This window comes from Hevea brasiliensis, chromosome 18, assembly GCF_030052815.1.
Source record: "Hevea brasiliensis isolate MT/VB/25A 57/8 chromosome 18, ASM3005281v1, whole genome shotgun sequence".
In the NCBI taxonomy this organism is placed as follows: domain Eukaryota; kingdom Viridiplantae; phylum Streptophyta; class Magnoliopsida; order Malpighiales; family Euphorbiaceae; genus Hevea; species Hevea brasiliensis.
Genome location: NC_079510.1, coordinates 3217688 through 3289776, shown reverse-complemented (window position 1 = coordinate 3289776; position 72089 = coordinate 3217688). Strand labels below are relative to the sequence as shown.

At 29.2% G+C, this 72089-nt stretch overlaps 2 protein-coding genes and 2 long non-coding RNA genes across 6 annotated transcripts; all 4 read right to left on the bottom strand.

Moving 5' to 3' along the window:
- Positions 1 to 7363: 7363 nt before the first annotated feature.
- On the bottom strand, positions 7364 to 7928 carry LOC131176095 (uncharacterized). The gene is made up of 3 exons (XR_009146223.1): positions 7732 to 7928; positions 7570 to 7629; positions 7364 to 7476 (listed from the first exon to the last, which is right to left on the bottom strand). It is a non-coding gene; the product is annotated as an uncharacterized LOC131176095 (long non-coding RNA).
- Positions 7929 to 15441: 7513 nt separating this feature from the next.
- Positions 15442 to 39300, bottom strand: LOC110652563 (uncharacterized). Of its 3 annotated transcripts, none has more exons than XM_058140669.1 (6): positions 38896 to 39300; positions 17187 to 17461; positions 16893 to 17057; positions 16600 to 16764; positions 16307 to 16471; positions 15723 to 16177 (listed from the first exon to the last, which is right to left on the bottom strand). In XM_058140669.1, the coding sequence occupies exons 2-6, from the start codon at positions 17392 to 17394 to the stop codon at positions 15960 to 15962; spliced, it is 921 nt and encodes a 306-aa protein (XP_057996652.1). In that variant the 5' UTR covers positions 17395 to 17461; positions 38896 to 39300; the 3' UTR covers positions 15723 to 15959. The 3 variants fall into 3 exon arrangements, with proteins under 3 accessions (XP_057996653.1, XP_057996652.1, XP_057996651.1); XM_058140668.1 differs by lacking the exon at positions 38896 to 39300 and adding an exon at positions 19770 to 19860; XM_058140670.1 differs by lacking the exons at positions 16600 to 16764; positions 38896 to 39300 and adding an exon at positions 19770 to 19860 and having other exon boundaries at positions 15442 to 16177.
- On the bottom strand, positions 37444 to 57547 carry LOC131176081 (uncharacterized). Its single transcript, XM_058141196.1, has 6 exons — positions 57447 to 57547; positions 53966 to 54249; positions 53714 to 53875; positions 53563 to 53621; positions 37730 to 37907; positions 37444 to 37601 (listed from the first exon to the last, which is right to left on the bottom strand). Exons 1-6 carry the CDS (start codon positions 57545 to 57547, stop codon positions 37444 to 37446), a joined length of 942 nt encoding a protein of 313 aa, XP_057997179.1.
- Positions 57548 to 64641: 7094 nt separating this feature from the next.
- On the bottom strand, positions 64642 to 65735 carry LOC110636496 (uncharacterized). The gene is made up of 4 exons (XR_009146144.1): positions 65577 to 65735; positions 65399 to 65478; positions 65130 to 65318; positions 64642 to 65059 (listed from the first exon to the last, which is right to left on the bottom strand). It is a non-coding gene; the product is annotated as an uncharacterized LOC110636496 (long non-coding RNA).
- Positions 65736 to 72089: the final 6354 nt, after the last annotated feature.

Sequence of the window (72089 nt, the reverse complement as noted above, 5' to 3'; positions counted from 1 at the left end):
AGGAAAAATAACAAAAGAAAACCATAGCCAAAAATCTTTTTTCTTGCAATTATAATGCTTTTTATATTCATATACCTCCCGTCGATCCGCGCAGCTGCAACTCCGACCAACATCACCGTAAGCACAGAAACCCACAGCAAAGGCGCTGCTCTAGTTCTCTCTATATCTAATTGATGTGACGGACAAATGCGAGAGACCTCAGTGGAGGAAAAAGAAGATGAACATTCAAAGCTGGCTAAAAGCCGAAATTTATAATAAAAATTACGTCCATATCAGACCTGAGGACCCGAACCGACCCGAGAATAGTTGCTCAAGTCCAACGCCATAAAGGATGCGTAAATTCCACCAATATTGAACTATAATATTTTTAAAGGAGCTATTCATATATACATTTAAATATAATTAATGATTTAATATTATTTTAACTAAAATTATAATAAATTTCTTATAACAACACAGATTTATAATTTTTTATTAATTGAATATTTATAAAAATTAAAAATTTTCCTTTCAATAGAGTTATATAGGAAACTCATTGAATTATTTTATATTTCATATTTTATATTTATAAATATATTTAAATTTTAATCAATTTTAATTATTTACTTTTTTAAAGAAATTTTTATTAATTATTTCAATCACATTATTATATTTATATATCACTAAAAATCTCACCAGAGTGTGCCCATCTTGGCACGTGCAGGCTCCCATGACCAAGAGTCAAAATCACCAAACCAAAACCATGCATGAGCTGGAGGGGTTCATATCCTATCTATAAAATAAATTATTAATTTCTTTTTTAACACATATAATTATTAAATTTTAAATTATATATATATATAATAAGTTAAATTTATATTTATATTAAATATATTTTTTTAATTTTATTTTGTATTTCAAATTTAAGAAGTTATATATTTTAAAATAAAATTATTTACTTAAACATTATTTAATATTAATAATTAAATTTATAATTAAAAAAATAAATTTATAATATATTTGAAAAAGGATTTAGAATATATGACCTTCATAAGCAGTAAAATTAAATTATACCAATAACTTATTTAAGTTTGATAAAATAACATGTTGATAAATCTATATAATTAATATATTAAAGTGTGAAAGGAGATTTTAGAGTTCATATAAATCTAAAATGTTTAGTCCAACTTGAATTTAAAGTCTACTTAATTAAATTTTATTATAATATAATTTTAAATAAAATTTTATAAAAATATTTTTATAATTTATATTATTTATAAAAATAGGAAGATATTTTATTTATACAAATATTTTATTTAATAAATCCTAATAAATTTTTATCTCTATTTGTATAATTATTTATGTAAAATTATTTTAATACAATTATATTCGAATTTACATAGAAAAACAAATAGAAATTAATTTTTGTCAGTCAGACATATGAATTCTTTTATTAATATTTTTAAAATTTTCATTTAATTTAATTTCTTATAAATTCACTTAAAAATTTCATATTAAAAATAATATTTTCTTAATTATAGATATATTTCTAAAATTTTTAATTATTACATTAATATATAAATTAATTCTAATTAAAATTGAATTTATAAATCTAATGTAAATACTACTAATTAATAAGTTATATATGTGCGTGTGTGCATATGTGTGTAACATCCAGAATTTTTAAATAATTATTTTATGTGTAAATTATGATATTTTAAAATATCAAATATTATTGTATTTAATTTAAATTTTTTGGATTTTCAAAATTAGATTTTTATTTTTCGAGACAATTAATTTTAATAATTTTTAAAATTAATTTAAAGACCACGCGGTAAGTTTAAAAACATATTTGGACTTCATAAATTTTTTTGAGTTTTTTGTAGGGCAGAGCAAAAATTAAATTTCGAGTATCCTGAATTGAACTGGCTGAATTGAATTGGATCAAATCAGATCGATTGAATCGGACCGACCCCCCTCCTTTTCTTCTCCTTTCTCTCGCGTGCCTTGCATCTCTCATCCTTCTTTCTTCTTTTTCTCTCTCCTCCCTCACCCCTACCGTCGACCACCCCTCCCCCCTCCTTGCTCCCTTATCGGCACCCCACCGGCCACCCTCCTCCGTCGTCGTTGCCTTATTTTTCGGCTGGAAAACGCGCCCAAACTTCCTCCCTCCTCAAGCGCTACTTTTCAACTTCTCTTGTCGATTCCTGTGAATTCGGCTATCAATCAGATCGGATCCAATCCCCATTATGTTATACTCCTCGAGAGCTTTACATAGACACCGATTTTACCAATTTTCATTGAGCGGTTTGTGCAAATCGAGCCTGTTAAGTTTTAGTTTCTTTCGATTTTTGGGCTAAATTTCTCCCAAACTGTGAACCTCATTGAAATTCTGAAACCACCGACGTGCTCTACTCGTCGAGAGCTTTGTAAGACACAAATTTAGAATTTTTTTGACACTAAAAATTTTATGGGTCCCACGAGCTTGCCAATGATTTTTCGAGTCTTTAATGGGTCTTTTTAATTAAATAAAAATTATATTCTTGGTGTTGTGGGCTTCGTGTAGGTATTTTCGTTTCAAGGAAATTCCATCAGCTACCGGGATTTTGGGGTAGACACATGGGCTGCCAGACCCACTTCAAAAGTGGGTCAATATTACAGTGTTTTCTACTATTTCTAGATACCCCAGACCGGTTCCAGGTATCAGAATTGGCATAGGTAAACCCAAACTCAAAATGCCCCATTTTACCTAAAGTTGAGTTTAGAATAAAATTCATAAAATATTCATAGATAGCCAGAAAATTATAATTCCTTATGCAATAGTAAAATAGCATTGCTAAGGACTGTGGAGCATGATTATAGAACTTTTGGGGTTAGTTTAGATAGTTTTTGTAAAATATTAATTTTAAACTTAATAGTTGAATTGTGTAGTTGTATGCTAGGCACGCTCTTTTGTTGCATATCTTTATTGAACTTATTTATGAATATCGCTTTAAGGTAATTTGAAGTTGTGTGCGTGTGTCGGTGTGTGTATGTTATAGATGTGGACTTGGGTAGGAAGGGTAGTCGCGGCTAGAGCTTGATTCGCTGGGACCCGATCCTTATATATGGATAAGTCAAGGTGAGTACGGCTTTGAATTGATCTCGCTGACCCCTGCACTTGGATTATTAAGAAAAGTCTGGCTTGAGTTGATCTCGCTGGCAGGCATTAGAATTAAGTGAGTTGTATGGGGGATTAGCTTCAATATATATATATATTGATGTGACACACAAGTGTGTAAGTGCTCCAAATTATCTTTTGTGCGAGTATTGTTTGAATTGTTTGATAATATGTGATTATGCTGCATTTCATACATAAGAAATGCATTAAATCTAGATAGTTATAGAAATTATATTTAAAATCAATATCTTACTCTATAAGTTGAACACTCACACTCTGTTCAACTATTTTTCCTCAGGTGACAGATGGACTTATTGAGAATAACCTGCTTTCTTTTATCGCAGGCTTAACCAGAAAAGTTTAGTTGTACTTTTATTATCTTTTGGTCAATTTTAGAACTCTGCATGTGCCAGTAGTGTATTATCTTTATTTGGAGTTGTAATAACTTAATTTTCTAGAATTGTAAACTTGGTTATGTGAGATTGATTGGATGTTTGTGACTTTATTACTATGGATGAAGGAAGCTGAGCTCCTAAATATTTATTTATCTGTTTTGAGGATTACAAGAGTGAGCTGAGCTCCCCAGATTTTTGACATTTTTTGTTACAGGTCAGATGAGATGATGCTTCCCATTAGATAATTCAATTTATGGCTGGACTCTGTCCGTTTATTTTCTTAAAATTGGACTACTTTTATGAGCTATATATTTGGACTATAAATAATTAGATTTACTACGGGCTTCAGGGACCTTATGTTGATCCAAGTTCTAGTGCCGGTCTGGCCTAGAAATTGGATCGTGAATATATATATATAAAACGAACAAAATAATTCATATTCATTGATTTATAAAAAAATATTTAATTAGTATGTAATATATATTAAAATTATATGAATCTAAAAGTTTTAAATAATATATAATTATGTACAAAGTATAAAAAAAATCATGTATATGAGAAAAAAAACATTTAAATAGATAAACATATATTATTTAAAAAATTAATAATCAAAAGAATATATTAAGTTTGAATAAATAATATATAATTACGTACAAAACATTAAAAAAATCATATATATGAGTAAAAACATTTAAATAGATAAATATATATTAATTTAAAAAATTAATAATTAACAGAATATGTTAAGTTTGAATTTAATTGTAAAATTAATACAATTAATAGAATGATTATAATTTATAATACTAATTTTTTTTATTTTAAAATGATGCATTATTAAAATTTTAATAATGTTAATGTATATATACAAAAAAAATATTATTTTTTAATTTTTTTAATAATATAATATTATCTTAACTTGATAAATAGTATTTAATAAATACGTATAAAATGAATTAAAAATAATATTTTAAATATAAAATTATTATTTCAATTTAATAAATTTATATTTAAATATAAACATAAATTAATAATTTGATTAAGTTACAATTTTCATGTGAATACAAGTTTTAAATTATTTAATAAAATTTTTATTTATTTGGATTCAACAACTTTCTTTTATTGAAATTTGACATTTACTTCTAGAAAAATAATTATAAAAAATTTAATTTAAAAATATATTATAAATTAATTTGACAAAATATTTTACTATAAACCGAATAATTATCTATACATTCTTCTACTGTAATAGTTTCAATTAAAAATAATAATATATTAACGTCAATGTTTTTTATTCTATTAGTATCGATTTTTTATTTTTCACACAAAAGGAACATTTTAGTTATTAGTTTAAATTTTCTCCATATTATAAAAAAATATGAAATTATGTAAAATATTATATATCAAATAAAAATTAATAATATTGATACTTATTAAAATAGATGTGCATAATTAATTTTGTCAAACAAAATTAAAAAAATAAACTTAAAAATAACTAGAAATAAAAAAAAAAAATCAACATCATATAAAATTATATCAAATTGAATTTGTTTTACTATTATGTGTATAAACTCTTAAATGGTATTGAAAAAAGTCTAGATTTTTCACGTTAATTATATATGTTTTATAAAACTTATAAAATAGTAAAAACTAATTAGTCTTGATAAATTCAACATTTATAAACTAATAAAATAATAAATAGTTAAATTTATATGTTTATAAAACACTTATAATTATAAAATTATATTATCATAATAAAATTTTTATTATAAATTTTACCTCTATAATTTCTTATTTTTATTGATATATTATATTTTTATTAATTTAATCTAAAAATAATAAGTGTATATACAATATAAATATCACAAAAAATAAAAAATTATAATATTATTATAATATTATAAAAAAATTAATAAAAAATAATATATAAAAATATTAAATTATGAGTATATATAATGAGTATATAATTCCAATTTAAAAAACAAAAAGTTCATGAGTAGAAAATTTTGAAGTATGGAGCATCCTTACAGTTAGGCTTATGGTGTCACCATTATCTTTTTGCCATTACACCGACTTTGACCAAAAGCATTATAGGGCTGAGCATTCAATTCAAATCGAACTGAACTAAATTAAATTATTAAAATCGAATTAATTAAATTATAATATTTTAAAAATCAAACTAAACCAAAATGAATGAAAAATCAAATCGCTTTATTTTAGTTTAATTCAATTCGAACCGATCGGTTTTTGAGTTTTGATGAGTTTTTTAATTTAGACTTGATTTTCAAGTTGTTTGATATGATTTTGACCTTGATTTAAACATAATAACCATTAATCAATGAAATTAAATAATTTATATATATATAATTACATATAATTCATAAATTCCCTATAAAAATAAATTAATTTAAAAATCAATGAAGTAATTTGGTTCGGTTCGGTTCAGCTCATTTTTTCTCTTCAAAATTAAACTGAATCGAAATAACTAAAATTCTTAAAATATAAAATCGGATTGAACCAAACCGAACTATTTTAAAAATTAAACCGAATTATCAAATTAAAGCAGTTTAATTTAGTTTATTCGGTTCAAATCGAATAATGCTCACTTCTAAAAGCAGCATGAAACTTCCCATCATCTTCACAATTACACAATTGCCCTTTTAAATTCTAACCAATGATTCGATCCACACCAGATCTTAAAAAAAGATTGAATAGACCTTAAGAATATATATATATATATATATATATATATATATATATATATATATATATATATATATATATATATATATACTTGTTCATAATATATATTAATATATTATTGTTGTAGATGGTGGATGAAAAATGTATTAATCTCTGCGCAAATCGATCTAAGGATTCTCTATCATTAATAATCTAATGGCATTACATAAATTCAACTTGATTTGTATTTGAAAATCTTCTTATTTACCGATTTCTTCTAAGTTTAAAATTTTTTTTAGGAGAATAGAACAAAAATAACAGAAGACTAACTTAAAAAAAGAAATAGAAAAAAAACTAAATAAATTCATAAAAATTTATGGATCTGGAGAAACTATTTTTATTAACAATGAAAATAGCTAAAACCCGATCAATGAAAAGACCAGCAGCGGCCCTTAATCATGTTGCAAGAGAAGGGCCCCTGGGGAAAATGTCCACACCAAATCTACGAGCAACAGTTCCATTTATATTCATTATATCAATTTCACTATATTCATGTATATCAATCCATTACTATACATTAAAAGCGAATCCAAATCTAGGGGTGTTCGGTTCCAGTTTCGGTTCGGTTCCTACCAAGAACCGGAACCGAAGTTCGGTTTGGTTCCTACCAAGAACCGGAACCCAAGAACCGGAACCGAAGTTCGGTTCTTTTGATTTTTAAGAACCGAAACCAGGACCAAATTTTGGTTCAGTTTTGGTTCAATTCATAGTGCATTTGGTTCTGATTCAGTTCTACTTTCGGTTCTAACTTCGGTTCCGATTTCAGCTTTGTTTCCAATTCCTACATTCAAATTATTATATTTAAGAATAATTACATCAAAGCATCAATAAAAATAATAATATTAATCTTAAAATAACAATACTAATATCCAAATAAAATATCAATAAAGTAACATAAAATAGAACTGATAATTCTTAAATAGAACTAATAATTCTTACATAGAAATACATGATAATACCTAATATCTATAATAAGTCTCATTAATATTTTTCATATTTCAAATTACAAAATAACAGCAAATTAGTATCAAAATAATTAAAAAAAAACCCATAATATAAAGTTTCACTCTCACATTTCGTTTAAAAAAAAAAAAAAAAAAAAAAAAAACAACAACAACAACAACAACTAGCCTCCACATTCCTTATTGCTACATTTTCCACATAAAATGAACTCCTTCAAGCCTTCCTCCAATATGATGTCACCTTCATTTTCACACAATAAATATGTTAATAGATGAATAATTTTAATTAATTAAAAGTAAAAAAATTATCAAGTCAATTCACAACTCACAATACCTAGCAATCCACTCTAGTTCTTGGAATAATAATCTCCATAACATCAGAATCTTGAGTAATCTTTAAATTTCATTACATGAAAAAGAAAGTAAGTCAAAAGAAAAAAATATTTGCAAACAATGAATAATTAAGATCATGTAATATTTGGTGCAATAGTTATACCTGACTCCCAATTTTCAAGCTCTTCAATGGATTCTTCAAGTTGGATGGGTTTTTTTTCATTTATCAACCAATCTCAGCAGCAAATTAAGACCTCTACAGTAGTTGGAAGCAAAGAGCTCCTAAATTGATCCAAAGTTCTCCCTCCGGTGCTAAATGCAGATTCAGAGGCCACGGTTAAACACTGAATAGCCAGAACATCCTTGGCAACCTTAGATAAAACTAGATACCCCACTGAATTCACCCCTTCCACTATAATAATAAATCAAAATCCAAAGTAAACTTCTCAAAAAGTTCTTCCAAATACCTATCCAACTCAGATTCAGAAGCCAATTTTTGCTTCTCTATTTGAATAAAGTAATCATCAATCTCTTCATCTTCTTCTATCATTACATTATCACATTTTTCAACATTAGCATTTTGACTAGAACCATTATCACCCATACATGCTTGATCATTTGAACTCATATATTCATTCAGCATTTCTTTTAAAGCATTTACCACTCTATCAACCAAGAGTTTGGCCTCACTTTTAGAATAATAAATAATGTATTTGGCTTTAATGTAATTCAACTTGTATCTAAGGTCGAGGACAACTGCTACAAATAGCATCACATTCATCTTGTCTAATGAACCCCAATATTTGTCAAACTTTGCCTTCATTTGCTTGCCCATTTCAACTATTCTCTCATCTCCACTATTTTCACAATTATGTAATTCCTTTAAAATTCTCATGATCTCTGATGGTTGCCAATTCCACCAAAAATTAACTGAAATTACCAGTAATGAAATGCTCTTTTGTTTTCTGAATATAATAAGTAATAATTCAGGTTGAACCCTAGAGACTGAGTTGCTAAATTTCGTGCACGTGTGTAACATGAAAGGAGGGGGAGGGAGGGAGGGGATTGTAATACTAAATCAGAAAAAATCAAGTTCAGAAATTAAAGAACTAAATTCAGGTATAAAACTCTCAATTTAAACAAACTTCAATCCAAGGTAATTCGTATTCCAATGCATGACTCGATCATAGACAAAAGAAATATAATTACCTCTTATTGAATACTTAACATAGATTTACCAAATAATGAGGTAAAACCCCTAACTTCCCAAATATAATAGAACCTTGCTGAAATCGGAACTCTTTTTTATAATATATACTCATCAATTCATGCCCAGCACTCTTGTTGACTCTAATTATTAACTGAATTGGTATTAAGCAATCCTCATCAATTTGATAACTGTTTTAAGAACAAAAAATAGTTAAACTTGAACAACAATTTATAAAGTATAAATCTTTTAATTTATCCTATTGTTTCTTTAGGTTATTATCGAAAACTTGGATCATAATCAATAATACCTAATGGATACTAACATTCAATCTTACACAACAATTACGGATTATGAAGATGAACTAGTAATTAATCACATCAAATAATTAACTAACAAGACTTTTTAGTAAATCATTCAATAGATTAAAAACAATAAAATTGAGAAATAATAGATATCCAAAAAGGCATAATTTAAATTAAGAACCTGATCTCACAAATCATGCATAAGAACTAGAATCCCTTGAACTGAATTTAAAAACTTAGCCGCTCATGTTCATAGCGTACAGAAAAATAAAGTAAAATAATGAAGAAATCTAAAACTGTGAATGTGAATGAAGAATGAAGATGTATACCCAACTGCTTCCAAAGATGATGTTTATACTAAAAAACATAACCCAAAGATAAGAACCGAACTTTGAAAATTTTTAAAAATAAAAAAGATAGATTCTTTATTCTGCTTTTACAGTCAATTTTCAGCCACTTCCCCTCTGATTCTATCTCTGACCTCTTCAGGATAGTTGTAGCCTACTTCTCAACTTTCCAACGAATCCTTATTTGCTCAAATCGGAGGTCTACAGCCAAAGTTATAGGCTAAACACCGAAACTGGTTTTGACAGATGATCCAGCCCAAAAAATTCGACTTCACTGCCGTTTTTTACCACCAAAACGATGTAATTTTATCTTCAGCCCTTTATAGAAATTGTAGAGATCATTCTTAAGGTTCAATTGGGTCTGAGTTTGCTTCATTTGGATATCTAGAGCTCTAGATATAAAATAAGTACCAAAACTGGTCGTGACAAGTCAGGTCTGGGCTTTTGTATTAGATTCATAGCTAATTTTGACAATGTTATAGACTGATCTGGGCTTTGGTCCCTCTTTGTCATTTATTGTGCTCTAACTTAGCTTTTCAATGAATTAAACAACATTGGATTTGGAGATCCATAACTTCAGAAACAGCTGAAAAATACAGCAAATGTCAAATTAATGAAAATGCTGAAAATTTTTCAATTTAACACAATTATTCCAAAAACTCTCTAAAAATATGTATAATTGATAATTATACTTTAATCAACTGAATTAGATATAAAAATACACTAGAAACACTAAATATGATAGAAGTAAAAATATTAATTATGCACTTATTAATCTCAAGAAAGTAAATGCTAGATGTGGAATACAAACACCCAGACAACTTGCAAGTGATATCAGAGAATTTCTTAAGGAATTTGCAAAGAATCCTATCATTATGCCAATCAAATTCACTAGGCAACTCATCCCCAAATTCAACCCGAAATCGATTGTCTATATCCTCTAATCTATCAAAGGCTTTATGATATGTCAGTGCAGATTCCAACATTAAATATGTCGAATTCCATCTAGTTGGACAATCTAATTGCAAAGAGCATTTAGACTTGAGTCCTGCCAATTGAAAACACTTCTTAAACATTTCAGAGCATTGTGGACTGCTCCTTATATATTTCACACCATCCTTAATCCTTTTAATAGAACCTTGCACAGCATCAAGTCCATCCCTCACAACTAATTGAATGATATGAGCACAACATCTCATATGAAATGCATCCCCACCCAATACAAATGCATTTTTCTTAAGTAGCCCTTTCTTCAATTGTGAAATAGCAGAATCATTAGAAGATGCATTGTCAACAGTGATGCACATAACCTTAGACACACCCCACTCCTCCATGCAAAAATCAATGGCATTGCCAATATTAACCCTTTCATGACTCTTAATAACAGTGAAATCCAGGATGTGTTTTTGCATTTTCCATTTAGAATCAATAAAATGAGCGGTCAAACAAAAGTAAGAAAAGTTTTGAACACTAGTCCATGTGTCTGTGGTTAAAGAAACCCTTTGACATTGAGATGCAATGAATGTAGACAACTTCTTTTTCTCATAGATAAACAACTGATAGCAATCTCTTGCTATTGTATATCTAGATGGAATTTTGAATTGTGGCACAGCAACTTGTAAGAACTCTATAAACCCTTCCTTCTCAACAAACCTAAAAGGACGTTCATCTTTGATTATCATCTTAACTAAAGCCTCCCTACAAGCATCTTGATCAAATTGCCAGGAAGTCAACTTAACGTCTTCACCCCCATAACCCTTATGAAAAGACAAGGTTCTTTGAGACTTTTCTTTATTTAAATCTTTTTTATATGGGTACTTTTTACAATATTCTCTCAAATGCTTCCACATTCCCGAAGTGCCACTTTCACTCTTACAGTTTAGATCTTTTTTACACCACACACATCGAGCCCTACCAATCTCACTACCCTCAGAATTAATCAATTTCTCAAAGTGAACCCAAACCCCACTCCTAGATTTCAACTTAGGATGTGCAGTAGATTGTGTTATGTTACCTTCATTAGTTTCATTAGCATTTGGTTGTTGCACATTTTCATCCACATCCAATGGAGTTTGAGATGGAAGCATTGGTGGCTTGTTTGATGCAGAAAATGCACATTGAGAATCCTTGGATAAGGACTTGCCAGTACTTGAAGTTGAAGCAGGCATGGGTGCTTGACGTAGATCCGTACTTCCAGTGTCTCCATCCAAGGATAAACTTGCAGCCCTTTTTAATTTTTTTGAATTGTTTCCCTTTATTTTCTAAGGAAAATCTGAAAAGTGGAAAATCAATTATTTTTAAATTCATAGTTCAGTAAACATAATACTAAACATATTAATATGAATAGCATATTTGAAGATTGAATTCCAAATAATTTAAAGAAGTTCATGTTGTTCCTTCTTCATTCATTGTAATGATTATGTATAATAATTAAAATTATATTATATTCATAATACTTGTAAAATTTTAGTTTAATAATACCAAGTCCAAAGTCCAACCCAAAAAACAGGTTTGAAAAGCGCCCCGCGCGCACGCACACACACACATGTGTATATATATATATATATATATATATATATATATATATAATTAAGTAATTAATTGTAATTTCATGCAAGAACTATAAATTCTTTATTCATAAACTTTTCTAGGGAACTTGAAAATTATATATTATGGATATGTTGATGAACTAAAAAAGACCATAGAAATTAAAAATAAAAGAATACATGGCTTAGAGTTTGTAATTAGCAGTCCCCCAGATATATACGTAAGCAATTTTTTTTTTAATTATCCAATAGCAAATTTTTTTTTTTTTTAAAGTACCCATTAGCAAATTCCATGTTGGCATTGGAAACATGTTTAATAGCAGAAATCTTATAATAGTTATAGAAGATTGGAACTGAAATTGAAAAACCTCTATTTTCTCATCTTCAAATTTAACTATAAATAAAATGGGAAAATTACCTTGCCTGTTGGGCGTTGACTTTCTTGGATTTTCTCACTGAAAATGTAGATTTTGGATCAATTTATCACTCTTTGTCTTGGGCAGCGTTGGGAGCTTGAGTCTGAAATTTGGGAGAGAGACCGATGGAAGTCTGTTCCAAAAGCAAATAAGAGGCGGCTGTTGAAGAAGGAATGTGTGAAACAGGAGAATAAGATCGGTTTAGGTTTATTTGTGAATGGTGGGTCTCAATACGACGTAATTTTATTAATAAGATAAAATATGTATAAAATGCTATTTTTACAATAGAAATCTTTCTAAATTATAATATAAAAACTTTTTATTATAAACCTAAATTTTTTATATTACAATGTAAATATGGGAATTTATATTATAATGTAAAAAGTTTAGTATGAAAAATTTTTAAATTATTATTTAGATTAATATGGTTTAATTTATCTTAATTATTTAAAAAATTAAATTCTAAATCATTTTTAATTAAATAAAGATTATACTATTTTTATTTCTTAATCAATAAAAATATTATAATTGAACATATCGTTCTATTTGTAAGATAGTCATGAGATTAAAAAAATTAAGATAGTTATGAGAGAGTTTTTATAATTAAAATAAAATTAAAACTAAAATAGCTAATGTAATTTTAAGTCACTTTATAAATTAAGTTATATATTTATTTTTTTGCATATAAAATATATAATTTTGTTAAAACTATATAATATATCTAAAAAATTATTAAATAAATAAATATATATATATATATATATATATATATATATATATATAATCGGTTCTGGTTCGGTTCGGTTCCAGTTCGGTTTTGATATGATTTTTCATGAAGAATCAGAACCGAACCAAAACAGTAAATTAAGTTTGGTTCCTATAGTAACGGTTCTTTTTCGATTCTGATTTAGTTCGGTACGGTTTTTCGATTCGGTTCGGAACCCCAGGAGCCATGCACAGCCCTAGTTTACAGTCACACAGAGATAAAGTTCTTTTTCTTTCTGTTTTTATTTCCTACATCTTTTTTGTATTTTATGGTGCAGAACAGCTGAGATCGTTCTTTTAGGTCTTTGTAGATTTTTTAAATTGGTTCTGCACAAGTGCACTAAGCCAATCTGCTTTTTTTTTTTTTTTTCTTTTATGTATAGCTTGCATCCTATCCAGATAAATCTGGATAAAAAATGAAATTTTTAATCAACAAATTCAGAATTAATTAGGTGTTATTCACAATATTAAACCAATAAATTTCAATGAGTAAATTCAGAGCATGAGATCAACAAATAATGTTCTTGCAATCCTAACCGGCAAGCTGAATTTCAGGAATTTATTGAACTGGATTATGGTTCTCATGACTCCTTTTTCAGAGTTGATTTTTTTTCAGAGCCTTTTTTAGATCAGGGAAAAGGATTTGATGTATATTTAATAAAGTTGATCTTTGATTTTGAGAGCATCCCTATAATTGCGAGTAGTAGTGCAAGTGCTCTTGAATTTTGCCCATTGTTAGCATCTAATTGTTGTTAAAGACTATAAGCTTATCATTTGAATTTTGCACTGTCATTTCAACAAAATTATAGTGTTTCTGATGATTTTGATCAGTATATTGCAAATTTTAGGGTGCAAAAGTTCAAGGACTCTTTTCTCATTGTAAGCTTCCTAACTTTGTTCAATTTGGTAATTTCTTTAGGTAAAAAGATCAATTGATAGCCAAAGGCATTGATTTTTTGTTTTTAACTAATTTCAAGCTCAATTTTAGTTTTGCTAGTTATTTCTGAAAATAGTGGCTGGAGAGGGAAGAAAGAAAAAAAATAATAAAATTTTCCTTTTGAAAGGGTCTGCACTGCAACCACCCCGAGTGTATGTTTCAACAGGAATTACATAAGGTAGTTAATATATTAGAAATCTCTAGTAAAATGCCCACCTGTAACCTAACAGATAAAGTATATTATATGGCCCATTTTAGGGATTGACGACTTACCCATTTAGTGACATTGACACTAAATGTTCCCAAAAAAAAAATAATAATAATAATATATTTTTTTTTTTAAGTTTTGTGGTACAATGCTGATTTTTTAATATTGCTCGATTCAAGTTTGTACTTTGATAAGTTTTGGTTAATATTATCTATGTTACATTACTGAGCTTCTTTTGATTTTGTTGACAGACAGTGAAGAAGTTTTTACATGGGAACGGAAATATTATTCCCTAAAGAAAGGAATTGGGATATCCATTAGTAACAAGAGGGCTTGGACATGGCTAATGGCTGCTAATTTTATGTTTGATTAATCTGGATTAGATATTCACATGGTTTATGAGAGAAATTAGAAAAGTTTGTTATACTTTATCATAATATTATTATTCAGGTAATTTATTTTATTGTTATGATAGTTATTGAATGTGATATTGTGACTTGATTTGTTATTTAAGGAGTGAAAGAAAACTGTCATTTTATTGAAGGAAAAACTAAGATAAAGTTTACTCAAATAAAAAAAATCTTGCCGCATCGCGCAGGTTATTAGCTAGTATAAATTGGAAAGGAAAATTACATAGTGCTTTGTGCCCCTTTCCTAATAAAATGTGGGCACTTCTTACACATAAAAAAGAGAAATTTATATAATATAACAGTGATTTTTACATGGTAATACAAGATCAACAATATTTAGCTTTTTAAATTTTAATTTTTGTGGAACATATGATTATTCATTTTATTAATTTCTGAAAATTTTGGCTCCCTTGTTGCTATTTGAGACTTTTTTTTCTTTTTTAATCATGAATTTTTCAGTTCAGGGACAATTTTTATGTGTTATTGTTTCCGGTTGCAGACGGACACAGAGTTTGTGACCCAAGTCAAGTTAGATAATAGAGCAGTTTATGAAGTGACTATGCTTCAATCTATTGATTAATGCGTCTTCTACAATATAGCAACCCTCCAAAAATATTATTCATACTGTAAACCCTGATGAGCTCTATATCCCATCATCTATGCTTTTGACCAGTTCACTTGTATGTGTTGGGTATGATGAATCTATTAGTAAATAGATTTAAATGGCTACAGTTGGGGATAATGGAATGCGGGTGCATTAAATGCAATGTTAAAATTTCATAGGGATGGTTGCAACTGGCTCAACTGCCTGCCTCTAGCAAATTATCTATCCTGCTATTTGATAAAACAGCCCCTAGTCAGTGTCTAAGGCGGTGTCTGTGGCAGTGTGTTCTTGGGACGTTTCCAAAAACTACCACAAGCATGTACCGGCGGTCAAACCTGCCCTACAAGCCCAAAAACAATGCACGCAAAAGTCAAGTTCTTTGCGCTACAAGCCACCCATGACTAGCAACTTTAGGGAGTCCATAGCTTTCATACCATAATACCATTGAAAATAAAAAGAAAACACCCCATCATCCAAGACCGTCTCCGAAGTCAAGAAACAAGGGAAAAGAAAATAAAAAACCATGTTCTGCTTTTGCCATGAATCAAAGACAAGTACGAAATCAAATTTAAGTTCTTACTTGACCTTACTATCACTATAGCTTGTGGATTTACTGATAGGCATATTCACTTAATAATAACTTGCTTTAATTTTCTTCACCCATTTCAGTTGTTGCTGTCGAAGGGGGCATGGCCACTGGACCCATTGCTTTTGCGAAACCTTCTGCTGAAGCCACCACGTCTGACTGTCCTTCTATCTCCATGTTAGAACCCGCTATTGGAGAAGTTTCTGGTGGAACTCCAATAAGCTTTCTGCGTTTGTTATGCTTCTTCTTAAGCCCTCGTTGAGACATTGTTGGAGCACCTAATTAACCATGAATACTTCAGTCATACTGTTGTATACTCGATGAATAAACAGTCAAACTTTTGTCAATTAATAGATTTAAACCACATCTGATTGTTATTTTATCTCCTTGTTAGAACCAGCTTATACCTGCAACCATCGCTTTTGGGTGACCTTTCGCTGAAGCCGCGTCTGAACGTTCATCTATCTCCTTGTTAGAACCCGCTATCGGAGAAGTTTCTGTTACAACTCCAATAAGATTTCTGCGTTTGTTATGCTTCTTCTTAAGCCCTTGTTGAGACATTGTTGGAGCACCTAATTAACCATGAATACTTCAGTCATACTGTTGTATACTTGATGAATAAACAGTCAAACTTATCTCAATTAATAGATTTAAGCCACATCTAATCGTTCTTTTATCTCCGTGTTAGAACCGGCTATACCTGCACTCATCGCTTTTGGGTGATCTTTTGCTGAAGCCCCGTCTGAATGTTCATCTATCTCCTTGTTAGAACCTGCTATTGGAGAAGTTTCTGGTGGAACTCCAATAAGCTTTCTGCGTTTGTTATGCTTCTTCTTAAGCCCTCGTTGAGACATTGTTGGAGCACCTAATTAACCATGAGTACTTCAGTCATACTGTTGTATACTCGATGAATAAACAGTCAAACTTTTGTCAATTAATAGATTTAAACCACATCTGATTGTTATTTTATCTCCTTGTTAGAACCAGCTATACCTGCACCCATCGTTTTTGGGTGACCTTTCGCTGAAGCCGCGTCTGAATGTTCATCTATCTCCTTGTTAGAACCTGCTATCGGAGAAGTTTCTGTTGCAACTCCAATAAGATTTCTGCGTTTGTTATGCTTCTTCTTAAGCCCTTGTTGAGACATTGTTGGAGCACCTAATTAACCACGAATACTTCAGTCATACTGTTGTATACTTGATGAATAAACAGTCAAAACTTATCTCAATTAATAGATTTAAGCCACATCTAATCGTTCTTTTATCTTCGTGTTAGAACCGGCTATACCTGCACGCATCGCTTTTGGGTGACCTTTTGCTGAAGCCGCGTCTGAATGTTCATCTATCTCCTTGTTGGAACCTGCTATTGGAGAAGTTTCTGGTACAACTCCAATAAGCTTTCTGTGTTTGTTATACTTCTTCTTAAGCCCTTGTTGAGGCATTGTTAGAGAAGGGTCAACTTCAATGGCAGTGGAGTGCGTGTCCTCAACAAGCATTTCCACCCGAAGGCCATCATTTCCACAGCCATTTGATGGTTCAGATCCAATCTCAGCGGAGAAGGAACTTTAAGGCATATAAAAAAGAGAAGGACAAAAAAAAAAAAAGTGCCGTTAGTCCTTGTTGCTTTTATATTTGTACACCATTTTATTTTGTTTTTAATGTAAATAATATAATAAAATTGACATTTCAAGCAGTGAACGAGAATAAATGCATTTTTTTTCTATAAAATTCATTTTGCATATAAATCTATTACTAATGAATTAAAGATTTTCTTTCATTCATCATTATATTATTTGTGAGGCAAAGTATAAAAGGAAAACATATGCATATAATAACCAGAAAGAAAATCAAGTAAAAACAGAAAGATTACTCAATTTCGGCCTCCTTTGATGTTATGTTCTTTAGATAACAGAATGGATTATATGATGAAAGGCATCAATGGCAAGAAAGCTAGAAAAGATTATAATACCAGTGCAACCCCTACTTCATAAAACTAAATTCCTATGACAATTATTTCCAATTTCTCAATAGCATCTAAACTACATAACATTTCAGAATGCACAAAAACGACAGTAAGTGCATGTAGCTCCACATTATGTTGGGCCGTAAAACCAAATGACTAGATTTCAACTTTCAATTTCAGCACTTCTAAGAAATAAAACTAAAAACCAAACTGTGAAAAACATATCTCAAATTTCATCACATTGTCTTCTCACTCTTAACAAATTCTGTTGCTGAAATAGTGATTGCAGCTGAGTTTAGATACTTTAAATGTGAACCCCCAATGGCATGCAAGTCCCATTTAGCATGGATTATGATAGAAAAGAACTCATTTACACATTCAAACACACTAAAAAGGCTCATAGTCTCACAGACATTCAAAGCAAAAATAGATCTATAAAAATAGAAAGCGAATATTGGGAAAAAAATAGAAAATAATGAAATCATAAAGCGACCTATGCAAACAGCACCACTACCAAAGGAAGAAAACGAGAACAACTCACAAACCTGCAATATAGAATCCTCAAAAATCCTCTCCACCAACAACAATCCCCAGACAAAAACCGACCAAAAACACCAAAAACAGATGCAGAGAGGAAATGAATGGGAGGGCCAACACAGGGACGAGCCAATAAAAGGAAAATTAAATATTTTTAAATTAATGAAGAGAGTGGGCTAGGCTGGGCTTTGAACATGGGTTAGGTCACAGATCAATTTGCTTGGTTGGTTTGGAATTCTGGGCTGAGTTAGAAAAAGCTGTTAGGTTAATTCCCTCTTTAGGGATTAAACTTTAAAGTTACTAAAATACAGAAAAATGATTCCACCCAAAAAAAAAAAAAATACAACAAAAGATGACAGTGAGATGAACAGAAAACAACTAACAATAATAAAACAGAAATCTGCTTCTCTTGCACAGGAACCAATATACACTCGGATTAACAAACAAAAGCTAGGAATGGAATCGAAATCGTGATAAAGCACTTATTAAACATCAAAACACACACATTAACAAGACTCAGTCTCACAGATTCAAAACAAAAACAGATCCATACAAATAATAAAAACAGAGAGGGATTGATTTGACCAAAACAAGAATCATGATGGATTCGTATTTTTGGGCTTTAATCAGACTAAAATTAACCGAAATCGAATTGAAATTTATATCCACTCAGAAAACAGACTCGAACTTAATAATAGAAACAGAGAACACTCTGTTTAGGACACTCAAAACAGAGTATAACTAAGAAAACTAGACACTGCCAATCGAACTAAATTATTATGGAATTGTTGATAGAAAAGAAAAGATTGTGGTTTTCAAGATAAATTTTTGAGCTTTACTCAGACTAAAATTAACCGAAATCGAAATGCAATTCATAGCCACCCAGAAAACACTCTGTTTAGGACACTCAAAACAGAGTATGACTAAGAAAACTAGACACTGCCAATTGAACTAAATTATTATGGAATTCTTGATACAAAAGAAAAGATTGTGGTTTCAAGATAAATTTTTGAGCTTTTCTCAGACTAAAATTAACCGAAATCGAATCGCAATTCATAGCCACCCAGAAAACACTTTAGGACACTCAAAACAGAGTATGCCTAAGAAAACTAGACACTGCCAATCGAACTAAATTATTATGGAATTCTTGATAGAAAACAAAATATTGTGGTTTTCAAGATAAATTTTTGAGCTTTAATCAGACTAAGATTAACCCAAATCGAACTGAAATTTATATCCACCCAGAAGACACTCTGTTTAGGACACTCAAAACAGAGTACGCCTAAGAACACTAGACACTGCCAATCGAACCAAATAATTATGGAATTCTTGATAGAAAAGAAAGATTGCGGTTTTCAAGATAAATTTTACCTGTTAAGACCATTGATTGCGTAAATTTGAACGATCAAAGATACAAGCTCATACAGAAACATGCAAGTCTTTAAAATCTCCATTCTCTCTCTCTCTCTCTCTCTCCCCCCTTTTCTTTGCTTGCTCTTTCGTGTGTGTTCGAACCACTGATAATTCTTAATGAATAGAATTCTGAAAAAGAAAATATAAAACAAAATGAAAAAAGAAACTATGTATCCAATATGAAATAAAAGAAATTAAACTTAATAATAATTATAATTAATATGAAAAAATGTAATTTTTTTTAGGCAATATGAACAAATGTAATTAAAATGTGGGATAAGATTAAAACAACTTAGTTTTGAATCAAATATGGGCAATGCCCTTTATGATATATTAATAAGACAATAAAAGATAAAATTTAATTGATTATTAAAAGTTAATTTAATTTAATTTTTATTATTTAAATTAGTTTTAAAATTTATATAAATTTAAAATTTTTAATTTTATTTGTACTTAAATTCTATTTAGTTTTCACCCAATAAAGTTTTTTTATTACAATTTAAAATAAATAAATAAATCCTTAAAATTTTATATTATTTATAATATTAAAAAATATATAATATCACAAAAATATAATTAAAATAAGAAAATAAAAATAGCAATCTTACCTTACGGAATACAATACAATCATGATTAATTTTTATAGTGGAAATTAAAAAGACTTCTTTCTATTTTTTTGTTACCGTATAGTTTTTATTTTTTAATTTAATTATATTTTACATATATTAACATAATTAAAATATATTTATTTAATTAGAAAATAGCAATTTAATTTAACTTGGATGGAATTAATATTATTAACTGAGTGCTTATTATAAAATAGCAGTTCAACGGTTTTTCAATTATACATTATTAGCCATTTAATAGTATGGTTAAATATTATATCATATAAAGAGATTATCATTTATATATTGAGGTATAGAATATATATATTAGGGATGACAATGGGTCGGATTTATGTGAGTACCTAATCTGACAGGTACCTAATCTGACAGATTCCTAATAGGACGGGTTTGGATAGTATATAATCGAGTTTGGGACGGGTTCGGGTTTAAAATTTAATACCTATGACGGGTTTGGATCAGGTTCGGATTTTATATATTGGGTATCCGTTACCCAAATCCGTTTAAATAAATATTTAATTAAATATAAAATATATATTTTTTTAATAATATTTATAAATTTTTATATATTTTATTTTATATAAAATAAAATTGAAATATTTTATGAAATTATTAAATTTTTAAAATATAAATTATTAATAAAAATAATTTTTTATATAGATTATTAATTAAATATATAAAATTAAATGGGTTCGGATATTTTTCGAGTAATAATAATTGAGTTTGGGACGGGTTCGGGTAGTTGAGAATAAATTTTAATCGGGTTTAGGACGGGTTCAAGTTTTGAAAATATTAATCAAATTTAAATTCGGATATGATAATTTTTGCGAATACTCTACCTGTTGCCATTCCTAATATATACGTTAATTTTTTTTCCTTTAAAAGGTTAGAATTTTAGTAGGTTGTTTTAGATAGCATATGCTTGATTTTGAAAAACTTGATATTGGTGACCAATGATGACATGTCTATAAAGTTACTTGGATAAATAATTTAATTTTAATGTTTAAAATTAATTGAGAATACTTATAATTATAAATATTAAAGAAGAAATTATTCTCAACTTAGATTTATTCAATGATTAGTTCAAAATCATATAAATTGGCCTACTTTAATCTTGAATTGGAACTGAAAATGAATAGATCAAAATCGAGTTGACTAAAATTTAATTTGAATTAGGCTGAATCAATTAGCTTGATTTTGAATTAAAATCAATTTTTTTATTAAAAATAAAAAAATTAATTATTAAATTTAATGAAAATGATTGAATCAAAATCAATATTAGAATTAAGACTCATATAATTTTTCTACTTCTGCACTCATATAAGACCTTTTTTTATTTTTTATTTTTCAACAGTTCTCTAATTTTTTTTATTAGCTGTATGCTTTCTATAATGGAATATAACTCGCTTCCCCATTCACCTCGGCAAACCTCGCCTCTTTAACAAATATTTTTAATATCACCCCTTTAAGTATTTTTTTTTTTAATAAACACAACACTTATAAACTAATAAAATAATAAATAGGTAAAATTATATATTTATAAAACACTTACGATTATAAAATTATATTAAAGTAATAAATTTTTTATTATAAATTTAATCTCTATAATTTCTTATTTTCATTGATATACTATTATTTTTATTAACTTAATATGAAAATAATAAATATATATACAATATAAATATCACGAAAAATAAAATTTATTATATAATTATAATAACAATTAATATATTATACTAGTATTATATCATATAAATAAATTAATAAAAAATAATATATAAAAATATTAAATTACGAATACATATAACGAGTGTGAAAAACGTACAATGCATATTTAATAAAAAAAAAATTAGTATATATAAGTTTACATTACCTTATCCAAATGAATCAGACGACGATAAAATAAGCAATTCAATCTAGTTGTAATTCTGGTTTGAAAGGAAAAAGGACATTACAATAAAGCAGCCTTTTCTAATAGTTTTTATGAGAATCATTTCTTGTTTTTAAGGCTTTGTGGCAAAACGCCTTTACGATGGATAGCCTGTGTAAGGGTTTATTAAAAAAAAAATTAATTAAAAAATATAATTTATAAAATTAATATGAAATTTAAATTATTTATTAAAATAATGTGATATGTTTACGTTTGTATAACAAATTATTTTGTATAAAAATTAACTACGAAATGCCCATCTAACTGGCGTTTTCAATGAATTTATAAGGCGACAATTTTTTGCAAGTATGCTAATACGTGGCGTTAACACAGAAACCCACAGCAAAGGCACTGCCATGGTTTTCTCTTTATATCTAATTGATGTGACAGAAAAATGCAAGAGAGCTCAGTGGAGGAAAAAGAATATGAATATTCAAAGCTGGCTAAAAGTCGAAATTTATAATAAAAATTATGTCCACATCCGAACCTGAGGACCCGAACCGACCCGTAAATAGTTGCTTAAATCCAACGCCATAAAGGATGCGTGAATTCCACCAATATTGAAATATAACATTTTTAAAGGAGCTATTCATACATACATTTAAATGTATATATTAAATTAATTATTTAATATTATTTTAACTAAAATTATAATAAATTTCTTATAACAACACAGATATATAATTTTTTATTAATTAAATATTTATAAAAATTAAAAATTTTCCTTTCAATAGAGTTATATAGGAAACTCATTGAATTATTTTATATTTATAAATATATTTAAATTTTAATCAATTTTAATTATTTACTTTTTTCAAGAAATTTTAATTAATTATTTCAATCACATTATTATATTTATATATCACTGAAAATCTCACCAGAGTGTGCCCATCTTGGCACGTGCAGAGTCCCATGACCAAGAGAGTCAAAATCACCAAACCAAAACCATGCATGAGCTGGAGGGGTTCATATCCTATCTCTAAAATAAATTATTAATTTCTTTTTTAACACATATAATTATTAAAATTTAAATTATATATATATTTATATATATATAATAAGTTAAATTTATATTTATATTAAATATATTTTTTTAATTTTATTTTGTATTTCAAATTTAAAAAGTTATATATTTTAAAATAAAATTATTTACTTAAACATTATTTAATATTAATAATTAAATTTATAATTAAAAAAATAAATTTATAATATATTTGAAAAAGGATTTAGAATATATGACCTTCATAAGCAGTAAAATTAAATGATACCAATAAAGTTTGATTAAGTAGTCTACTTGAATTTAAAGTATACTTAATTAAATTTTATTATAATATAATTTTAAATAAAATTTTATAAAAATATCTTCATAATTTATATTATTTATAAAAATAGGAAGATATTTTATTTATACAAATATTTTTTTAATAAATCCTAATAAATTTTTATCTCTATTTGTATAATTATTTATGTAAAATCATTTTAATACAATTATATTCGAATTTACATAGAAATACAAACAAAAATTAATTTTTGTCAGACATATGAATTCTTTTATTAATATTTTTAAAATTTTTATTTAATTTAATTTCTTATAAATTCACTTAAAATTTTCATATTAAAAATAATATTTTCTTAATTATACATATATTTCTAACATTTTTAATTATTACATTAATATATAAATTAATTCTAATTAAAATTGAATTTATAAATCTAATGTAAATACTACTAATTAATAAGTTATATGTGTGTGTATGTGCGCGCGCGTATATGTGTAATATCCAGAATTTTTAAATAATTATTTTATGTATAAATTATGATATTTTAATATATTAAATATTATTGTATTTAATTTGAATTTTTTAGATTTTCAAAATCAGATTTTTATTTTTCTAGACAATTAATTTTAATAATTTTTAAAATTAATTTGAAGACCACGCTGAAAGTTTAAAAATATATTTGGACTCCATAAATTTTTCTGAGTTTTTTGTAGGGCAGAGCAAAAATTAAATTTTGGGTGTCTTAAATCAAACCGACTGAATTGAATTGAATCATATCAGACCAATTGAATCGGATTGACCCCCCTCCTTTTCTTCTCCTTTCTCCTGCGCGCCTTGCATCTCTCGTCCTTCTCTCTTCTTTTTCTCTCTCCTCCCTCACCCCTACCGTCGACCACCCCTCTCCCCTCCTTCCTCCCTTATCGGCACCCCACCAGCCACCCTCCTCCGTCGTCGTCGCCGCCTTATTTTCCAGTTGGAAAATGCGCCCAAACTTCCTCCCTCCTCAAGCGTGACTTTTCAACTTCCCTTGTCGATTCCGGCGAATTCGGCTACCAATCAGATCGGATCCAATCCCCATTATGTTACACTCCTTGAGAGCTTTTCATAGACACCGATTTTACCAATATTCATTGAGCGATTTTTGCAAATCGAGCCTATTAAGTTTTAGCCCTTTTCGATTTTTGGGCTAAATTTCTCCCAAACTGTTAACCCCACTAAAATTTCGAGACCTCCGGCGTGCTCCACTCGTCGAGAGCTTCATAAGACACCAATTTGGAATTATTTTGACACTAAAAATTTTGTGGGCCCCACGAGCTTGCTGGTGATTTTTCTGGTCTTTAATGGGTCATTTTAATTAAATAAAAATTATATTCTAACTTTTAGTGCTGTGAGCTTCGCGTAGGTATTTTCATTTCAAGGAAATTCCACCAGCTACGAGGACTGTAATTTTGGGATAGACACATGGGCTGCCAGACCCACTTCGGAAGTGGGTCAGTATTACAGTGTTTTCCACCATTTCTAGATACCCTAGACGGGTACCAAGTATCAGAATTGGCATAGATAAATCCGAACTCAAAATGCCTCATTTTACCTAAAGTTAAGTTTATAATAAAATTAATAAAATATTCATAGATAGCCAAAAAATTATAATTCCTTATGCAATAGTAAAATAGTATTGCTAAAGACTGCGGAGTATGATTATAGAACTTTTGGGGTTAGTTTAGATAGTTTTTGCAAAATATTAATTTTAAACTTAATAATTGAATTGTGTAGTTGTATATGTTTTGACTGGTTTGGCAGGCCCAGGAGGGGCAGTATATTATTATTGTATTGTGGGCCTAAGGCCATTGGATTAAGAAATGTATTTCAGTTATTTGCAGGTTTTGTAGATCCTAGGTATAGGCAAAACTCTGTTGAATTTTCGACATAAATTTAGGGTGTTTTTAACTCTTTAAGCCCTTGTTTTGTTTTAATATTAATAAATTCATGAATATAATTATTTAAGTGATCCGAGTCAACTCTCCTCCTCTTCCCTGCCACCTCAGTGATCTTCAATTAATCTGTAAATAGATGTTGATTTTATTTATAATTTTAATATTAATAATTTATATTTAAGGCATGCTCATGTATTCACACACACACACACACACACACACACACATATATATATATATATATGCTAGGCATGCTCTTTTGTTGCATATTTTTATTGAACTTATTTATGGATATTGCCTTAAAGTAATTTGAAACTGTGTGCAAGTATTAGTATGTGTATGGTATAGATGTGGACTTGGGTAGGAAGGGTAGTCGTGGCTGAAGCTTGATTCGCTGGGACCCGATCCTTATATATGGATAAGTCAAGGTGAGTACGGCTTTGAATTGATCTCGCTGACCTCTGCACTTGGATTATTAAGAAAAAGTCTAGCTTGAGTTGATCTCGCTAGCAAGCATTAGAATTAAATGAGTTGTATAGGGGATTAGCTTCAATATATATATTGATGTGACACCATAGGTGTGTAAGTGCTCCAAATTATCTTTTGTGTGAGTATAGTTTGAATTGTTTGATAATGTGTGATTATGCTGCATTTCATACATAAGAAATGCATTAGATCTAAATAGTTATAGAAATTATATTGAAAATCAATATCTTACTCTATGAGTTAAACGCTCACACCATGTTCAACTATTTTTCCTCAAGTGACAGGTGGACTTATTGAGAATAACCTGCTTTCTTTTCTTGCAAGCTTAACAAGAAAAGTTTAGTTGTACTTTTATTATCTTTTGGTCAATTCTAGAACTCTGCATGGACCAGTAGTATATTATTTTTATTTGGAGTTGTAATAACTTAATTTTCTAGAATTGTAAACTTGGTTATGTGAGATTGCTTGGATGTTTGTGATTTTATTACTATGGATGGAGGAAGCTGAGCTCCCAAATATTTATTTATCTGTTTTGAGGGTAAAGGTGAGATAAGCTCCCCAGATTTTTGATATTTTGTGTTACAGGTCAGAAGAGATAATGCTTCCCATTAGATAATTCAATTTATGGCCGGACTCTGTCTATTTATTTTTTTGAAATTGGACTACTTTTATGGGCTATATGTTTGGATTAGAAATAATTAGACTTACTACAGCCTTCAGGAACCTTATGCTAATCCAAGTTTTAGTGTTGGTCAGGCCTATAAATTGGATCGTGAATATATATATATATATATATATATATATACAACGGACAAAATAATTCACATTCATATATATATATATATATATATACAACGGACAAAATAATTCATATTCATTGATTTATAAAAAATATTTAATTAGTATGTAATATATATTAAAATTATATGAATATAAAAGTTTTAAATAATATATAATTATGTACAAAGTATAAAAAAAATCATGTATATGAGAAAAAAAAATTTTAAATAGATAAACATATATTATTAAAAAATTAATAATCAACATAATATATTAAGTTTGAATAAATAATATATAATTACATACAAAACATAAAAAAAAATCATACACATGAGTAAAAACATTTAAATAGATAAATATATATTATTTAAAAAGTTAATAATTAACAGAACATGTTAAGTTTGAATTTAATTGTAAAATTAATATAATTAATAGAATGATTATAATTTATAATACTGATTTTTTTTTATTTTAAAATGATGCATTATTAAAATTTTAATAATGTTAATGTATATATATAAAAAAATAATATTTTTAAATTTTTTTAATAATATAATATTTTCTTAACTTGATAAATAGTATTTAATAAATACGTATAAAAAGAATTAAAAATCATATTTTAAATATAGAATTGTTATTTCAATTTAATAAATTTATATTTAAACATAAACATAAATTAATAATTTGATTAAGTTAGGATTTTTATATGAATACAAGTATTACATCATTTAATAAAATTTTTATTTATTTGGATTCAACAACTTCTTTTATTGAAATTTGTCTTCTTTTATTGAAATTTGACATTTACTTCTAAAAAAATAATTATAAAAAATTTAATTTAAAAATACATTATAAATTAATTTGATAAAATATTTTACTATAAACCGAATAATTATCTATACATTCTTCTACTGTAATAGTTTCAATTAAAAATAATAATATATTAACGTCAATGTTTCTTATTCTATTAGTATCGATTTTTTTATTTTTCACACAAAAAAAAACATTTTAGTTATTAATTTATTTTTTCTCCATATTATAAAAAAATATGAAATTATGTAAAATATTATATATTAAATAAAAATTAATAATATTGATACTTATTAAAATGGATGTGCATAATTAATTTTGTCAAACAAAATTAAAAAATTAATTTAAAAGTAACTCGAAAAAAAAAATCAACATTATATAAAATTATATCAAATTGAATTTATTTTACTATTATGTATATAAACTCTTAAATAGTATTGAAAAAAGTCTAAATTTTTTACGTTAATTATATATGTTTTATAAAAATTATAAAATGGTAAAAACTAATTAGTCTTGATCAATTCAACACTTATAAACTAATAAAATAATAAATAGTTAAATTTATATGTTTATAAAACACTTATAATTATAAAATTATATTATCATAATAAAATTTTTATTATAAATTTTACCTCTATAATTTTTTATTTTTATTGATATATTTTATTTTTATTAATTTAATCTAAAAATAATAAGTGCATATACAATATAAATATCACGAAAAATAAAAAATTATTATATTATTATAATATTATAAAAAATTAATAAAAAATAATATATAAAAATATTAAATTACGAGTATATATAATGAGTATAGAAAAATATATAATTGTAATTTAAAAAAAAAGTTCATGAGTAGAAAATTTTGAAGTATGGAGCATCCTTACAGTTAGGCTTATGGTGTCACCATTATCTTTTTGCCATTACACCGACTTTGACCAAAAGCATTATAGGGCTGAGCATTCAATTCAAATCGAACTGAACCAAACTAAATTATTAAAATTGAATTAACCAAATCAAAATATTTTAAAAATTGAACTAAACCAAAATGAATGAAAAATCAAATCATTTTATTTCGGTTTGATTCGATTTGAACCGATCGGTTTTTGAGTTTTGATTAGTTTTTAATTTAGACTTGATTTTCAAGTTGTTTGATATGATTTTGACCTCGATTTAAATATAATATCCATTAATCAATGAAATTAAACAATTTATATATATATATATATATATATATATATATATATATAATTCATAAATTTCCTATAAAAATAAATCAATTTAAAAATCAATGAAGCAATTCAGTTCGATTCAGTTCAGCTGATTTTTTCTCTTCAAAACTACACTGAATCGAAATAACTAAAATTCTTAAAATATAAAATCGGATCGAGCCGAACCGAATTATCTTAAAAATCAAACCAAATTATCGAATTGAAGCAGTTTAATTTAGTTTATTCGATTCAAATCGAATAGTGCTCACCTCTAAAAGCAGCGTGAAACTGCCCATCATCTTCACAATTACACAATTGCTCTTTTAAATTCTAACCAATGATTCGGTCCACACCAGATCTTAAAAAAAGATTGAAAAGACCTTAGGAATATATATATATATATATATATATATATATACACTTATGCATAATATATATTAATATATTGTTGCTGTAGATTGTGGATGAAAAATGTATTAATCTCTGCGCAAATCGATCTAAGGATTCTCTATCATTAATAATCTAATGACATTACATAAGTTCAACTTGATTTGTATTTGAACATCTTCTTATTTACCAATTTCTTCTAAGTTTAAATTTTTTTTAAGGAGAATAGAACAAAAATAACAGAAGACTAACTTAAAAAAAAAAAAAGAAAAAAAACTAAATAAATTCATAAAAATTTTTGGATCTGGAGAAACTATTTTTATTAACAATGAAAATAGCTAAAACCCGATCAATGAAAAGACCAGTAGCGGCCCTTAATCATGTTGCAAGAGAAGGGCCTCTGGGGAAAATGTCCACACCAAATCTACGAGCAACAGTTCCATTTATATTCATTATATCAATTTCACTAGATTCATGTATATCAATCCATTACTATATATTAAAAGCGAATCCAAATCTAGGGGTGTTCGGTTCCAGTTTCAGTTTGGTTTCTACTGAGAACCAGAATCGGAATCGAAGTTCGGTTCTTTTGATTTTTAGGAACCGGAACCGAAACCAAATTTTGGTTCGGTTTCGGTTCGGTTCTTAGTGCATTTGGTTCTGGTTCAATTCTTAGTGCATTTGGTTCTGGTTCAGTTCTACTTTCGGTTCTAACTTCGATTCTGATTTCGGTTCTGGTTCCAATTCCTACATTCAAATTATTATATTTAAGAATAATTACATCAAAGCATCAATAAAAATAATAATATTAATATTAAAATAACAATACTAATATCCAAATAAAATATCAATAAAGTAACATAAAATAGAACTAATAATTCTTACATAGAAATACATGATAATATCAAATATCTATAATAAGTCCCATTAATATTTTTCATATTCCAAATTACAAAATAACAGCAAATTAGGATCAAAATAATAAAAAAAAAACCATAATATAAAGTTTCACTCTCACATTTCGTTTCAAAAAAAAAAAAAAACAACAACAACAACTAGCCTCCACATTCCTTATAGCTACATTTTCCACATAAAATGAACTCCTTCAAGCCTTCCTCTAATATGATGTCACCTTCATTTTCACACAATAAATATATTAATAGATGAATAATTTTAATTAATTAAATGTAAAAAAATTATCAAAGTCAATTCACAACTCACGATACCTAGCAATCTACTCTAGTTCTTGGAATAATAATCTCTATAATATCAGGATCTTGAGTAATCTTTAAATTTTATTACATGAAAAAGAAAGTAAGTCAAAAGAAAAAAATATTTGCAAACAATGAATAATTAAGATCATGTAATATTTGATGCAATAGTTATGCCTGACTCCCAATTTTCAAGCTCTTCAATGGATTTTTCAAGTTGGATGGGTTTTTTTTTCATTTATCAACCAATCTCAGCAGTAAATTAAGACCTCTACAGTAGTTGGAAGCAAAGAACTCCTAAATTGATCCAAAGTTCTCCCTCCAGTGCTAAATGCAGATTCAGAGGCCACGGTTGAACACTGAATAGCCAGAACATCCTTGGCAACCTTAGATAAAATTGGATACCTCACTGAATTCACCTTCCACTATAATTATAAATCAAAATCCAAAGTAAACTTCTCAGAAAGTTCTTCCAAATACCTATCCAACTCAGATTCAGAAGCCAACTTTTGCTCCTCCATTTGAATAAAGTAATCATCAATTTCTTCATCTTCTTCTATCATTGCATTATCACATTTTTCAACATTAGCATTTTGACCAGAACCATTATCACCCATACATGCTTGATCATTTGAACTCATATATTCATTCAGCATTTCTTTTAAAGCATTTACCACCCTATCAACCAACAGTTTGGCCTCACTTTTAGAATAATAAATAATGTATTTGGCTTTAATGTAATTCAACTTGTATCTAGGGTCTAAGACAACTGCTACAAATAGCATCACATTCATCTTGTCTAATGAACCCCAATATTTGTCTAACTTTGCCTTCATTTGCTTGCCCATTTCAACTATTCTCTCATCTCCACTATTTTCACAATTATGTAATTCCTTTAAAATTTTCATGATCTTTGTTGGTTGCCGATTCCATCAAAAATTAATTGAAATTACCAGTAATGAAATGCTCTTTTATTTTCTGAATACAATAAGTGATAATCCAGGTCGAACCCTAGAGACTGAGTTGCTAAATTTCGTGCACGTGTGTAACAGGAAAATGGAGGGGGGGGGGGGGGAGGGGTGTTGTAACACTAAATCAAAAGAAATCAAGTTCAGAAATTAAAGAACTAAATTTAGGTATAAAACTCTCAATTTAAACAAATTTCAATCCAAGGTAATTCGTATTCCAATGCATGACTCGATCATAGACAAAAGAAATATAATTATCTCTTATTGAATACTTAACATAGATTTACCAAACAGTGAAGTAAAACCCCTAACTTCTCTATACTCATCAATTCAAGCCCAGCACTCTTGTTAACTCTAATTATTAACTGAATTGGTATTAAACATTCCTCATCAATTTGATAACTACTTTAAGAACAGGAAATAGTTAAACTTGAACAACAATTTATAAAGCATAAATCATTTAATTTATCATATTATTTCTTTAGGTTATTATCGAAAACTTGGATCATAATCAATAATACCTAATGGGTACTAACATTCAATCTTACACAACAATTACGGGTTATGAAGATGAACTAGTAATTAATCACATCAAATAATTAACTAACAGGACTTTTTAAGTAAATCATTCAATAGATTAAAAATAATAAAATTGAGAAACAATAGATATCCAAAAATGCATAATTTAAATTAAGAACCTGGTCTCACAAATCATACATAAGAACTAGAATCCCTTGAACTGAATTTAAAAACTTAGCCACTCATATTCATGGCTTACAGAAAAATAAAGTAAAATAATGAAGAAATCTAAAACTGTGAATGTGAATAAAGAATGAAGATGTGTACCCAGCTGCTTCCAAAGATGATGTTTATACTAAAAAACATAATCCAAAGATAAGAACCGAACTTTGATAATTTTTAAAAATAAAAAAGATGGATTCTTTATTCTGCTTTTACAGTCAATTTTCAGCCACTTTCCCTCCGATTCTGTCTCTGATCTCTTCAGGATAGTTGTAGCCCTACTTCTCAACTTTCCAACGAATCCTTATTTGCCCAAATCGGAGATCTACAACCCAAATTATGGGCTAAAAACCGAAACTGGTTCTGACAGATGATCCAACCCAAAAAATTCGACTTCACTGTCGTTTTTAACCACCAAAACGATGTAATCTTATCTTCAACCCTTCATAGAAATTGTAAAGGTGGTTCTTAAGGTTCAATTGGGCCTGGGTTTGCTTCATTTGGATAACTGGAGCTCCATATATAAAATAAGTACCAAAACTAGTCGTGACAAGTCAAGTCTGGGCTTTTGTATTAGATTCATAGCTAATTTTGACAACTTTACAGACTGATCTGGGCTTTGGTCCCTCTTTGTCATTTGTAGTGCTCTGACTTAGCTTTTCAATGAATTAAACAACATTGGATTTGGAGACCCACAACTTCAGAAACACCTAAAAAATACAGCAAAGGTCAAATTAATGAAAATGCTGAAAATTTCTCAATTTAACACAATTATTTCAAAAACTCTCTAGAAATATGTCTAATTGATAATTATACTTTAATCAACTGAATTAGGCATAAAAATACACTAGAAACACTAAATGTAATGGGAGTAAAAATATTAATTATGCACTTATCAATCTCAAGAAAGTAAATGCTAGATGTGGAATACAAACACCCAAACAACTTGCAAGTGATATCATAGAATTTCTCAAGGAATTTGCAAAGAATCCTAGCATTATGCCAATCAAATTCACTAGGCAACTCATCCCCAAATTCAACTCAAAATCGATTGTCTATATCCTCTAATCTATCAAAGGCTTTCTGATATGTCAGTGCAGATTCCAACATTAAATATGTCGAATTCCATCTAATTGGACAATCTAATTGCAAAGAGCATTTAGACTTGAGTCCTGCCAATTGAAAACACTTCTTAAACATTTCAGAGCATTGTGGACTGCTCCTTATATATTTCACCACATCCTTTATCCTTTTAATAGAACTTTGCACAGCATCAAGTCCATTCCTCACAACTAATTGAATGATATGAGCACAACATCTCATGTGAAATGCATCCCCAACCAATACAAATGCATTTTTCTTAAGTAGCCCTTTCTTCAATTGTGAAATAGCAGAATCATTAGAAGATGCATTGTCAACAGTGATGCACATAACCTTAGACACAACCCACTCCTCCATGCAAAAATCAATGGCATTACCAATATTAACCCCTTCATGACTCTTAATAACAGTGAAATTTAGGATGCGTTTTTGCATTTTCCATTTAGAATCAATAAAATGAGCAGTCAAACAAAAGTAAGAAAAGTTTTGAACACTATTCTATGTGTCTGTGGTTAAAGAAACCCTTTGACATTGAGATGCAATGAATGTAGACAACTTATTTTTCTCATAGATAAACAACTGATAGCAATCTCTTGCTATTGTATATGTAGATGGAATTTTGAATTTTGGCACAGCAACTTGTAAGAACTCTATAAACCCTTCCTTGTCAACAAACCTAAAAGGAAGTTCATATTTGATTATCATCTTAACTAAAGCCTCCCTACGAGCATCTTGATCAAATTGCCAGAAAGTCAACTTAACGTCCTCAACCCCATAACCCTTATGAAAAGACAAGGTTCTTTGAGACTTTTCTTTATTTAAATCTTTTGTTCCTTCTTCATTCATAGTAATGATTATGTATAATAATTAAAATTATATTATATTTATAATACTTGTAAAATTTTAGTTTAATAATATCAAGTCCAAAGTCCAACCCAAAAAACAGGGTTGAAAAGCAAATATATATATATATATATATATATATATATATATATATATATATATATATATATATGTAATTAAGTAATTAATTGTAATTTCATGCAAGAACTATAAATCCTTTATTCATAAACTTTTCTAGGGAACTTGAAAATTATATATTATGGATATGTTGATGAACTAAAAAAAGACCATAGAAATTAAAAATAAAAGAATACATGGCTTAGAGTTTGTAATTAGCAGTCCCCCAGATATATACATAAGCAAATTTTTTTTTTTAATTATCCAATAGCAAATTTTTTTTTTTAAAGTACCCATTAGCAAATTCCATGTTGGCATTGGAAACATGTTTAATAGCAGAAATCTTTATAGAAGATTGGAACTGAAATTGAAAAACCTATATTTTCTCATCTTCAAATTTAACTATAAATAAAATGGGAAAATTACCTTGCCTGTTGGGCGTTGACTTTCTTGGATTTTCTGACTGAAAATGTGGATTTTGGATCAATGTATCACTCTTTGTCTTGGGCAGCGTTGGGAGCTTGAGGCTGAATTCGGGAGAGAGACCGATGGAAGTCTATTACAAAAGCAAATAAGAGGCGGCTGTTGAAGAAGGAATGTGTGAAACAGGAGAATAAGATAGGTTTAGGTTTATTAGTGAATGGTGGGTCTCAATACGACGTAATTTTACAAATAAGATAAAATATGTATAAAATGCTATTTTTACGATAGAAATCTTTATAAACTATAATATAAAATCTTTTTATTATAAACCTAAATTTTTTATATTACAATGTAAATATGGGAATTTATATTATAATGTAAAAAGTTTAGTATGAAAAATTTTTAAATTATTATTTAGATTAATATGGTTTAATTTATCTTAATTATTTAAAAAATTAAATTCTAAATCATTTTTAATTAAATAAACATTATACTATTTTTATTTTTTAATCAATAAAAATATTATAATTGAACACATCGATCTATTTGTAAGATAGTCATGAGATTAAAAAAATTAAGATAGTTATGATAGAGTTTTTATAATTAAAATAAAATTAAAATTAAAATAGCTAATATAATTTTAAGTCACTTTATAAATTAAGTTATATATTTATTTTTTTGTATATAAAATATATAATTTTGTTAAAACTGTATAATATATCTAAAAAATCATTATATATATATATATATATATAATCGGTTCTTCACTTTGGTTCTGGTTATGTTCGATTCCTGTACGTACGGTTCTAGTGCGGTTTCGGTATGGTTTTTCATGAAGAACCAAAACCGAACCAAAACAGTAAATTAAGTTCGGTTCCTATAGTAACAGTTCTTTTTCGATTTCGGTTTGATTCGGTTCCAGACCCCAGGAGCCATGCACAGCCCTAGTTTACAGTCACACAGAGATAAAGTTCTTTTTCTTTCTGTTTTTATTTCCTACATATTTTTTGTATTTTATGGTGTAGAACAGCTGAGATTGTTCTTTTAGGGTCTTTGTAGATTTTTTAAATTGGTTCTGCACAAGTGCACTAAGCCAATCTGCTCTTTTTTTTTTTTTTTTTCTTTTATGTATAGCTTGCATCCTATCCAGATAAATCTGGATAAAAAATGAAATTTTTAATCAACAAATTCAGAATTAATTAGGTGTTATTCACAATATTAAACCAATAAATTTCAATGAGTAAATTCAGAGCATGAGATCAACAAATAATGTTCTTGCAATACTAACCGGCAAGCTGAATTTCAGGAATTTATTGAACTGGATTATGGTTCTCATCACTCCTTTTTCAGAGTTGATTTTTTTTCAGAGCCTTTTTTTAGATCAGGGAAAAGGATTTGATGTATATTTAATAAAGTTGATCTTTGATTTTGAGAGCCTTTTTCAGAGTTGATTTGATTTTGAGAGCCTTTTTTGATCTTTGATGTATATTTAATAAAGTTGATTTGATGTATAAAAAAAATCTTGCCGCATCGCGCAGGTTGTTAGCTAGTATAAATTAGAAAGGAAAATTACATAGTGCTTTGTGCCCCTTTCCTAATAAAATGTGGGCACTTCTTACACATAAAAAAGAGAAATTTATATAATATAACAGTGATTTTTACATGGTAATACAAGATCAACAATATTTAGCATTTTAAATTTTAATTTTTGTGGAAAATATGATTATTCATTTTATTAATTTCTGAAAATTTTGGCTCCCTTGTTGCTATTTGAGACTTTTTTTTTTTTAATCATGAATTTTTCAGTTCAGGGACAATTTTTATGTGTTATTGTTTCCGGTTGCAGACGGACACAGAGTTTGTGTCCCAAGTCAAGTTAGATAATAGAGCAGTTTATGAAGTGACTATGCATGCTTCAATCTATTGATTAATGCGTCTTCTACAATATAGCAACCCCTAGTCAGTGTCTATCCTGCTATTTGATAAAACAAATATAGCAACCCCTAGTCAGTGTCAATCTATTGATTAATGCCTCTAGCAAATTATCTATCCTGCTATTTGATAAAACAGCCCCTAGTCAGTGTCTGAGGCGGTGTCTGTGGCAGTGTGTTCTTGGGACGTTTCCAAAAACTACCACAAGCATGTACCGGCGGTCAAACCTGCCCTACAAGCCCAAAAACAATGCACGCAAAAGTCAAGTTCTTTGCGTTACAAGCCACCCATGACTAGCAACTTAGGGAGTCCATAGCTTTCATACCAAAATACCATTGAAAATAAAAAGAAAACACCCCATCATCCAAGACCGTCTCCGAAGTCAAGAAACAAGGGAAAAGAAAAATAAAACCATGTTCTGATTTTGCCATGAATCAAAGACAAGTACGAAATCAAATTTAAGTTCTTACTTGACCTTACTATCACTATAGCTTGTGGATTTACTGATAGGCATATTCACTTAATAATAACTTGCTTTAATTTTCTTCACCCATTTCAGTTGTTGCTGTCGAAGGAGGCATGGCCACTGGACCCATTGCTTTTGCGAAACCTTCTGCTGAAGCCACCACGTCTGACTGTCCTTCTATCTCCATGTTAGAACCCGCTATTGGAGAAGTTTCTGGTGGAACTCCAATAAGCTTTCTGCATTTGTTATGCTTCTTCTTAAGCACTCGTTGAGACATTGTTGGAGCACCTAATTAACCATGAATACTTCAGTCATACTGTTGTATACTCGATGAATAGACAGTCAAACTTATGTCAATTAATAGATTTAAACCACATCTGATTGTTATTTTATCTCCTTGGGTGACCTTTCGCTGAAGCCGCGTCTGAATGTTCATCTATCTCCTTGTTAGAACCCGCTATCGGAGAAGTTTCTGTTGCAACTCCAATAAGATTTCTGCGTTTGTTATGCTTCTTCTTAAGCCTTTGTTGAGACATTGTTGGAACACCTAATTAACCATGAATACTTCAGTCATACTGTTGTATACTTGATGAATAAACAGTCAAACTTATCTCAATTAATAGATTTAAGCCACATCTAATCGTTCTTTTATCTCCATGTTAGAACCGGCTATACCTGCATGCATCGCTTTTGGGTGACCTTTTGCTGAAGCCGCGTCTGAATGTTCATCTATCTCCTTGTTAGAACCTGCTATTGGAGAAGTTTCTGGTGCAACTCCAATAAGCTTTCTGTGTTTGCTATACTTCTTCTTAAGCCCTTGTTGAGGCATTGTTAGAGAAGGGTCAACTTCAATGGCAGTGGAGTGCGTGTCCTCAACAAGCGTTTCCACCCGAAGGCCATTATTTCCACAGCCATTTGATGGTTCAGATCCAATCTCAGTGGAGAAGGAACTTTAAGGCATATAACAAAGAGAAAGACAAAAAAAAAAAAGAAAGTGCCGTTAGTCCTTGTTGCTTTTATATTTGCACACCATTTTATTTTGTTTTTAATGTAAATAATATAATAAAATTGACATTTCAAGCAGTGAACGAGAATAAATGCATTTTTTTCTATAAAATTCATTTTGCTAATAAATCTATTACTAATGAATTAAAGATTTTCTTTCATTCATTATATTATTTGTGAGGCAAAGGACAAAAGGAAAACACATAATAACCAGAAAGAAAATCAAGTAAAAACAGAAAGATTAGTCAATTTCGGCCTCCTTTGATGTTATGTTCTTTAGATAACAGAATGGACTATATGATGAAAGGCATCAATGGCAAGAAAGCTAGAAAATATTATAATACCAGTGCAACCCCTATTTCATAAAACTAAATTCCCATGACAATTACTTCCAATTTCTCAATAGCATCTAAACTATATAACATTTCAGAATGCACAAAAGCAACTATTAATGCATAATGTTCCACATTATGTTGGGCTGTAAAACTGAACGACTAGATTTCATTTTTCAATTTCAGCATTTCTGAGAAATAAAACTAAAAACCAAACTGTGAAAAACATCTCAAATTAGATCACATTGTCATCTCACTCTTAACAAATTCTGTTGCTGAAAGTGTGATTGCAGCTGTGTTTAGATACTTAAAGGTGAACCCCCAACGGCATGCAAGTCTCATTTAACATGGATTACGACAAGAAATAACTCAATTAAACATTCAAACACATTAAAAAGGCTCATAGTCTCACAGGCATTCAAAGCAAAAACAGATCTATAAAAATAGAATGTGAATTTTGGGGAAAAAATAATGAAATCATAAAGCGATCTATGCAAACAGTACCACTACCAAAGGAAGAAAACGAAGAACAACCCACAAGCGTGCAGGATAGAAGCCTCAAAAAGCCTCTCTGCCAACAGGCAACAATCCCCAGACGAAAAACGACCAAAACACTAAAAACAGATGTAGAAACAAAGTGAATGGGAAGGGGCAACAGGGACAGGTTGATAAAAGAAAATTTGAATATTTTTAAACAATGAGATGCACAGAAAACATATTCAACCAATTATATCAGAAAAAACTCGAAAACAGAGTAAGATCTGCTTCTCTTGCACCTGAATCAATATATTAACAGACAAAAGTGATGACTGGAATCAAAACTGGGAGGACTGTCCCTGGCCAGGGCTACCCATTAGTAAACATGTCAATAAATTAAGGATCTTCTTTCATTCACCATTATATATATTATTGTTATGGAAAGTCAATCACTATATTATTTCTCTGTATATTCTGTATTCTGTATTCCTATTTAGGGTTTCTTATTTAGGATTTCTTCCTAATTAGTAGAACACAATTATAGGAATCAATTGTATATATATACCCATATATAGATTAATTGAAATTAAGGAGAATCATATCTTTCTACATGGTATCAGAGCAGGTCATCAATCTAAAGTGACTATTTGTTCTCACTACCCAGCTCAGGAGAGACCTTGGCCGCCGACCGGCCGTTTCGACCCCGATCAACATCGCCGGCGTTGCCTCAACCCCCTCATTCCACCACTGTGTGATGTTGCCTGATCCAGTACACCATTAAAGGACTTCTGAGGTTTGGCTCTCAGATTCTATTTCGGTATTTGCTTGATTTGTGATTTTGGGTTATTTTGCTGCTATAAGTACTTTGGATTAGCGTTTCGGTTAGTTTTCTTTGTCTCAACAAATGGCAGACAATAAGAATGTTATTGCTGATGTGATTCCGGTGATGACTAAGATCACGGAACACAAACTTAATGGTTTGAATTACCTGGAGTGGAGTAAGACTGTTAGGGTCTATTTGCGTAGCATTGATAAGGATGATCACCTTATTAAAGATCCACCCACTGATGATACACGACAAACTTGGCTAAGGGAGGATGCTCGATTGTTTTTGCAGCTTCGGAACTCGATTCATAGTGAGGTAATTAGTTTAATTAATCACTGTAAATTTGTTAAAGAATTAATGGATTACTTAAATTTTCTGTATTTTGGTAAAGGGAATATCTCCCGTATTTATGATGTTTGTAAGGCATTCTACCGTGCTGAGAAAGAGGATAAGTCTCTCACGGCTTATTTTATGGATTTTAAATGGGTATATGAGGAACTTAATGTATTGTTGCCTTTTAGTCCTGATGTGAAAGTTCAAAGAGCCCAACGGAGCAACCTACATTATGAGTTTTCTTGCAGGCCTTCCTTCAGAGTATGAGACTGCTAAATCTCAGATTCTCTCCAGTTATGAGATTTCCTCTTTGCATGAAACGCTCACACGGGTCCTTCGTACAGAAAGTACTCAATTTTCACAGCCTGCCAGTAGTGCTCTTATTAGCCGTCATCCAAATGGACAACAGGGTAATAGAAGAGGAAGTAGAGGAGGAATTACAGCAAATGTAAGTAATCGTAATGGAGAGGCTAGTTCTAATCAGGACTCAAGAGGAGTCATTTGTTATTATTGCCATGAGCCTGGCCAAACAAAATATAATTGTCCGCAACTTCAGAGGAAAAATCAGCGATCACAGATGGCAAATATGGCAGTAGAGAATTCTACAGTATCTTCCTCTGAGAAAACTATATTGGTATCTGCAGAGGATTTTGCACAATTTTCCCAATATCAGGCATCTCTAAAGCCTACCAGTTCCCCTGTCATTGCGATCGCTGAGTCAGGTAAATCCACTACATGCCTTGTGTCTTCCTCGTCCAAATGGGTTATTGATTCTGGTGCGACAGATCACATGACAGGTAATTCTAGTCTTCTATCTACTTTTTAGTCTAATCTCACTTCCTCTACTGTTACTTTAGCCGATGGTTCTACTTGTTCATGGGTTCTGGAACTGCGAACCCGACTTCGTCAATTTCTTCGTCTTCTGTTTTGTGTCTACCAAAATTCTCTTTTAATCTACTTTCTGTTAGTAAACTTACTCGTACCTTAAATTGTTCTGTTTCCTTTTTTCCTGACCAGTGTTTGTTTCAGGATCTTAAGACGAAGCAGATTATTGGTAGAGGACGCGAGTCAGGTGGTCTCCACATTCTAGAAAATCATGTACCGCAGTCGCTTGTTTGCTCCAGTACCTTAACACCTCTTGAAGCTCATTGTAGATTGGGTCATCCTTCTTTGTCTACCATGAAGAAGCTGTGTCCTCAATTTTAGTCTTTATCAGTACTAGAATGTGAGTCGTGTCAGTTTGCAAAACATCATCATTTGCCTTCTGTGTCTAGAGTCAATAAACGGGCTTCATCCCCTTTTGAGTTAGTTCATTCTGATGTTTGGGGTCCTTGTTCTGTTACTTCTAAAACTAGATTTCATTATTTTGTTACTTTTGTTGATGATTACTCTCGTATTACCTGGTTATATTTAATGAAGAATCGTTCTGAGTTATTTTCTATCTTTTGTGCCTTTTGTAATGAAATCAAAACTCAATTTAATATTTCTGTGCACATATTAAGAAGTGACAATGCCAAAGAATACTTTTCAGCACAATTTCAGTCTTATATGACATAAAATGGCATTCTTCATCAGTCTTCCTGTGTGGATATCCCATCCTAAAATGGCGTGGCCGAAAGAAAAATTCGGCATCTTCTTGAGGTAACTCGTGCTCTTCTTTTTTAGATGAAAGTTCCTAAACACTTTGGGCGGATGCAGTTTCTACGGCATGTTTTTTTATCAATCGTATGCCGTCTTCTGTCCTTAATGGGGATATTCCTTATACTGTTTTGTTTCCTACAAAATCCTTGTTATTTTGTGCGTGATGTTCGTCCATAGGTTACTAAATTGGATCCAAAATCTCTCAAATGTGTCTTCCTTGGGTACTCCCGACTCCAAAAAGGGTACCGTTGTTTCTCTCCTACTCTTAATCGTTATCTTGTTTCTACAGATATCATATTTTTTGAGTCCACTCCATTTTTTTCTCAATCATCTGTGTATGAGAGTCAGGGGGGAGGATGATCTCTTAATATATACTGTCCAACCAATGTCTAGTCCTCTCCCACAGCCTGTTCCTTTTGTCTCTAGACCTACTCGACCTCCCTTTATTCATGTTTATTCCAGGAGATTGGAGATTCCTGACTCAGATCCTCCACCAGCTACTTCGTTGGGAGATCCTGTACCTCATACTGATCATGATTCTGATCTAGACTTACCCGTTGCTCTTCATAAAGGTAAACGTTCATGTACTAACCCTATCTCTTCTTTTGTTTCTTATAATCAATTGTCTTCTTGTTCTTGGTGTTTTGTTACTTCTTTAGACTTTGTTCCTATCCCTAATACTGTTAGTGAGGCACTGTCTCATCCTGGCTGGTGATGCTATGAAAGAGGAAATGGAAGCTTTAGATGCTAATGGTACATGGGAACTGTTGCCTTTGCCCACTGGTAAGAAAGCTATTGGTTGCAAATGGGTATTTACAGTAAAGGTAAATCCTGATAGTTCTGTGGCTAGGTTAAAAGCACGCCTTGTAGCAAAAGGATACGCTCAGACATATGAGGTTGATTACTCTGACACTTTTTCTCCTGTAGCTAAACTTACTTCTATTCGCTTGTTTATCTCTTTAGCAGCTACATATGATTGGCCCCTGCATCAATTGGATATCAAGAATGCTTTCCTTCATGGTGATCTTTAGGAGGAGGTGTATATGGAGCAACCACCTGGGTTTGTTGCTCAGGGGGAGTTGGGTAAAGTTTGTAGACTTCGAAAGTCTCTTTATAGCTTGAAACAAAGTCCTAGGGCATGGTTTGGGAGATTCAGTGAAGCAGTACAGGAATTTGGTATGGAAAAGAGTAAGTGTGATCACTCAGTATTTTATAGGCAATCTGAGGCTGGTCTAATTCTCCTGGTAGTCTATGTGGATGACATTGTTATCACTGGGAGTGACTCTGCAGGTATTTCATCTCTCAAAACCTTCCTCCAAACCCAGTTTCAGACCAAAGACTTGGGATTGTTAAAGTATTTCTTGGGTATCGAAGTTATGAGAAGTAAGAAGGGTATTTTCTTGTCTCAAAGAAAATATGTACTCGATCTATTGACAGAGACAGGAAAATTAGGTGCTAAGCCTTGTAGCGCACCAATGACTCCAATTTTACAACTGTTAGCAGGGGATAGTGAGTTGTTTGAAGATCTAGAGAGATACAGGAGATTGGTAGGAAAATTGAACTACCTTACAGTCACCCGTCCTGACATTGCTTATGCCGTTAGTGTGGTAAGTCAGTTTATGTCTTCCCCAACTGTTGCTCATTGGGAAGCCTTGGAACAAATCTTGTGTTATCTGAAAGGCGCTCTAGGAAGAGGTTTGCTATATGGTAATCATGGGCATTTGAATGTTGAATGTTTTTCAGATGCCGACTGGGCTGGATCTAAGGTTGACAGGAGGTCAACTACTGGATATTGCGTTTTTGTTAGAGGAAATTTGGTGTCTTGGAGAAGCAAGAAGCAGAGTGTAGTTTCTCGAGCTAGTGCTGAATCCGAATACAGAGCCATGGCACAATCAGTATGTGAGGTAATGTGAATACTTCAATTACTAGATGAGACAGGTTTTAAGACCTCCCTGCCTGCGAAATTGTGGTGTGATAATCAAGCTGCTCTCCATATTGCTTCTAATCCGGTGTTTCATGAGCGGACCAAATATATTGAGATTGATTGTCACTTTATTCGTGAAAAGATTCAACAACAGATCATCTCAACAGGACACATCAAAACTGGAGAGCAGTTAGGAAATATTTTCACAAAAGCTCTAAATGGAGCTAGGATCGACTACATTTGTAACAAGTTGGGCATGATTGACATCTATGCTCCAACTTGAGGGGGAGTGTTATAGAAAGTCAATCACTATATTATTTCTCTGTATATTCTGTATTCTGTATTCCTATTTAGGATTTCTTCCTAATTAGTAGAACACAATTATAGGAATCAATTGTATATATATACCCATGTACATATTAATTGAAATTAAGGAGAATCATCTCTTTCTACAATTATTTGTGAGGGCAAAAAAATTAAAGGAAAACAGAAAGAGAATATGCTAAAAGACACCAATAAAAAAAGAGAAGAACCAAAATAGAATATAGTAAAAACAGAAACAAGGATATTGGTAACACCCCAAATTGTTTTTAATCCCATATCTGCAATTAATATAAGAAACTCTAAACAAACAAAAGCCATTTGCAAAATCTAAGAGAAATATTCATATAAGCTTATATATATATATTCAAGAGAAGAACCAAAAGAAAATATAGTAAAAACAGAGAGATACTGGTATGACCCCATGCAAACTGACTTTTATCGCATATCTGCAATTAAAATAAAGAGATTCTGAAGTCCCTTTCCTCCTTAAATACACTCAGAAGCGAATCAATTGAAATAATCGAAAAATCAACACAACAAATGTTATAAATTGAACTAAATCGTAGTAATAGATAAACTCAATTGAATCAAAATATTTCGATTTGGTTAGTCGATTTGTGCCTCCTTTGGACCTAATTTGTCGGTACTTTTTTAATGTCCGTGTTTTCAGTCTTCAATTGTTATATTCTTTACATTACAGAATGCACTATATGATGACAGGCAACAAAGGTAAGTAAGCTAGAATTATAACCAAAATGCCAGTGCAACCCCAAATTCATTAAACTAAATTCCCATGAAAATTACTTACAATTTCTCAATAGCATCTAAGCTATATAACATTATATAACATTTCAGAATGCACAGAAATGACAATAAGTACATATAGTTCCATCACGTCGACAAGTGACCCCGGGCAAGAGCTCTATTTTTTGCAGATAAATAAATAAATAGTTCCACATTGGTGTTGGGCTGTAAAACTGAATGAATTGATTTCATTTTCAATTTCAGCATTTATGAGAAATAAAACTAAAAACCAAGGTAAAGTGTGAAAAACATATCTCAAATCGCATCACATTGTCTTCTCTCTCTAACAAATTCTGTTGCTGAAATAGTGATTGCAACTGATTTTAGATACTTAAAGGTGAGCCCCAAAAAAAAAAAAAAAGCATGCGAGTCCCATTAACATGGAATATGACAACAAGGCACAGATTTAAAAATCCAAACACACTAACAAGACTCATAGTCTCCCAGACATTCAACACAAAAACAGATCTACATATAGAATTCAAAGTTCAACAAAAAAAAAAATTTAAAAACTAATAAACCAATCTATGCAAAGAGTACCACTGCCAAAGGAAGAACACAAAGAACAACCCATAAGTAGGGCTGAGCAGAATTCGGTTCAAACAGAAAAAAACGAACCGAACCGAGTCAATTCGGTTCAATCTGTTCGGTTTTAAAATTTAATCGGTTCGGTTCGGTTCTAATTTATAAAAATTTCGGTTATTTCAGTTCGGTCCGGTTTTGAAGAGAAAAAAATCGGTTAAACCGAACCGAACCGAATAGTGATTTATACAGTCAAATCGAACCGAATCGATTTTTGAATTAATTTATTTTTATGAAAAATTTATGAATTATATTTAATTTTATATATATTAATTGTTTAATTTCATTGATTAATGGTTATTAGGTTCAAACCAAAGTTAAAATTAGACCAAATAACTTAAAAATCAAGTCTAAATTAAAAAATCAATCAAAAATCAAACCGATCGGTTTAAACCTAACCGAACCGAAATAAAGCGGTTCGGTTCGATTCAGGTTTTCACCAATTTCGGTTCGGTTCGGTTTCTAAAATTGACGATTCGATTTTTATAATTTAATTCGGTTCGGTTCGGTTCGGTTTGAACCGATTGCTCACCCCTACCCATAAGCATGCAAGAGAGAATCCTCAAAAAGCTTCTCCACCAACAAGCAACAATCCACAGACGAAGAACGACGGAAACAGTAAAAAAAATAGATGTAATCAATGACGGTGGACGCCACTGAAACAGAGCCAAGGTGAAAGCAAGAAACTTGAAATGAAAGGAAGTGAATGTGATGGGGGCAACGGGGGCGGGGCAGTGGCGCAAAGAAAGGGACCAAATAAGGGTCAGGGGCTCAGGGCACTGAACTTTCCTTACGAAAGAGAGTGGGCTGGGCTTTAAACATGGTTGGACAGAAGGAGACCCCTAGGAAAGAAATTACATACAGACTGAATGACAGAACCATGATGAGTGATTGCATAAACCTACTTCTCCTCCTCCTTCTCCTTCTTCTCCCTGCTCCTCCTCCTCCTCCTCCATCTTATCCTTCTCCTACTTCTCCTCCTCTGATGTCCCAAAATATGTCCAAGAGGGAGGTGAATTGGACTAAAATAATTTTTTGATTCTTGCTCAAAACCTTTGAAAAATTGTGGCTTAGTTCAAGCTAGTTTTCTAATGTGAAGTGCGTATGTGATACTGCTCAAACAATTAATTGATACAAAATTGGTTTAAATGCATTGATATCTTGTTACGATGAATATATTAGCACTCAAGAAAAATACCAAGATGAATTAAATCACAAAGACAAAGAAAGCAGTAATGAGACAAAATATATTAGTTATCAGCAGACATAGCAGTAAGCAAATTATATCAGATCTCAGCAGATTCAATAGTAAACAAATTATCTCAGTTTGCAGCAGAGTCAAAATTACTCAACCAGAAAACTAAACTGCATAAATTTAAAGAGCAAGGGTTGAGAGAATTGAACACTTAATTTTTACAGTGGTTCAACCTAACTAACCTACATCCACTCTCTCAAAGATGCCACTTTGAATTTTCACTCTACTATTCTTTTCTTTTAAAGGCAAGAGACACAAGTCCTTTACAAAACTTCAACCTTTAAGCTTTTATAAGTAACTTCACACTTCACACTTCTACCAAGTGTTATCCCAAACAATATTCACAGTCAAGCTTCAATAGGTGCTTAAATGACCTCTCATAAATGCTAAGAAGGTGTTTAAAACTCAATCTCACTCAATACAACAGAATCTATAAAGAAGAGATGAGTAGGTATGCCAATGATGAGCAATAAAAACAATTTGAGCACTTTGAATGAAAGCTTTAATGACTTTAAGAGATTAGGAACAGTAGAGCAACTTTTATTAAGTGCAAAATGGCCAGGGGTAAGTGTATTTATAGCCTTAGATCGTTTCTGACCATTTAAGAACTCATTTGAACATTACAATTTCAAATTCCAAGAAAATAACTGTTATTTTGTCTTTTTCTGCAATGTTATGCAGAATGCAGTCAGTTAATGCAGTCAGTTAGCAAACCAGTTAGCATACCAGGAACAGTAACAAACCGGTTAGCATACCAGGAAAGCTTTTCTGCATAACTTTGAAAAATTTAAAACTTTACACCAAATCATAATAAAATACTTTTAGGCCATTAATAATTTAAAACAAGTACTGAAAACTTAGAATAAAAATTTTAGAGATTAAAAATAAGTATCATTGGCTTCTACTCCTCAATTCTTTTCACAAGCAATCCTAAAAAAATTTAACTAATTTCTAAACTATGTACCTTTATTTTGATCTTCAATGTAGCTTAAAAGGTAACATTTTCTTTCTTTGTCTTCTTTGTCTTTGATTCGTCTTGTGTTATCTTAGGATGTCATCCTTTCTTTAAAACAAAAGTCTACAAGCTCATGAATCTTTGACTTCAGCCTTAGGAAGATATAACACTTAAGAAAAAGTTAGTTTGATTCTAGTTGAGTTTTGTTATCATTAAAATCTATGCTCCTTTGAGCTCATGGAGTCAACAATTTCTCACTTTTTTATGATGAAAAAACTCAATTGAATCACCAAATAAGAATTGAAAAGTGTGAGTATGTGTAGAATGTATATGTGGGAATAACTCCCCTTATGTATATACCTATATCAACACATATTAACAAATAACTCCCCCTTAATAATTCCAATGAAATATTCATAAGCATTTTTAGTCACAAGGGGTTTTAGGCAAGTATGTCCAGAATATTAACTAAATATACACAAGATATATTCACAAACAAGATATTAATCATAAGCTATATCAACAAGATCAATCATTCACTTCTCCCCCCTTTTGTCAGCATCAAAAGAACATGAGAGAAAATATGCACATGTATAGGCCAAAAATCTGTTCAAGTGCAGTTAACTAAAATAGGAAAAGTAGCAGATAAGATAGTAAACTAATCAATGTTCAGAAAGCTAAAATTAGCAAACAGAGTAGCAAACTAAGAAACAGACTATCAGACAAAATAAAATCAGTAAGCATCCAGTATAGTGATCTATCCCTTCAGCCTAGAACTTCTTCTGATTGGCTTAGGTCTCGGAGCAGCCATTTTCATCCTTTTTTGCTTGACAGGCTTATCACTTAGGGTTTGTAAAATTTCAGCAGCCATGGCAGTACCAGGTGTTAAAGGTGCAATAGAGCCAGGAGCCAACTCCGGTGCTGGGACATCAGAAGATTCTACAGCAGACTTTTTGCCAATTTTAGCCTTTTTGCCAGATGGTTTACTAGTTTCTTCTTTTTACTTACTTCTTTGTTCCTTTCTAGCAGATTTTTCTTTCCCTTTGGCAGGTGTAGCAAGAACAGAAGTCTGTGGTTCCTTCTCAGAAGCAGATTCACTCATACCTTTTCCATTTCCTTCTTTGCTGCCTTCTTTTGAATCATTATCATCACTGTTATTGCTAGAGTCTTCATCATCTGATTTTTCTTCTTCTTTTTCAGTTTCTTCTTCTTCCTCTTCTTCTTGTTCTGTTTGTGGAACAGGACCAGAAGTAGCAGCCTTACTGGTTTCTCTAGCTTTAGTACTTGAAAGACCCAAATGAACTTTGATTTTTGGTAGTTCATCCACAATTTTGTACGTCATCATCATCAAAGCTCCATCAATCTTAGAATCAAGTGTATTCATAAGAACATTTTGAAAAGATCGAAATTTCTGTATTTCTCCAAATTCAATCTCAAAAAACTGCCTTAAGTTATTCACTTCTAGGATTTCTTCAACATCAAAAGCATCACTTACACTACCTTTAGAACTAACACCTTGTTCAATCCTTAGTTTCCTGCCATCATCATCTTTCTACAGGCTTCTAATTGGGATCATATTTGTACTAAGTTTTTCATTTTCCGGGGATATCCCAAAATCTCTAAATAAGCCATTAAGAATATGGGCATGGAGTAGTTTGTAAGGTGATTTCCATTTCATGATTTGTTTCAGCATAAAGTAGGCAAGATTAAACTCAATTTCATTTACAATATGTCAGATTATGTAGAGATCAAGTGTGCTTAGATAGTTTGGGCTTCCAGTTCTGGAGTTCAATACATAAATGATGAAGCTGTGCAGAATTTTAATATGTTGGTGAGCATGGGTGATGCTGATTTTGTCTTTGACTTCCCCTTTAAACACTTCTGCTTCAAAATCTCTTTTATTGAAACCCCCAACATACTTCTTTGTGAGAACAGATTCTATTCCCACTATTTGGGATTCCTAAGGCTCTAGCTAACCTTTCTACGGTCACCTCATACACTTTTCCTTTCAATTTGACCTTAAATGATTCACATTTTCAGCATCTTCAACTCTTAAATTTCTATAGAATTCTTGAACTAACTCCACATATATTTCCTCAGTATTAGAGCATAATTTGTCCCATTTTTGATATTCAAATAGAGACTGTAAAGGAACTGAGACTTCATTAAAAGCAGGCCAATGAATGTGACTTGGTTCATGAATGGCTCTTTCCATAAGCACAATTGGGGCTTTGGAAGTTTTTTTCTTTTTAGAACTTTTCTCCTGGATAGGTTCACTGGTCCTTTTCTTAGACTTTTCTTTTGTTTTTCCAATGACTAGAGAAGCTTCTTTTTGTGTAGGGGGAGGTGATGAAGGGACACTGGCACTGGCACTGGCAGAATTTGAAGATGATGTAGGCGTGGTAACCTTTGCCCTGCCTTTTCCTTTTGACCATGCCATGACCAAACCAAGAAGTGTTGGGCAGTAGAGATATATAATGCTAGGGTCACAAAATAAGCAATGTGAGCAGTCAACGTATACCCATTAGAAAAACAACTATTAACAAATTTTTGAAACATTATCATGTATCATTCAAATTTGCAGGACAGACAATAAGAAATTAGGGTTTTTGAGAATCATCAGCAAATTCATAATTTTGACATGTGCATATTATTGTGAACAGAACACTCAGGATAAAGAGACCCATCAACTAATTTCAAGTGAGAGAGACGGAAATATAACACAAAAGAAAATTTGTAAGACCCGTATCCAACATAGATTCGAAAGGGATACCTGATACTGTAGAATAGACAAAAGTCGATGAAAACTAGAGAAAATGCAACGAACAACTTGGCTCAAAAAGAAAATAACTTGAGAGATTTCCCTCGATTGTAAGAAATATCAGGCAACAGGCTAGAAGGATTTAGGGATTTTTCTGTTTTGAGAATGCGAAATGATGGTTTTGTTGCAAAACAAATGGGTTTCTGCAATTTTAAAGAGGATAAAAAGAGATGATGGTTGAGAGAGTTATGAAGCGAAGAGTTACAGAGAAAAGTAACGGGCTAGGGTTTTGAGTTCTTTGATTGATTTGTGAGAGAGAGATGCGTCGGTTTTTGGAAAAATTTTGAAATTTAAATTTGAGAAGACAAAACTGAAAATTTTAAGAGAGATGGATTTCGTGTATTAGTGGAGAAACAGAGAAGATTGATGGCTCTACAGGATTTTTGAGTCCTGCACCAGGAATTATGTCAAATAATATACAAAATGACCATTTTGCCCTTCAAAGTGATTTAGCACAGTTTTAAACAGAGAGGGGCATTTTTGTAACATTGCTTCTTAAAAATACAATGCATGCACTCAGGAGATACAGAAAATGATTTTAAGTACAATTGTCATGAGTACCAGTTTGCAATCTAAAAATTATGAGCAGTGGTAAAGTGCTTAGCAAATAAAGAAATTAGCAAACAGATTAGTATGACAATGTGATTAAATTTTGCAGAGTTTGTGACCCAAGTCAAGTTAGGTAATAGAGCAGTTTATGAAGTGACAATGGATGCTTCAATCTATTGATTAATGTGTCTTCTACAATATAGCAACTCTCCAAAAATATTATTGATACTGTAAACTCTGATGAGCAGTATATCCCATCATCGATGCTTTTGACCAGTTCACTTGTATGTATTGAGTATGATGACGAATTATGCTTCCTCATCACTGCTATTTACTATGTATTAATTAATATGGTGGAGTTTCATTCTGCTTTTTAAATTATATTGTATTTTAGTTTTCATATGCAAACCATCTACTATTATATTTTCTCATTTACTAGGAATCTATTAGTAAATAGATTTAAATGGCTACAATTGGGGATAATGGAATGCGGTTGGATTAAATGCAATGTTGAAATTTCATAGGGATGGTTGCAACTGGCTCAACTGCCTGCCTCTAGCAAATTACCTATCCTACTATTTGATAAAACAACCCTAGTCAGTGTCTAAGGTGGTGTTTGTGGCAGTGTGTTCTTGGGACATTTCAAAAAACTAACACAAGCATGTACCGGCGGTCAAACCTGCCCTTCAAGCCAAAAAACAATGCAGGCAAAAGTCGAGCTCTTTGCACTACTAGCCACTCACGAGTAGCAAATTAAAGACACCATAGCTTTTATACCAAAATACCATTGAAAATAAAAAGAAAACAACCCATCATCCATGACGGCATCTGAAATCAAGAAACAAGGAGAAAAAAAAAAAAGAACCATGTTCTGCTTTTGCCATGAATCAAGGACAAGTACGAAATCAAATTTAAGTCCTTATTTTAACCTTATCACCATAGCTTGTGGATTTACTAATAGGCATATTCACTTCATAATAACTTGCTTTAATTTTCTTCACCCATTGCAGTTGTTGCTATCAAAGGAGGCACGGCCACTGTACCCATTGCTTTTGCAAAACCTTTTGATGAAGCCACGTCTGGCTGTCCTTCTATCTCCGCGTTAGAACCCGCTATTGGAGAATTTTCTAATGGAACTCCAATAAGCTTTCTGTTTTCGTTATACTTCTTAAGCCCTTGTTGAGACATTATTGGAGCACCTAATTAAGCATGAATCCTTCAGTCATACTATTGTATACCCAATAAATAAACAGCCAAGATTATCTCAATGAATAGATTCACGTATATACCTCCACCCCTTGCTTTTGGGAACGCTTTTGCTGAAGCCACATCTGATTGTTCTTTTATCTCCTTGTTAGAACAAGCTATACCTGCACACATTGCTTTTGCGTAACCTTTTGCTGAAGCCACGTCTAATTGTTCATCTACCTCCTTGTTAGAACCTGCTATCAGGGAAGTTTCTGGTGCAACACCAATAAGCTTTCTGTGTTTGTGATACTTCTTATTAAGCCCTTGTTGAGACACTGTTAGAGCACCTAAACAATCATGAATACTTCCATCATACTATTGCATATTCAGTGAATAAACATTCAAGAGCTATCAATTAATAAGTTCAAGTATATACTTGCACTCAATGCTTTTAGGAGCTTTTTGTGTTTGTGATACTTCACCTTAAGCCCTTGTTGAGTCACTGTCGAAGCACCTAATTAAGCACGAATACTTACATCATCTTCCATCATACTATTGCATATTAAGTGAATAAAGAGTCAAGAGACTATCTCAATTAATAGATTAAAGTACATAACTGCACCTATTGCTTTTGGAAAAGCTTTTGTTGAAGCCAAATCTAACTGTACATCTATTTCCTTGTTAGAACTAGCAATCGGAAAAGTTTCTGGTGCAACTACAATAAACTTTATGTGTTCGTGATCCTTCTTACTAAGTGCTTCTTGAGACACTGTCACAATACCTAATTAAGCACTAATACTTCCGCCATATTGTTCGTATATTCAATGAATAAATAATCAAGAGACTATCAATTAATAGATTCAAGTATATACCTGCACCCGTTGCTTTTGGGAAAGCTTTTACTGAAGCCACATCTGATTGTTCTTCTATCTCCTTGTTAGAACCCGTTGTTGGAGAAGTTTCTGGTGCAACTTCAATAAGCTTTCTGTTTTTGTGATACTTCTTCTTAAGCCCTTGTTGAGACATTGTTGGAGCACCTAATTAAGTATGAATACTTCCCTCATATTATTGTATATTCAGTGAATAAACATTCAAGAGACTATTTCAATTAATAGATTCAAGTATATACCTGCACCCGTTGCTTTTGGAAAAGTTTTTGTTGAAGCCACGTTTGATTGTTCTTTTATCTCCTTGTTAGAACCCGCTATCGGAGAAGTTTCTGGTGCAACTTCAATAAGCTTTCTGTGTTTGTGATACTTTTTCTTAAGCCCTTGTGGAGACATTGTTGGAGCACCTAATTAAGCATGAATACTTCCCTCATATTATTGTATATTCAGTGAATAAACATTCAAGAGACTATTTCAATTAATAGATTCAAGTATATACCTGCACCCGTTGCTTTTGGAAAAGTTTTTGTTGAAGCCACGTCTAATTGTTCTTTTATCTCCTTGTTAGAACCCGCTATCGGAGAAGTTTTTGGTGCAACTTCAATAAGGTTTCTGTGTTTGTGATACTTTTTCTTAAGCCCTTGTGGAGACATTGTTGGAGCACCTAATTAAGCACGGATACTTCCCTCATATTGTTGTATATTCACTGAATAAACGTTCAAGAGACTATTTCAATTAATAGATTCAAGTATATACCTGCACCCATTGCTTTTGGGAAATTTGTTGAAGCCACATCTGAGTGTTTTTCTTTCTCCTTGTTAGAACCCGCTATCGGAGAAGTTTCAGGTGCAACTTCAATAAGCTTTCTGTTTTTCTGATATTTCTTCTTAAGCCCTTGTTGAGACACTATTGGAGCACCTAATTAAGCACGAATACTTCCGTCACTCTGTTATTATATTCAATGAATAAGTAGTCAAGAGACTATCAATTAATAGATTCAAGTAATACCTGCACCCGTTGCTTTTGGGAAAGTTTTTGCTGAAGCCACATCTGACTGTTCTTCTATCTCTTTGTTAGAGCCCGCTATCGAAGAAGTTTTTTGTGAACCCATTGCTTTTGGAAAAGTTTTTCTTGAACACAAATCTGGTTGTTCTTTGTTAATGGTAGCTCGAGAAGGGTCAATTTCAATGGCAGTGGATTGCGTGTACTCCAATTCAGCAAGCCTTTCCTCTCGAAGACCATCATTTCCACCGCCATTCGATGTTTCGGATCCAATCTCAGCAGAGACGGAACTTCAAGGCACATAACATAGACAGGGAAAAAAATAGTGCCGTTAGCGTACACAATTTTATTTTGTTTTTAATGTAAATAATATAATAAAATTGACATTTATTTAAATTACATACTTTTTTATTCATTCCAAAATTTTTAAATTATCCATTTAAATATATTAATGACAAAAATCCTTGAATTTTTCTATTTTTTATTAAAAAGTACTAAGACTAAAATAAATTTTGACTTGAAAATTAAAATTTTTTAAAAAGGAAATTTTAATATTTTTAAATTAATCTTTCAATAAAAGAGATGACAAGTTGTATTTTTAAAAAAAATTAAATCTCAAATAATTATAAAGCAAAGAAAAATGTTTATTTAAAGTGCAGTTCAAGCAGTGAACGAGAATAAATGTATTTTTTTTTTATAAAATTCATTTTGCTAATAAATCTACTACTAATGAACTAAGGCTTTTCTTTCATTCATCATTATATTATTACTGAGGCAAAGAATAAAAGGAAAACATATAGTAAACAGAAAGAGAATCAAGTGAAAACAGAAAGATTAGTCAATTTCAGCCTCCTTTGGAACTAATTTGTTGGGCCTTTTTAATGTCCATATTTTTATTCTTTGATGTTACATTCTTTAGATGACAGAATGGACTATATGATGAAAGGCATCAATGGCAAGAAAGCTAGAGAAGATTATAATACCAGTGCAACCCTACTTCATAAAACTAAATTCCCATGACAATTATTTCCAATTTCTCAATAGCATCTAAACTATATAATAATCCAGAATGCAAAGAAACGACTAGCACAAAATTGTGGTTTTTTTTTTTCCCTCATATCTGCAATTAAAATAAAAAGATTGTAAAGTCTTTTTCTTCCTCAAATACAATCTGAATTATAGGGGTGTGCATTGGATTGATTCAGTTCAAAACTGAATCAAATTGAAATAATCAAATAATCAAAACACTAAATTTTATAAATTGAACTGAATCAAGTGATAGATAAATTGAATCAAATCAAAATAGTTCAATTCGTTTAGTCAATTTGTGCCTCCTTTGAACCTAATTTGTTGGTGCTTTTCAGTGTCCATGTTTTCATTCTTTGATTGTTATATTCTTGGGTTTTATTATGAAAGGCACCCCAAAGGTAAGTAAGCTAGAATCATAACCAAAATACCAGTGCAACCTCAAATTCATTCAACTAAATTTCCAAGAAAATTATTTGTAATTTCTCAATAGCATCTAAACTATGTAACGTTTCAGAATGCAAAGAAACGACTGTAAGTGCACATCGTTCTACATTGTGCTGGGCTGTAAACCTGAAAGAGCGGATTTCATTTTTCCATTTCAGCATTTCTGAGAAAGAAAACTAAAAACCAAGGTAAACTGTGAAAAACATATCTCAAATTGCACCACATTGTATACTCTCTCTAACAAATTCTGTTGCTGAAATAGTGATTGCAGCTGATTTTAGATACTTAAAGGTAGAACCCCAAAAGCATGCAAGTCCCATTAACATGGATTATGACAACAAATCACTCATTTAAACATCCAAACACACTAACAACACTCAATATTCTCACAGAGATTCAACAGAAAAACAGATCTATAAAACAAGAATGCGAATTTTAAATAATAATAATAAACTCATAAACCGATATATGCAAACAGTATCACTGCCAAAGGAAGAACACAAAGAACAACCCACAAGGGTGCAAGAAAGTATACTCAAAAAGCCTCTCCACCAACAAGCAGCAATCCGAAGACGAAGAACGACCAAAACACTAAAAACAGATGTAGAAATGAAGTGGATGGAAAGGGGAACAGGGACAGTGATAAAAGAAAATTTGAATATTTTTAAATTAGTGTAGAGAGTGGGCTAAGCTGGGCTTTAAACGTGGGTTAGACTTCTGGGCTGGGTGATAAAAGGTTAGCTTAATTTTTAACCTAGTTTATATTTACTCTTATTCGGGGATTAAACGTTAAAATTATTAAAATCAAGTTAATAATTAAAATCCTTTAATCAGTTTATTTTTCATTAAAATTAAAATAAACTTTTACTTGAAAATGAACATTTTTAAAAAGAAAAATTGAATATTTTTAAATCAATCTTTGAAAAAGTTATATGTTTTTAATAGAAAATCCTTAAATATTTAAAAAACAATAAGAAAAATATTTATTTAAAGTATAGATCAAACAGTGAATCACCTAGGCTATTAAGATGGGTAAATTAAGTAAAAACAGAAAGAAACATGTTGGATCAAAACAAGAACCATAACTGATTTATATTTTCGAGCATGAATTAGACTAAAATTAACATTAAAATAAAAAATACGTATTGGAAGAGTTTTACTTTTTAGTGACTTGATTGGGTTGATCTAGTATATACAGAACTAGTCTTGATATATTAACTTGAAAATATCCGTGAAATAATAATTAAAAAAAAAAAAAAAAAAAAAAAAAAAAACACTAAAACCGTCTTCAAACCGAGATCGGATTGAAATTAATATCCACCAAGAAAGATGACAATGAGATGCATAGAAAACAGATTCAAACAATAACGATGATAATAATAATAATGATAATTAATGTTTTCTTATTCTCACCAAACTTTTTAGATTATCTATTTAAATATATTAGTAACAATTAAAATCTTTTAATAATTTCTATATTTAAAAAAAAAAAAAAAAACAGAGAGAAGAGTGATATGTTTAAAAGAAGAGAGGATACTTATTTTGAAAGCTAAAATGATTATTACTCTCTCTATATATATATTTTTTCAAAATTTCAAATATTTATTTTTTTTTAATTAATTGAAAAAATTATACGTCCTCACCTTATGTTTATGAGTTATTAATAAATTACTCTATTATTTTTATTAATTATTGAAATATATTTATTTTCTAAAAAAAATCAAAATTTTAATAGATGAAATAAAAATATGTAATAAATAAAAATAGAAGATCATTGATGCATAATACGTATTTTGAAAGTAAATATGTGTACTAAAAATAATTAAAAAAACGAATGGAAAAAATACCTCAGCAAAATATATTCATTAGGAGGAGAAAATTTTAAGAAATAAAAATAAAAATAAAAATACCATAGCCAAAATCTTTTTCACTGTGTGTAATTTTATTGTTTAGCTTTTTTTTTTTTAAGATTATTAGATAGTACACAATTATAATGCTTTTTATGTTCACATACCTGTCACGACCCAACATCCCGCCGCTCCGAGCAGCGGCTGCAACTCCGACGACCAACATCGTAGCTATAAGCGCAAGAACACGCTCGGAAGGTCTTGCCATCGCCGCTCTAAAAAACAAGATTCAAAGTATATTTTAGTGCGTGAGCTGCTAAAAAGGCAAATTTATAATAAAAATTTGTGCTCATATCAAAATCTGAGAATACAGAACTAAAATAATTAAAAAATAAATTTAATGAAATGAAAAATAATTAAAAAAAATTAAATTAATAAATAATATTATTTAGAAAGTAAAAAGCAGGACATTTCTTTGATTTACTGAGCAATATTAATTATTTTATCAGTCATTTATTTTTTAATATCAAAATTAATTAAAACATAATTACTTCTAAGAAAAAAATTTAGATGAGACACCATAGGCTAGTTAGATCTTCTATTCATTTTGATCATACGGTTGTGTATGGGCAGAACCTCTTGCAGGTTTACACTCTTGACTTGTTTCAGATTATAATTTACAGTAATGAATTCAATCTAAAAAAGAAAAAAAAAAAAAAAAAAAAACTATATGAGACGCATATTTATCTATATATTAAGGTTAAAGCATAGAGGAAGTTTAAAATTCGACTCTTCTTGGTTTAGATTTTCTTTTTTTTTTAATTGAGATTTTTCTTTTTATTTAATTATATTTTAATTGGATCAATTAAAATATTTTTAAAATTTAAAATTAATATTTTATAATTAACTAGGACTTTAAAATTTTAATCATATAATTAAATATTGAAAGTTCAGTTCCCCACTAAAGTTATTCCCAACCAATGGAGGCCTAAAACTTTATGTATCTACAAATGGAGCCAAGTTCACCGGTTTGACCCGCCGATTCAATTCCATTCGAAAAGGGGATCTATTAAAAATTTGAGGAAAAATCGACGACAAAGAGAAAAACATTAATAAAAATTTTTATTGTCAAATCTCCACTGAAAAATCAAAACAACAAGAGGGGATCTATTAAAAATTTAGGAGAAATCAACGGCAAACAGAAAAACATTGATAAAAATTATTCTTGTCAAATCTCTACTGAAAAATCAAAACGATAGAAGTGGATCTATTAAAATTTGAGGGGAAATCACCGACGAACTAGAAAACATTGACAATAATTCTTGTCAAATCTTTACAGCAGGGGATCTCTTAAAAATTTGTGGAAAAATCAACGATAAACAGAAAAACATGATAAAAACTCGTATTGTCATCTCTACTGAAAAATCAAAACAATAAAAGAGTATCTATTACAAATTTGAGGTGAAATCAACAACGAACAGGAAAACATCGATAAAATCCTGATCAAATCTCTATTTAAGGGATCTATTAAAAATTTAAGGAGAAATCAACGAACAGAAAAATATTGATAAACAGTTTTGTCAAATCTCTAATGAAAAGTCAGAACACTAAAAAGGGGATCTAGTAAAAATTTGAGGAGAAATCAACATGACAGAACTTTATTTGGGAACAGCAAGAGTTTGAACTGTAACTGCACTTTCTATGACAAAGCTTTCAAGATTAAAGCTCCAAATCTCACAATTTCTGGTCGTATATGAGCCGAGAGAGGCTCGTACGGAAGTTAAACGGAGGAAGTAAGCAGGTGGAGAAGGTGAGAAGTAGCTTGGCAATCGCCGAGTGGGTCTGCCGTGGGCTGATGATATGGATTTTGAAGTGGTTCTGCCGGGGTGAGGCTGGAGAGCGAGGGGCTATATGATGAAGAAAAGCAAGAATTTTCTCTGCGGGATGGGAGCAAAGGCAGCCAGGCATATTTATAGATTCAACAACCGACCAGTTTTAACTAATTAACGATTTTTTTTTTCTATACTCGTCATCTCCGCCTCCTCCAGCTGTTCTATCAATTTCCTTATGGGCCCCTACACATTCCATATATTTAAGTATTGGTCCCCCAAATCCTCCCATGATCAAATGCCAATTGAAAAAGAGTTGAATTATACTAGTTCTGTGAATCATGAAAGAGTTGAATTATACTAGTTCTGTGAATCGTCCGTCCTTAGCTTCCTGCACTCAAAAGTCATAACTGCTCCCATGGAAACTTTTCTTTTTTAATTATTAATTAAGGGAGAAGTTGTTGAGATTCTTAGCTTTCTAATAATTAGATTACTAGATAATTCAAGTCTCTATGCTCTTTCTTTTGCAGGTAAATCTCTTGATTATTAATCAATTCAAGATACAACAATAAATATAAAAAAAATCACATAATTATAATATTTTATATTTTCAAAATTATAAAATAAAATTTTAATTTAAAAAAATCAAATTTATTGTTGGTGGACAAGGTCTGTCACATACACAACCATAGTCAAGTTGGTTCAATGTTATCTTCATCCATATTTTTATTTTAAGTTTATTAAAACTTCTATTTTTACTATTTTAAAATAAATAACATTTATTTTAAAATTTTATTATAAATTATACACTGCATATTTTTTAAAATTAATAAATATTCATACATTATACGAGTAAAAAAACGGCCAATCTATAATTATAAATAAAATAGAATAAAAAAATATAAAACTAATCTTAGTAATTTAGCTAAAACTTTTAGAAATATCAAAACAATGTTTGGCATTTGTTTATCTCTCTTTGCATTAAAATTTCTTATTATTAATTTCTCATTTTCATTTGTACTCTTAAAAAGCTTTGAATTGGAGCATTGGGATCCATTCATGTAAGTCACAAAAGGTAAACTAGAAGACATCAAAATTAAGGAAATTCTTAATGATTGGGCTAAAGTGCTTTGAATGAAACATGTGACTAATCATTATTCTAACTTGCTATTAGACATTATCTATAATATCTCCATTGTACGTAGAATCAAACATTGGTTATAATCCTATAACCTTAATTTTAATTATTTAATTAACAATTAAATGTCTATTTTATGAAATTTTGATACTTTTTAATTTTAAGATTAAGTTCTAGTTTGTTAAGTAAAAATTGTGGATTGTGCTTTTGCAATTCCATGTCTTCATCACGAGCTACGCAATCGAGTCAACTGGAAAAAGGTATTTTTTTATTCAAAAATTATTGAAAAATACTATTTTTTTTTCATACGTAATATTAATTTATCAGCATATATTTAATTATTTTGATATGCTTTAGCATGATAATTTGTAGTATTAATTTTTTTTTTTATAAAGAAATGGAAAAGCAGAAACAAAATCCATCAAGTCAATCAAATGAAAATAAATCTATTAAGGCAAAATGGCAACCAGAGACATTGGAAAATTTTGTTAATATTTGTGTAAGAGCTGTTCAAAAAGGATTTCAACCTGGGTCTCATTTATCTAAGGAATGATAGAAATTTGTACTTACTGCTTTTCGTAATGAAACTGAATTGGATTATGATAAGCTTCAATTAAAAAATAAGTGGGATTGGATGAAAAAAATTTTCGAGAATTGATAAGCAAAGAGACTGGCCTAGGATGGGATGTCAAGAAAAATACTATTGCTACATCAAAATTAATTTTCAACATACAAGATGGAGGGGGATTCCAAACAGTAGGCAAAGAAGGGGTATGTAGAGGGATGGGTGTAACTTATTGATTGAAATCAATAAAATCTTTTAAGTGCATTGATAGCCTTGGAAATGATATATTGAAAAGGCCAATTCTCATTTTCAAAAACAAAGCAGAGTGCAAGTAAACTGCCACTGCTTTAGTACAATAGAAGAAGAATATGTGATTTATGACAATCTAATCATTGGAACCCCAAGCTTTCACACAACAAAAATATTCGTAGTTTGTCATCTGTCATGGATAGAGCAAAAGCAAAAGCAAAAGCTAGCCATGTTGATGGCTTATCAGGCTAAAATAATAATAATAATTACTAATTAACAACCAAAAAGGCTATTAATTAATAATTAATAGAAAGAACATTTAGGAAATTGAGGACCATTAGAACTAATAATTAACAATCAAAATTTAGAAAAGTTTTTAGCTTTTGACGGTTGAGGAAGGCTATAGCTATAGCTTTGCCCTAATTAAGAAATGTATGTTACATTTTTGTTGAATTAAAATTGACAATCATTTGATATTAGTTGTAATTGATCTTATCAATGAAGATTTTTAAGAGAAGAGATATGGCAATCTCATCATACTTCTTTTTTGGCAGAAATCATTCGGTATTCGAAATTCATTGATCCGACTACAATTATAATATTAAATTAAACTGTCATTATTTATTTTAAACTTTAATAACAATTATAATAATTGAATCACAATCAATATCAAGGTACCCCGTAATATCAAGGCGTTAGTTTAAGCTACATTTTATAATTCTTGCCTTTTATATTTATTTAATCTAAAAAGAAGGAAGTGATGTCTAAAAATATATCTATCTACAAGGCTTAGGCTTCAATTTTTGAAAAACATGCTGCTATAAATTGCAAGGCCTTTCTTAGAATAACGTTTGATGATTATGATTATTTTATATATTTAATTTAATTTTATCATATTTTTTAATAATTGTAGTGTAATTAATTAAGATAAAATTTGTAAATATCTTCCTGTTGTGGATATATTTTTTTTACCAAATATTAGTGATATCTTATTTTTCGTATCAAATAATTTATTTCAAAATTTTTTGAAATTATTGTTTATATAAAATTAATTATTATTTTAAAAATCTAATAATATCATTAAATTTTGATAAAATTCATATATATATATATATTAATTAAGGAAAATTTGAGTTGAGATTATGTTCATCGTTTTGTATTAATTGAGTTTAAATTTAACGAAAACATAAATATGCTGTCACTATCTAAACATAAACTTAATGAATGTATCTCAAAAATTCAGTTCATCAAGAAATGAATTGATATATAAGCATGCATTAATTTTTTTTTATTTACTGTAATACATTATCATTTCAATTCATATAATGTTTACATAATAAAAATATTTATATTTTTTATTTAATAAAATTGTCTACATCTTTAATACCTAATTTTACTTGAAATTTAACTTTAATAATATAATTTTTTTCCAAAAAAATAAAACTAGCTTTCTCATTAAAATACATATTAATTAAATTATTAATATAATTTTAATAACTAACCGCACGCAGCGTGGAATTTCGATCAGTATAAATTTTTTATGTATTCAATAAACAGAAAAAAATAATAATAATAATAATCCAATGACCGGGAATTCTATAATCATGTTGCTTTTCGGCTGGTCAGATTTGGATTGTGGACCACAGCGCCACCAACCCCCCCCCGCCCCCCCCCCCCTCCGGTTTATTTATAATTATTAGCTAGCTATAATTATATTTAATTGTGTTAGAAAATAATAATAAAATATTAGTCTAAAACATGGTTAACACTGTTCAAAAAATAATTTTTGCACAAGTAATCTTCCTCCAAAATTCAACAACTATTTTTAATATTATAGGGAATCAAAAATTAGTCAAAAAATATAAATAAATTTTCAAAATTGAGAACAATAATTTTAAAAGAAACAAGAAAAAAAATTTTAAGAGTGCATAGTGAGAAAAAAGATACTTGGTGTGTGTTTTGAAGTGGCACAAAGTGCTATCTGTTTATAAGCAAGACAAATTATCAATAAATAATTTTAATTAAAAACATTACCTATTAAAGGGGTCGCTAAATTTGAAAACATATACTGTTTAATGCTATAACTCTTCTATTGGCAAATGTCCAATTCAAAAGCCATGATTAATTATCTGATCGTCACAGTCTCAAAAACATGGCCTTAAATTAATGGTCTTTAACTACCTTTTATTATTATTAATTATTAACTACAACAAATTAAATTGAGAAAACTCTACTAAAATAAATGTCAATTATTTAAATTAAATCAATTAAATTATATTATTAAACTAAATTGTTTTTTATTTAAATAATAATTATTATTTTATTAATTAATTATGCATTAGTTTTAAATAAAACTTATATGAAAAAAAAATAATGTTATTTGTTTGATAATCATTACCAATTAATCAAATTCAAAGTGAGATAAAAATAAAATGAGGAGACTTGACTTTTGTTGCACAAAACACATGGAGACAAAAGGGATGTCAATGTCTTCTGATTCTCCACCTTATTATGTGGTCAAAAGCGCGCACGTATGTTAAATACAGAACAAATTGTCAGTGGATAAGGAAATTGACTCATGCGATTCGGTCAACAAAGATTTCCCTGGCCCAATTTCTTCCCCTTTCCCTTTCCCTTTCTAATTGCCGACCTATTGTGGGCAAGCTAAAATTAATAAAAATAAAATAATAAAATAAATATGAAGAAAGAAGGTTAGAATCAGGACTTTCTAGATTATTAGGGCAATTTTGTATGTAATATGTTTAATATGCAGTGTAAATTGCAAATTCAAATCTATAAGCTCAAACGAATAAGCAAAATTTATTTTCATATATTAAAATTTTATTTGTCATTGAGATTAAAAGGTTAATTTTTTTTTAAAATTATATTTTAATATGGTTAATAAAAATTATTTTAAAAAAAGTTGTTTAATTATTTTGAAATTTAATTTTTAAAAATTGGTAAGATAAAAAAACAAAATGGAAGAAAACCATTTGACACTGTGCAAGAAGATTAAAAAAAAAAAAACTTATAAGAACAATGTCTTAGTTATTATTAAATTAAAAAAAAATAATAAAAAAAAGCTAATGGACTTAAAAATAAATAAATTAGAAACCATAGTTTCCATTCAAAGCAATTCCAGCCCTGACACAAATAAATAAATAAATAAATAAATAAATAAATAAATAAAGAACTTGATCAATCTCCAATGAAGTCATACACCATCTTCAATGAACCCAAAATTCCTAATTTATTATTACCCTCAGAATTTGCTTTCCATTTCAACCATTACAAATCGCATTTCTTTGGACTGTTATCATTTCTCAATTCCTTTGGCAAGCCATTTGATGGGGACGCATCAGATTGTTCTTGTATCTCTTTGTTAACACCAGCTCTTGGGGAAGGATTTGGCATAGTTTCAATAGCCCTTCTGCCTCTATGGTTTTGGTCCTTAAATCCTTGAGCAAACTCTGATGCAGTACCTAATCCAGCCATAATATTATCATATGTTCAAGGAAGAAAAAGTTTGGGACTATTCAAGTATATGTGTACCTTACCGATCGGAGCAACCGCTACTGGACCCATAGCCTTTGGCAAGGCATTTGATGGGGACGCATCAGATTGTTCTTGTATCTCTTTGTTAATACCAGCTCTTGGGGAAGGATTTGGCATAGTTTCAATAGCCCTTCTGCCTCTATGGTTTTAGTCCTTAAATCCTTGAGCAAACTCTGATGCAGTACCTAATCCAGCCATAATATTATCATATGTTCAAGGAAGAAAAAGTTTGGGACTATTCAATTATATGTGTACCTTCCCCGATCGGAGCAACCGCTACTGGACCCATAGCCTTTGGCAAGGCATTTGATGGGTACGCATCAGATTGTTCTTGTATCTCTTTGTTAATACCAGCTCTTGGGGAACGATTTGTTTTAGTTTCAATAGCCCTTCTGCCTCTATGGTTTTGGTCCTTAAATCCTTGAGCAAACTCTGATGCAGTACCTAATCCAGCCATAATATTATCATATGTTCAAGGAAGAAAAAGTTTGGGACTATTCAAGTATATGTGTACCTTCACCGATCGGAGCAACCGCTACTGGACCCATGGCCTTTGGCAAGGCATTTGATGGGGACGCATCAGATTGTTCTTGTATCTCTTTGTTAACACCAGCTCTTGGGGAAGGATTTGGCATAGTTTCAATAGCCCTTCTGCCTCTATGGTTTTAGTCCTTAAATCCTTGAGCAAACTCTGATGCAGTACCTAATCCAGCCATAATATTATTATATCTTCAATGAACAAAAAGTTAGGGACTATCTCAGTTAGCATATTCAGGAACGTACCTGAATCCAGCGGAGCCATAGCTTTTAGGGAATAACTTGGTGAGGGCACATCGAACTGTTCTTGTTTATCTTTGTTAATCCTAACAGACGGACAAAAATTTTGGGTGATTCTTTATTAATATAACAAAGAGAGAGAGGGAAAAAAAAATTCATACATGTATGTTGATAATGCTTATACCTGGTAAGGCCAAAGATCTAGCCGTTCCGGGCAGTGGCCGCATCTCCGACCAGCACCACCATAAGCACAAAGAAAAACATGGAAGGCATTACAATCGCCATTCTTTTTTGGTGAAGATTGAAAGAGTAGTATGTAATTAGGATTACTCAAGGACGACAGTTGAAATGCTAAATTTGTAGACGCCAAGATTGTTGAAAAGTCAAAGACCACACTCCACCAACAAAAAAGTTAAAGCAGAATTTTAGGAATGCACTCCACCAAATCATGAAAATTCTTGAATTTACGTAATAGTCATTTTTTTTATTTAGTCCTTAAAATTTAAATAAATAAATAATTATATAATTAATAGTTATTTTTAATATTACTATATTAATTATACTAAAAATTTTAACATGTAATTTGTAAATTTTTAATTTATAATTATACTAAAAATTTATAATTGTATAAATTTTTTTATTTTGTCTAATCAGGCACTCACCAATCATTTTGGAATCGTTGCAATGACCGACCAGGTTCTTGTAAAACGAAGTTGAAATTTAATAGCTGGAAATTTTTCCATGGTTGTCACGCATTATTTTTCTCATTTTACTAAATGGTGTGTCTATGTCAATTGAAAAAAAGAAAAGGTAATCTAAAAGCTCAGGCCGAACACAATATTTTTATTCACCCATCTCACATATTTTTTCTTCACATACCAGACTTTATCCAATCATCCCTTTATCTTCTCAGAATACATTTGTCTCCTTGACCAAACGATCACATCATCCGAAAACTTGTCGGAACACTTGGCGTTTTGCCTGAACCCTAACAATCTGTCTAAACACTTGGCTGTAATTTAAATATAAATAACCTCGTTAGATTTAACTTCTAAGAAGTTAAAAAGTTGAATTTGTTTGGCCGTAATTTAAATTTATTTTTTAGTTTAAGAGAATTAATTTACTTATTTTATAAGATAATATTTTTTAATTAATTTCTATATTTTAGAGTTGAAATAATATTCAAGCAATGGGATTAGAGAACTATTCAAGGGAGCAGATTTATCATTTCACATAAAATATGTTACATAAAATAAAATAACAATTGTAGGGTATAATTTTTCATTAATGACTATTGACTGATATTAAGGGTCTGTTTGGTTTAACTGTTGAATACAACTGATAGCTGTTAGCCGATAGCTATTACTGTTAGCTGATAACTGATAGTTGATGATAGCTATTTTATGTTAAGTATTCGGTAAAATTATATTTAACTATTGCTGTTGATATGTGAAATGACTAATAAGGGTATATATCATTTAATTTATTTTATTATTTAAATAAATATAAATTTATAAATTTATTACATTATATTATTTATTTTATTATTAAATTAAATATATAATTATTAAATTAATATATTATATTATTTAAATAAATATATAATCATTAATCTTTTATATTATATCATTTATTTTATTATTGAAATAAGAAAATAATTATTTTTTAAGATAATTAAATAATTTTAAAAATATAGATAAAATAATAAAATAATTATTATTGTTAATAGAAAAATTTAAAATTAATTTTAAGTTTTTATATATAAATAAATATTTTATATTTTATGTTATTAATAAAAAAATATTTTAATCAAGTTAAAATATGCTTAATTAAAATATTAAAATTATAAATAAAAAAATAAAAATATTAATAATATTAATTTTTAAATTAAATAAAAAAAATAATGTATTCAAAATAAAAAAAATCAAATCAGTTATCAACTGATGAGAAACAGCTCAACAAATATAACTAATATAAACTGCAGCTGATGGGTATTATATCAATTGCTTATCAGTCATTAACTTTATTTTTTTAAATTTATCAAATACTATAATTTATCTATTTAAATATCTATCAGTTATCAACTACACTCCTCACCCGGTAAACCATCGTCCTGAAACAAAATTCCAATCCACGTGAGGCAAACATTGACGCGCTCACCAATCAACTGATTTTTTTTTTTTTAATTTAGTAAATCTATCATAAACAGTACGAAGAGACACAGTAATCTTGTGTTGATTTTTTTTCCAAATGCAAGTTTTCCTCTTCTGCACTCACCAATAATCGTAGACACGTTTATTTTTCTTTTTAATTAATTTTTTTATCTTCAACCAAATTTTGAAAATGTTACTTAAAAAAAAAGCAATTTTAAGTTACGACACATCACATCAAAATATTTTAAAAAATATTATTTAAAATAATATTTTTTTAAAATAGTGTTAGAAAATACTATTTAAAAATATATTTTTTTTAAGTGATGTCATATTATATTAAACAATATAAAAATTATTTAAGAAAACATAATTTAAAATGACATTTTTTGAAATATTTATTCAAATTTATTTAACATTTAAAAAAATATATGAAATTTAGGTACTTTATTCTCTACCTATTATATTATCTATTCTATAATTCAATTTATTTTTTTTTCATAAACTTACTGTAGGTAATAATTTCTTTAACTATTAATAAAAATGTTAGTAATATAAATGAAAATAATAATTTTATTTTATTATTAATATAAATTAAAATTTTTAATTATTTGAGAAAAATTTTAACTAGAATTTATTGTGTTATATTTATTAATTTAATAATTATTTATCATATTAAATAAACATGAAAATTGTCATTTCTTAAAATGAAAATTAAAAAATAAAAGGAATAATTCCAAATAAATTTATTTTATGTAAATTTAGTTATCTTATATTATATTTTAGTAATAAAAACACTAGTTATGTTAAAAAAAATTACTAGGAAATATTTTTGTAAGAAATTCACCTCAAAAAAATTATATTTAAAAAAATACTAGGTATATATAAAATACATATGCTAAGAGTATAAATTTTAACATACGTAAATTTTACAACTCAACTCAACTCAACTTTTACGTCATATTGTACTACTTTCATCCAAATCAGTTTATACTTACCCCTTCTTTTCTTTCTATCCTAACAAACGTAAATTTTACAAAAAAAAAAAAATACTTAGATTTATTCCTTTCATTTTTTTTTAGTTTTCATTCTAAGTAAAAAAAGAAAATATTTTCAGGCTTATTTACTACCATTTTGAGTTAATAAATATAACACCACAAAGTTTTAATTAAAATAATTTTCTTAAATAATTAAAAAAATCAATTTATATTAATAATAAAATAAAAATTATTATTTTCATTTATATTACTAATATTTTTGTTAATAGCTAGAGAGATCATTACCTATAGTAAGTTTATAAAAATATTAAATTAGATTATAAAGTAGATATCACAATGGGTAGAGAATAAATTCTCTTAACTTCATACATTCTTATGATTCTAAGTAAATTAAGATAAATATTTTAGAAAACGCAATTTCTATATTATTTAATATGATTTGATACTATTTTAAAAAATACTATTTTAAATGATATTTTCTTAAATAATTTTTATATTTTCTAACATAATGTGGTATTGCTTTAAAAAATGTAATTTTAGTAACGTTTTCTTGAGTATTCTAGTGTGATATAACATCACTTAAAAATAATTTTTTAAATGATATTTTTTAAGCAAATATTATTTTAGTAAATAGTTTTAGAATCACTATATTTGTAAATAATTTTTTCCAAATTAAATTATTTTAAAAATTAATCCAAAAACAAAGGTCAATAAGGAAATGACGTGAATGTTACAGTAAATGTGCATTTGATCTATCTAAATCATTGAATTGATAAAGTTTTTACAAGATTGATATTGAAATTGTAACGATTTTTAGTATATAGTAAATTTTAAATATTAGAATATATTGAAATTTAATCATACTATAAAATATTTTAAATTCATGCTTTTGAAAATAATATAATTTATTAATTATCATTGTAATAATATTTTTTATTGAAATAATATATATTATTTAATTCTTTTTCCAGAAAATACATATCATAATATTATATATTGTTTAATTTTTTTTCTATAAAATATATATCACATAATAGTATCTATGCTTTTTTTTTTTTTTAAATATTGTAACTTTGTATAAAAGTGCCAATTTATGCAATACCACTTCTCTTTCATGACTTTGCTATACACCTCACTCCATCCCTAAACGCTATTTTTTTAGAATTTTTTTTTTAATTTTTTTTTAATTTTAAAACATTTGCCTGAATTAAACTCGAATAAAATTAAAAATAAATTAACAATATTTTCTTTAAATTTAATGATGCAAAGCGCAAACTATGAAATGGAACTACAATAAACGAACCAATTTCATCATATGAAAAGAAAAAGTAATATTAGGACATAATTTTACAAATTTTTATCAAATAATTTCTATCCGTTATTACTTGATAAGTGATATTTTAATTTTCTTTTTTTAGTGAGTCAAAATCACATAAATATTTTGTTTATAATTTAAAGTTTAAATATTTTAATTAAGAATTATTAATTGATAATTGATATCTTAGTTTTTTTTTTTCTTCAATGGTTCAAAAGCACATAAACAACTTGTATAAAATTCAAACTCTAAATGCTCACTCTTATCACACCAAGTTTTTTTTTTTTTTGTAATTTTTATATTTTTTTTAATGTCAATTTATTAAATTGTTAGAACATTTTTATTCAATATGAAATTATCATACCGATATGTATTTTTTATTTTTATTTTTAATTTTAATTATTGAACTTTCATTATTGTATTTATTTAATATTTACATAAAAACTTTCATTTAGATATTTAATAAAAAAATTTTAATGATATATAAAGTGTTAATCAATTTTAGGGTGAAACGCATTTTATTAATTTATTAAAAATAGACATTAAAGTAATAAAAATTTAAAAATTACAATATATATTTTAATTCTAATAAAGAGTGAGAATAAATTAATAATATTGTCTTTAAATTCACTGATATAAACCATATAATGACACTAAAATTATAAAACTAATTTCACCATAGGATTATTATGATTAAATTTTTATATATCATTAAAGCTGATACAGTATTTTAGATGATATTTAAGAAATAAATATTCATTCCGAGATGGGCTTGACATAAAAGTTTAAATTTATCCTAATATTTTTAAAGTTTAAATAAGAAAATTTTCAACCTTTTATCAATATTAATCTACAACGTTCTATTTAAATATTAATTTTTCACATTTTAAAATACTTAAAATTATTTAATTTTTAGAAAAATTAAAATTGAAAATAAAAAAAATTAAGAACAAAAACTAAACAAACCAAAAAAAATTAAAAAAAACACCAACTAATAAATTCTAAATGGAAAACCTCAGCAAATATATATAGTATGAAGGCCGGTTCATCTTTTGGTTGCTATATATAAATTAATTTTATTGTGTAGAGATTAAATTTAAATGTACAATTTTCAAACATTCAATTTAAAACTAAGTAATTTAGTCATTGACATTTTAATAAAGAAAATAAAAAGACTAAAAAGCCCTTGTAATTTTAGGGAAGGGTTAAATAAATCCAAAATAAAGTTTTGTGCTAAACAAGTCCCGTATTTCTAATTAAAATATTATTTTTTAATAATAAAATATATTTTTTTTTAATTTTAAATACTAAAAATTATTTATGACCTTTAAATAAAATAAAATTAAGAAAATTTAAAAAACTGAAGAACATGGCAAGAAAATTTATTTAATATTACAATTAGTATTTTTAATATTTTATTGTATATGCACTCTTGCTACTCATCAAGTTGTTATCGTGGGCATAAACCCACCCTTTTTCTACGATGTTTTATATACTAATAAGGCTTAAATAGGCTCTTTAAAAAAAATCTTGCTGAACGAAACGGTCAAATTTTTTTTTTTTTTTTTATAATCAGATAAATTTCATTAATTGAAAAATTAAGAAAAATTTAATATAAATGAAGTCATTCCATCCCCATATATTTAACCTAGGCAATAAAATACTAAGTGAATATCAAGATTGCTAGGATAATGCAATTCAATTTGATAGGCCTATATCTTAATTATTGAATTTTAATGTATGTTAGTGGGTGAATTTATATGTGAACGGGTTAGTTTGCATCTTATAAGCCTCGCCATTGAATTTGTCTAAAAGGACGAGAGAAGATTGAAAGTAGCGGTGTAATAGCCAACCACATGGATTTATAGGGGAGCTTTGATAAACATCTCATTGCTTTCCACACATATATGAATGATGCAATCTATGGTTAATTTTATTACAAACTAAAATTATTTTATTATAAAAAAAAATTATTTTAATTTATTATTTCTATATTTAAAATATAAAATTTTACAAGAATTTAATTCACTTAATTTCTTTTTTCTTTTTTATTTAATGTTCATGTTTATAATGAAATAATTTTAAATAAATTTTTTAACTTAAAAATCTTTATTTTAAAATAAATACAAACTAATTATAATTTTGTAAGAATTCAATTGAATTCTTTAATTACAAATGATTTATTCCAAAGAAAACTTTTAATTATTCATTACTTACAAAATTTTAATTTATTA

What these genes read in the sequence shown, in the direction of transcription:
- LOC110652563 (XM_058140668.1), bottom strand. Translation starts at nt 19,852, where the DNA reads ATGGAGATTTTAAAGACTTGCATGTTTCTGTATGAGCTTGTATCTTTG. An exon ending in CCCAAAAGCGATGCGTGCAG is followed by an intron (nt 17,058 to 17,186) that starts GTATAGCCGGTT and finishes GTGGTTAATTAG; the next exon opens with GTGCTCCAACAATGTCTCAA. An exon ending in CCCAAAAGCGATGAGTGCAG is followed by an intron (nt 16,472 to 16,599) that starts GTATAGCCGGTT and finishes ATGGTTAATTAG; the next exon opens with GTGCTCCAACAATGTCTCAA.
- LOC131176081 (XM_058141196.1), bottom strand. Translation starts at nt 57,547, where the DNA reads ATGGCAAGACCTTCCGAGCGTGTTCTTGCGCTTATAGCTACGATGTTG. An exon ending in CCCAAAAGCAACGGGTGCAG is followed by an intron (nt 53,876 to 53,965) that starts GTATTACTTGAA and finishes GTGCTTAATTAG; the next exon opens with GTGCTCCAATAGTGTCTCAA. An exon ending in ATCACAAACACAGAAACCTT is followed by an intron (nt 37,908 to 53,562) that starts ATTGAAGTTGCA and finishes CACTCCACTGCC; the next exon opens with ATTGAAGTTGACCCTTCTCT.